This window comes from Lactuca virosa, chromosome 4, assembly GCF_052849685.1.
Source record: "Lactuca virosa cultivar CGN04683 chromosome 4, Lactuca_virosa_CGN04683_v6, whole genome shotgun sequence".
NCBI lineage: Eukaryota > Viridiplantae > Streptophyta > Magnoliopsida > Asterales > Asteraceae > Lactuca > Lactuca virosa.
This window is the reverse complement of record NC_136429.1, coordinates 107,715,315-107,787,403: the sequence shown is the minus strand read 5'-3', so window position 1 is coordinate 107,787,403 and position 72,089 is coordinate 107,715,315. Positions and strand designations below refer to the sequence as shown.

Genomic DNA, 72,089 nt, shown 5'->3' with positions numbered 1-72,089 from the left:
GGATCTTGAGATGATGTATAACATACAATTACAAATCAAATAGGAAGGAGAAGAAGTGAAGATGAAATCATAAAACTAGAACAAGGTTATGAATCAAGTTGTAAGAAATGATAAGGAGGTTCATACCAATACGAATCAAGGGTGGAAATGAACAAGAATTAAGCTCCAAACAATAGCCCCTTTGCTGCTCTTGATCCCAAAGAGAGAGAGAAGGATGGCGTGAGGGCAGTGGCGGAGCCAGGATCAAAGTAAAGGGGGTATCCCAATTTTATTTTTAAGGTAACCCAAAAACTTTTTCCGGGGTACTTGGGCTTCCCCGATTCAATTTTGGTTTTCTAAACCCAAACCTTAATCGAATCTTTAGATAACCTCAAGTCTTGTTATATAAACATGAAGTTGAAGTATATTTTGATACTTGAATCGATGTGGGATTCAAAGTAGATATCAAATGAAGTATGAGGATAACAAGCTTATATAATAGACAAAAATGGTTGAGTTTACATATGTTTGGCGATGTGGGATAGAATAGGCCCATAGCCCATGGACTTCAATAAAAGGAGTTTACAAGATGATCAAAAGAGTCCAATAACATAAGAAAATCAGACATTGGTTAAATAAATTAACCCAAGGTTACAAGAATAATTGAATTAAAATAACTAAACGTATCGAGAAAAATCGGGGCGTTACATTATGTTTCTAAATTAACATGGCATAGTAGACTTGGTCATCCTTCTGACCAAGCTCTGAATTCTTTAAAGACACATCTTAAATTTGGAAATGAGTCTTTACCTCCTTGTGATGCTTTTCATAAGGCTAAACAAACAAGGAATTCTTTTCCTACTAGTCAGCATGTCACTTCTTGTTTAGGTGAACTTATTCACTTAGATGTGTGGGGTCCTTATAGAGTGATCACTTCAGAAGGATTTAAGTTCTTTCTTACTATAGTGGATGATTTCACTAGGGCAACTTGGATTTACTTGCTTAAGTCTAAAAGTGAAGTTGTTTCTTGTGTTACTACTTTCTTTAATCTTTTGTTGAATCAATTTGAACTTAAAATTAAAAAGGTTAGGTCTGATAATGGGACAGAGTTTTTAAATCATAACATGAAAACTTTTTTTTGAGAATAGAGGTGTTATTCATCAAACATCTTGTGTTCATACACCTCAACAAAATGGGGTGGTTGAAAGAAAACATAGACATATTCTGAATGTAGCTAGATCATTAATGTTTCAGTCAGGTTTGCCTTTGACTTATTGGGGTGATTCTATTTTAACTGCTATTTTTTTGATAAATAGAACTCCCATTTCTGTATTAAATGGAGCCTCTCCTTATGAACTTGTTTATAAGTCTATTCCTAGCTTTGATAAACTTTGTGTTTTTGGGTGTCTTTGTTTTGCAACTAAACTGAATAACCTTGACAAATTTTCTGAACGTGCTGAAAAATGTGTTTTACTTGGGTATTCTTTGGAACAAAAAGGTTATAAGGTTTTGAGTCTTGATTCAAATTTTGTTTTTGTTTCCAGGGATGTCAAATTTTATGAATCAGTTTTTCCATTCAGGCTTGATTCTTTTTCTGGTGATAAAACTACTAGTTTTAATAATCCAAGTGACCCATTTTCCTATGATGACCCTCAATTGTCTAGTTCACTTCAAGAAAATAATAGTTTAGGTGATTTAGGGATAACCCTTCATTCTGAAGGTACTGGAACAGATCATAACCTGGATGAGACCTCTAATGATGAGGTCAGCAACCAAAGTGACAAGACACATGTGCAACCGAATGTTGTGGATGTTCCTAGTTCATCTATTATGTCTGAGGATAGTATCTTAGAGCAAAATAATCCTTCTGATGATCACTTATTAGGTACTACTCGATCTGGTAGAAATGTTCGTTTACCAACAAGATTTAATGACTTTGTTGTGGAAAGTTCTCACAAGTATGGGTTAGAAAAGTCTGTGAATTATTCTTTGTTAGCCAATGATAGTAAATGCTTTGTGTCTAATCTTAATAAAACATTTGAACCTAGTACTTATTCTGAAGCTTCTACTGATCCAAATTGGATCAAAGCTATGAATGAGGAAATGGAAGCCTTATATAGGAATCATACTTGGGATATTGTTGATCTTCCAAAAAACAGAAGTCATATTGGTTGTCGTTGGATCTATAAAATTAAATACAAATCTAATGGTGAGGTTGAGAGATATAAAGCTAGACTAGTTGCTAAAGGATATAATCAAAGAGAAGGTATAGATTATGAAGAAACTTTTTCTCCTGTTGCTAAGATTGTTACTGTTAGGATTGTTATTTGTGTGGCTGTTAATAATTCATGGCCTCTTTATCAATTGGATGTTAATAATGCCTTTTTATATGGTGACTTGGTTGAAGATGTGTATATGACTTTGCCAGAAGGTTATCATACTAAAAATGATAGTAGAGTGTGTAAACTGGTTAAGTCTTTGTATGGTTTAAAGCAGGCTCCACGAAAGTGGAATGAGAAACTTTGTTCATCTTTGTCAGTTTTTGGTTTTGTTCAAAGTTTAAATGATTATTCTTTATTTGTTCGTTCAAAAAATAACACCATTGTCATTTTATTAGTATATGTAGATGATATAATTCTAACTGGTAACAGTTGTGTGGAAATTGAAAATGTAAAATCTTTTCTTAAGTCACAGTTTAGAATTAAGGATCTAGGGTTGTTGAAATATTTTCTGGGTATTGAAGTTCTTTCTACTGGTAATGGTGTGTGTCTAAATCAAAGGAAGTATTGTTTGGAATTATTACATGAATTTGGTATGTTGGGATGTAAGCCTGTTAAAACTCCTTTGGAAGTTAATTTTGTGTTTAACAGAGACTGTGATGATAATACTGATCTTATAAATAATATAACAGAGTTCCAGAAACTCATAGGAAAACTGATTTATCTCACTGTTACTAGGCCTGATATTAGTTATGATGTTCAAGTATTAAGTCAGTTTATGCACAAACCAAGGAAATCACATTTAAATGTTGCTTTCAGATTATTAAGATACTTGAAAGAGTGTCCTGGTAAAGGTGTTTTATTTTCTAAATCTAGTATTTTTGATATTGTTGGTTCTGTGGATGCTGATTGGGCCAAGTGTTTGACAACTAGGAGGTCTGTTTCTGGGTATTTGGTATATTTAGGTAACACTCTTATTTATTGGAAGAGTAAGAAGCAAAGCACAGTGTCCAGATCCTCAACAGAGTCTGAATATCGTGCTTTGGGTTCAGTAACATGTGAAGTGTTGTGGGTTTTAAAGATTTTAAGTGATCTTGGTTTTAAAAATTTAACTCCTGTTAAATTGTTTTGTGATAATGAATCTGCTATTAAGTTAGCCTCAAATCCAGTTTTTCATGAAAAAACAAAACATTTTGAAATTGATGTGCATTTTGTAAGGGAAAAAATTGAAAATAATGTTTTAAAATTAGTTAAGATAGATTCTTCTAATCAAAATGCAAATATTTTAACTAAGTCCTTAAGTCCTTTTCAACATGAATACTTGTCAAAAAGACTTGGACTTGTAAATTTGTTTTCTGGTAAATAAATTTGTATAAAATGACAAGTTTGAGAGGGGGTGTTAAAAGGTAATATAATGCAAACTTGTCATTTATAGAAGAATGGTCTTAATATGTCATTTATTCAATTGTAGAGGGGTGTTGTGGTATCTTTTGGTTTTGCAGGTATAATTTGTACGCGGGTTGTTTCACCCGGATCCGGGTTTGCCCCAGTGTATTTAATGTTGGTTTCTTCTCATTTGCGTAGATCAGATGATAAGTTTTACTCTCTCACTCATATTGTTCTCTCCAGTTTAGGGTTTGTATTAGGGTTTCTGTTCGTATTCTTTTGATCTTGTTTTAGTGAGTTCTTATTGATCATTAGAGAGCAGAGTGTTATTGTAGTGAAGTTTTCTGTGTAATCTGTTTGATGTAAACCAACTGTTTCATATATAAATGAAATGTTGATGTTGGGAAATTATGAGTTTATACTTTCGTACAAGCATTTTCTATTTTCTTGTTTGATTTCGTACATTTCCGTGATAGTATTCTTACAATCTTCAAACAAATTCGTTTGTACGAAACGAACTAGAAATTGGAAACAATTTTACTTGCATTCTTGTTTATATTGTACGCTTTTCACGAGGAAAAGAGAAAAAAATAAAATAAATAAAGCAGGTTTTGTTCCTATATGTTCGGTTTTAGTAGCAGTCCAGAAAAAAAAACGATTTTTTATTTTATTTTTCTTAATCGATTTTGGTAAAAATAGCATTCGTGCAACAATTTGCTGAGAAAATTCATTTATAGCAGTTTTGTGTTTAAAAATAACATTGTTTTGTGAAAAACAGTTTTGTTTAGATAAAAATAACTTCAATTTTATGTAAAACAACTTTAGAAATCATAAAACAATTTGGTTTTATTGAAAAACAGTCCATAAAACTGAAATGACAGCTTGGTTTTACTTAAAAAACAACATATTTTTGATAGTTTTGCTGAAAGACAACATTAGATTTTCTGATTTCAGAAATTAAACATTAGTTTTGCTTCATAAATTTCTATTAGTTTTTAGAAATCTAGTATCAGATTTGCATCATAATTGTTTATTAGATTTTGTATCAGTTTGTGCATCAGATTTCCAGATTTTCTACATTAGATTTTATATAAGATATTACATCAGTTTTATTCATCAGAATTTACGATTTCAGAAGTTTAGTATGAATTTTTTATCATAAATGTGTATCAGTTTTGTATCAAAACTCAATTTTACACATAAGTTTTCTAGGAAAAACAAATTAGATTTCTGAAACCAATTAAGCATCAGATTAGCATCAGAATTTTTCTTCGGTTGAAGACCTTGAAACTGTCTTATGTTTACGAGCAGTCCATGAGACAAGATTAAATCCCAAATAGATGGAAATCCCCCTGTGGATCGTCTATCAACTGGAAGACCAGCCCAATTCGAGTCAGAGTAATCCTGAATCGGTAAGGATGCAAAATCTTGCCAAAGAGCATCTGTGAAGGCCTGTAGCTATTTAACAGATTGATGACGAATCAAGAGAATGAGATTGGTTGTGCCTTTTAAGTAACACAAAATACGTTTAACAACAGACCAAGGGTTTTCGGTTGGTGCATGCATGAACTGACAAACTCGATTCATAGTAAAAGCAATATCTGGGCGTAATAAAGTAGCATACTGCAAAGCGCCAACAGTTTGGCGATACATGGTTGGATCCAAATGGAGTGGGCTATCATCAATATGTAAGAGTTGAGAGGGACTCATCGGAGAGCAGGCTGGCTTGCAATCAGAGAGGCTGGACTGCTGAAGTATCTCGAGGACATATTTTCGTTAAGATAGCATAATATTCTTCTTGTCAGGAACAACAGCAATGCCCAAGAAATAGTGAAGTATACTCAGATCTTCAATGGAAAAAGTGGAGCTGAGACGATGTATAATGTGATCAATGGCTGTCGGGTTGTCTCCAGTAATAATTATATCATCCACATAAACAAGAACATAAACGATAGGGCCACCAGAGTTGAAAATGAAAAGCAAAGGATCGGTTTTGGATCCTGAAAAACCAAGTTGAGTTTGGGTTGTGGACAATCGGTTAAACCACGCTCGTGGAGCTTGATTGAGCCCATAGAGAGATTTATGAAGAAGATAAACATGATTTGGTTTGGTTGAGTCAATAAAGGCAAGAGGATGTCTCATGTAGATAGTTTCTTGTAAGTCACCATGTAAAAATGCATTTTTCACACCCAATTGTCGCAGAACCCAATTATTGGTCACAAAAAGATACAAAATAATCTGAATGGTGGTTGATTTTATTACATGACTAAACGTTTCATGATAGTCAACACCCGATTGTTAATTAAATCATTTGGCGACTAGACATGCTTTATGACGAGTAACATTACCTAGTGGATCCTTCTTTAACCTGTATACCCACTTACAATCAATAAGATTAGTATTTTTAACATAAGGAACTAAAGACCATGTGGAATTCTTTTGAAGCGCTTAAAACTCCTTAGCCATGGCAAGACACCACTCTGGAGATTTATTGGCAACGGTAAATGAAGTGGGTTTGTTTTGAGATTAAAGGGAACGAGTTGAAATGTAAGCAGAAGGATCAAAGCGGGAGGTGTGAGTGGGATTTTGATGAAGATTAAGAGGTTGAGGTCGAGGAGGATGAGGAGGTGAGGGTGGAGGAGGTGAGTGAGAAGAAGATGAATGTGTGGTAGTGTTGGTAGAGGTGGAGTGATTTGTGAAAACGGGATCAGTGACCTCGATTGGGGGTGGTGTAGGAAAGATAGATGTATAAGGGTTTTGAGATGGGGTGGTTGGTTTTGGCGGTGAAGAATGAAAAGGAAAGACATGTTCATTGAACTGGACATGTCAGGCTATGTATATTTTTTTAGATGTAGAATCAAATCGGTGATAACCATGGTGGATAGGGCTATAGCTAAGAAAAACACAAGGTGTGGAGCGAATGTAATGCCTGCAGATTCGGGCTAGTCAATTTAGAGATAATAAGCGTTAAAAATGACTTTCTGATAGAAGATTATTTAGCATAGATAATCTTAACCAAAGTTATATTATATGTAACAATGATTTCGTACATATAAAGAACGCTGAAATCCGACTTATAACGAAGAAGTTATGACTCATTGAAGTTTCGCGATTAAACCCGCACGGCTCTGCATAACATAAAAAATGATTTTTTGATAAAATACTTTTTAGCCTTATAAATCTATAATAAATTCGTAGTATACGCTAAACCGAGAGCGTGCATATAGAGAACGTCCAAATGTGACTTCGTTTGAGGAAGTTATAATCGCTACCTACGCGTGGATATAATGAACGTCAAAAATTAGCCGACGGGGTCTAAACAAAATTAGCCGACGGGGTCTAAACAAAAGTTGTAGATTACATCGCTACCTACGCGTGGATATAATGAACGTCAAAAATGGAGCTTGTATGCGAAAGTTATGGATTTTAGAAGAGAATTAATTTTTGGATTAAACCTCAAAGTGCCACGTGGCAAGATCTTGGCCACTACTTCTTCCCCACGGCTTTGCACGACACCTGGAATGATTATGCCCAACGTAGCTAAGAGTACGCCCAACATACTGAGTATGCCCAACGTCCCCTTGCGTACACCCCCCGTACGTACGAGCTGACAGCCTATAAATAGAAGGCGTTTTCCCCCCGTTTCAACACACCTCTTCAACCCATTCTCTCTCAAACACCCCCAAACCATCTAAGCCTTTCCCTAGCACCTCCTAGGTGTTAGTAGCGAGTACTGAGCGCCAGAAGGCCCCGAGAAGAAGAGCTTTTGATTCAGAAGTTCTTCCCGCGCAAACCCCGGTTCCTCGCTAAACCCCTTTGTAAGTGAGTTATGCTTATCATACTTTAAGTATAACTTATGTTTAAGTTCATTATCGTTATTATGAACCTATAAGCAAGATTTATCAGTGATTAAAAATCGTTATACTGATTGATCTACTTACGGGAGAGGTTTCTAGAATGGCCATGTTGGCTTGGTTGTTGGATTTCAGAAAGGCTATACGTCGAAATGGTCATGCCTCCCAACTGTCCTACCTGGCTGATCCTTACTTGATAGATCGTGAAGTAGAATTTGAGTTAATGATGAATCTAGACTAATAATTAGTCCCAATAAATATTATATTAAAACATAGTGATAATAATACTAGGTTTCGTCAAAGGAAAAGACAGTAGCTAGAAGCGAAGTGCTGCCCAAATTTCAAGTCGTCACTTTAACAAGTGAGTGCATAGTTACATTCATCTTACACATAGATATGAAGTATTTAATATTAATACATGTTATATGTGCTTATTATTTGTGTTCCTGATATATATGCTAGATGAACGATTTTTACATGTTTTACGTGATTTAAACTATATATGTATTTTTATACCTATAAATATATTGGGTAAAGATGGGTAGATGAATGATGAGAGAGGAAAGATGATATAGATGATGAGAAGCCTTGACTTTAATGCTGATCCAGTCATATAGCAAAGTATAGATGACGACCATAGACTATTCTAGACAGTCCAGTGGAACGCTAGCAGGCTCGCAACCTGTAGGTGTTTTTAAACTACGTGTTCACCAGACATTGACAGCTAGCAGTGCCGTATAAATGAACATTGACAACTATGGACTTAGTGCCTAATAGATAACATTGGCAGATGTGTCTAATAGATTACATCGGCAACTATGGACTTAGTGCATGTTGGATAAACCCTGGCAGCGATGGACTTCGTGCCTATTCTTTAGGACAATCCTTAGGAATAAATAAATTATGAATATATGATTCTTAGGGTAGATTCTTAAGAATAAAGAAGAGAATGGGGATGCGAAATTGGGTTAATTGTTTGATGATTAAACATAATAAGTATATTATTATGGGTTGAAAACTCTATGTACTCACCAGGTTTCCCAGCCTGACCCACTCAGTTTATTGTATCACAGGTGGCTATATGAAAGATGCATTTTGCTGAGAGATTCAAGGAGTATTAGGCCACTAGTTTAATTACTGTAAGGCTTGTAATATTTCTTTATGCTTATGTTTCTGTATTGACAATGACATCCCAATGTTTTAAATAAAAATACATTTCTTCGGAAATGCTTTGATAACATCTTTATCATGTTTTCTGGGAACAAATTCCCCAATACTATTTTTCAAAAAGGATACTCTGTTTTAAATAAGCATAAACAAATCGATCTTTTCTGGTCGTGAAAATGGGGATGTCACAGCAAAATTCAATCTTATGATGGTTACAAGGTCGAAGATAAGGAAAACATTTGCAACCTGAAACACGAAGAAACGAGTAGTCCGGTTTGCTGTTGTAGACAAGTTGAAAGGGAAATTTGTTTGATGAGATTCTAAAAGAAAGACGATTTATGAGATAAACAACAGTTTCAAAATCAAAGTGCCAAAAACGTTGAGGAAGATAAGATTGGGCAAAAAGAGCAAGTCCAGTTTCCACAACACGACGATGACGACGCTCAACAATTCCATTTTGTTCACTGGTGTGGGGACAAGGGCGTCGGTGAATAATGCCAAGGTTTGTGAAGAAAGAAGTGAGAGGGAGAAAGTCCCCTCCCCAATCGGTTTGTACACTTTTGAGTTTGGTATTGAATTATTGTTCAACTACGGTAATGAAATTTGTAAAAGTAGAGTAAACATCAGACTTATGTGTAAGTGGGTAAAACCACATGTGTCGAGTGTAATGATCAACACTTAAGAGAAATAATCGATGACCATCAAAAGAGACTGTAGGGGAAGGACCCCAAACATCACAATATACTAAATCCAAGATTTTATTACTATGAAAAGTAGAGTTATGCAATGAAAGTTTAGAAGACTTGCCCAACTGACAAGAAGTACATAAAGTAGAACCAAGTTTTGTATAAATTGGTAAAGAATAACTAGAAAAAATATAATTAAAAACACGTTCGTGTGGATGCCTGAGACATTGATGCCAGATGATAGAGAAAGCTTTGGTGGCTGTGAAGGCAAGCTTGGGAAGAGACTTGAGTTAAGGAAGATGAAGTGAATAGAGCCCGTTATCACTTGGACCCGACTCGTCCTTCACAACAAAGAAAGAAGTGTGAAATTCAAAATAAACGTCATTGTCACGACATAATTGTTCAAAAAATAAAATATTCTTTTGAAGTTGAGGAACATGAAGAATATTTGTAAGATTGAGATTTTTTTTAGGAGAAAAGAATTTTGAAGAACCAATGTGAACGGTAGGAAGAGGGTTACCGTTACCAACACAGAGTGAGTCATTACCACGATAAGCTTCAGAATTTGTCAAGATTTGATAAGTCAGGAGTAGCATGACTATTTGCACCAGTGTCAGGGAACCATGTTGTTGCTGATGTGGAACCATACTCTGAATAAGTGGCAACATTAGCTTGAGTGTTGGATTTGTTAGGCTGATTTGGACACTGCGATGGTAGATGTCCTATACCACAACGGTTGTACTGACCGTACACTGTGTTATGAGTTGAAGCCCACTGAAAATGTCGAGTATTAAGGTTGTTGTCACGGCCTTAGTTGTTCTAGTTACCTTGTGAGTGTCCACGAAAGTTACCTCGACGAGTTTGGTTACCTCAGTTATTGAATTGTCGAGAGGCATAGTGAGCTTGTGGTTGTGTGTTTTGTGAGCCAGTAGGGTTTAGTTGATACCCTAGTTGAGAGGCTAACAAGTGTAGATTGTTAAGTTGGGACTGAATAGCAACAAGATCAGGTAAGGAGTTAGTAGGAGTACCTCCGATTGTAGCAATGAATACATGTGGTGATGTGGTAGTAGGTAAAGAGGCTGATTTGTTGATCATGTAATCATGATCAAATAAGAGACCATGCATATCATTGAAAGTAACTGGTGGTTGACGAGCCATTCAACTCAATGGGTAACAGCTCGTCGAGGAATTCGTTTCCGTTCAAGTCAATAACGATATTCTTAATACAATTGCTAACAGGTATGAATTTGCCACTAGCAACTTCTACAATTAGGGCATTATCAAGTTTTTCTATAGGCAATGCTAGTCTTTCACCAAATTTATGTGATATAAAGGAGTAATTCGCTCCGGAATCAAACAATAAATTGGCAGGCAATCCATTTACAATAAAGGTACCTGAAGCGACATCCGCTGCATCCTTTGCGGCTTCCCATGTCATCTGGAAAGCTCTGGCTTTTGGCTTTGGTGGGAGATTAAGCCTTGCTACATCATTCTTCTTCGGGCAATCCTTCAAAATGTGCCCTTCTTCGTGGCATCCATAGCACACCTTTTTGTTGGTTGTGCACTCGTTGGCGTAGTTCCCTGGCTTTCCACATTTAAAACAAGTGACCTCCTCGCCACATTTTCCAACATGTTTCTTCTTACACTTGTCACACCATTTTGCTTCGACTCCTCCTCCGAATTTCCTCGAACCAGACTTCGAGAACTTATTCTTCTTGTTGGACCTCGAAGATCCATCGAACTTTCTTTTCTCACAAACCTCTGCCCTCTCTTGACCCTTTCCTTTAACTGAGTTTCCACATTTTTAGCTGCTCGGACTGCTGTCTTCAGAGTAGCTGCCATCTTGACCGTTGGGCCAAAGTCGGTTGGCAGTCTGTTTGCGAACCTCTCAATTTTTGAGAGTTCAGTTGACACTAAATATGGAAATAACTTCATCTTTTCGGTAAACGCAGTAGCATAGTCGTCAATGCTCATTTTCCCTTTCTTCAAGTTCTGAAATTCATTGTTTAGATCTATCAGATCTATCTCTAAGCAGTACTGCATCTTTAACTGCTCCAACAACATTTCCCAAGACATTTTCAGGGCTTCTCCATGTGGCATCGTGTCTGCCAATAACTTCCATCAGCTTAAAACTCCGGTCTTCAGTTGTCTGACCGGAAAAACAGTTTTCTGCTTGTCGCTACAGTTGCATCTTTCAAATACCATCTCCATTTCAGAGATCCAGTCCATAATCTCAACAGGTTTTGGGCTTCCGGCAAGACTTGGCGGTTTGGCGCCCATGAAATTCTTATATATACGCCCTTCTCTGTTGATTTTCCCCTCCGGGTCATTCCTTTCGCCCATTGGGGGTTCCGCTTGACCGACAGTCCTACTATCGTCCCCTTCTTCTGACTGTCTGTCATTCAGTTCAGGTTGTTCGTCAGGCATTGAAAGTTCATCCCTATTATTCAGCAACAATTGTCTCATCACTTCCCTTTGTTCGGACATCATAGCCCGAATCATGGCTTGTACTCCAACCATTGTTATTGGTTCTGGTGCAGCTTCTGCTATAGGCACCTGTTCCATCACTTGGGGTTGAGGTTGCTGATTTCTATTTGCATTTCCAGCTCCACTTCGGGTTCTTGCCATTATAATCTATACACCAAATAAGGCGAATTTAGATCTTTATTCACGATAGATTTTTAAATTCTCCTTATCACTCCGAAACGTTTACATGCTAGTTCTAATATCGTAGTCGTACGCTTAGAATCCTGAACACATAAGGTTTCCAGATCCGGTCGGCAACAAACCATAGATTCGAACAAATAATATCATATATGGTAAACATATAGCATGCACATAAAAGCATTTTAGGCATCTTTCCTAAAATATACTAGTGCTCGTGTCTAAAATATGGTAGACACTTATCTCACAATCATCACTTAGCATTCTAATTTTAAGTCTAGAAATCCTACAAATTCCTAGTTCGCTTAAACTAATGCTCTGATACCAACTGTGACATCCCCAATTTTCTCGGCCAGAAAAGACCGATTTAGTTTATGCTTTTTAAAATAAAATCAAAGTAATCTTCCAAAAAGTGTTGCGGAATTTGTCCCCAAAACAAAATATGATAAAAATTTATCAAAGCATTTCTTAAAGAAATGTATTTTCATTATATAACAAAACCTCGGGATGTCATGTTCCGATACAGAACAAAAGCATAAACAGTACATTATAAGCCTTCCACCAGTTATTTACATCTACTGGCCTATAATCCAAAAATCCCTCGTCATCATCCAATTATGCTTTGGGTCCACTACCTGTAATATAAAAAGCTGAGTGGGTCAGGCTTGGGAGCTTGGTGAGCATATAGGGTTTTCAACCTACATATAATAATAAATTTATTAATTTCATCAACCAACAATAAATTTATTAATTTCATCAACCAAAAATAACCCTGATTACCCGTTCCCGTTATCCTCACTTTACGTCCCTAAACACCTATCAAAAGGGATCTATCCTAAGGATTTTCATCGGGGTGACAGCACTGCTTTAGGGATTCCTCAGCAATTTATGTCAAATAAGGCAACCATATGGGGGATGGAGTATACCGTTGAACACTAAGTTCATAAACACCTACAGGTTGCGAGCCTGCTAGCGTTCCACTGGACTGTCTAATAAGGTCCGTGGTCGTCATCTATACTGTGCTAGACGACTGAAAGAACAATAACATCGAGGCATCTCATCATTTTAACACACATCAACTATTTTATCAACCCATGTTTTACCCAACATATTTGTAGATAAAAATACATATACAGTTTAAAACTTGTATAAATCATTTATTCAATACCCATCTCAAATAAACAAACAATATAATTACACATAGCACGTATTTTATATAAAAAAACTTCATATCTATGTGTAAGATGAAAGTGACTACACACTCACTTGATAAGACGGTGATTGGACAGCACTTCGTCCCTTAAAACAATCTTTTTCGATGAAACCAGGATGTTTTCTCAAAAACCGGGCTTCACGCGGGCAGAGTTTCGTCTCGAAAAACTCTTTTCCCGGGATCTTCGGGCTCTTAGGGGCTTGCTTACGATGCTAGGATGATATTCTAGGCTTGGGGGTATTTAGTGAAGGTAAAAAGAAAGTAGAGGGTGAGAAAGAGCATAATTTGTAACCAAAAATCGGCTGGCTTCGGATCCTATTTATAGGAGGCCGAAGCTCCTTATTACGCTGGGCGTAATTCTTCGGTACGCGGGGCGTACTACATCGGAAGACTCTTCGTTGGGCGTAACTTCGTACGTTGGGCGTACGAAGTGGATCAGCTCGGACGCATCAAAGCTATGACACGTGTCCTTCATGCGAAGGAGTAGGGGAGGTGACGGACTCCGGATCACTTACACGAGTACGCTGGGCGTACTCCTTCGGACCAGCCTCGAAGTTTGTGCCCAGAACTTCAAAAATTTGTAACTTTCGCATATGAACTCCGTTTTTGACGTTCTTTATATCCACGCGTAGGTGAAATTATCCTATACAATTTTCGTTTAGACTCCGTCGGCTAATTTTGAATTTATTGTTAAAGTTATATTTTTAACAGGCCGGGATAGGAAAAGTCCGTTAAAAATTCATAACTTCTTCATCCGACGTCCGTTTTCGTCTGTCTTTTTACCGTTGAACTACTATCAACAAGATCTTCGATTCTCGTTTAGGTTGTTTCGGCTAAAAATCACTCGATCTAAAATTCGAGTTTCGGGCTGCATACTGCTATGCCCAATCTTAGAAAATTCATAACTTCTTCATACGAAGTCAGATTTGGACATTCTTTTTAAGCACGTTCTCGGTTTAACGTATACTACGTCTTTCATTTAGATCACTAAGGCTAAAAAGCACTTTATTGTAAACTCGCTTTTTACGTCACATAGCGTCGTGCCGGTTCTGTCGTGAAACTTCGACAGGTCATAACTTCTTCGTTATAACTTGGATTTCAGTATTCTTTATATCTCCGGAATCCTTGTTTCAACCACTACAACTTTCTTCGTAGATATCGGGTTTATCTAACATTTATTTTTGACGCTTATTTTTATCCTTAACTTATTAAATCATAATAATTAAGTATAAAACACATAATACTCAAATAATACATCTTATTATTTCAAAACAAATTACAAAGGTTGGTCTAGACTATTACATAATCATTAATGACTAGCATAGAAACACGGGCGTTACAAAAGTTGCAGGGTTTGAAAAGTTGTTTTGCTATAATTAAGGGAGAGGAATTCATACTTCATTTCAATTCTAAAAGCTTAGATTGAGATTTTAATCAAATTTACTCAAGGATATATATGAATGTTATGTTGAAAAGATTCAACATAAGGAAATTCTATATATGGAAATGTTATAGCAAGAGACTGGTAAAGTATCACGTCTTTATGTGAGACATTATGAATCGTATTCCATATACTTCGGATATAGGATCGATTACATAAGCTATAATATTAATTTGTTCTTATTTTCCAAATGCATAGGGCATTAAGAGGGAAAAGGGACTAGAACGAGATATGACTAAAATGGTTAAGCAATTGTCGAGGACAATGTGAGGTTTACCAAAGATTGGTTGCTTATAGACAGTTGGAAGTATATTGTAAATTTTGGAAGGACCATGTTGACATACTCTGAGAAGAGGTAACTCTTGTTCAGAAGTGATAGTCAAAATTGGAATATGGAAATGTTTCCATAAGTGAAATTTATTCTTTAAATCTGTATAAGATTAGAAAACTTAATGCAAGAAGGATGTTCAAAGGAATGTACTTTGAATGTGAGACTTTGTTTCCATGGAATTGGTCTCCATTTGAGTACTTTGTAATGTCTGTTGCCAAGTCTCTGTGACTTTTTTGTGCATAGTCATTACAAGAGGATCATTGCATATAAGTTTAAAATCTAACAGATTATAGCAAATGGCAAGAATTTGGTATTCTTACATTTACGATAAGGATTTGGAATTGTGAAATGAGTGTCATTGAAATGCTTTCAATTGATCTATTTCACAAAGAGAGGACCATAGGCAAACGTAGTTTGCATGCTTGGAGCATGGCATAACTATTGTTTTAATTCAAGTATTAAGTTGATTAATCGAATCATTATACAATGAATAATGTGTAATCAATATGGTGATTAAATAAAAGGTGTTTTATTTATATTCATAAGTTCTCAGACCATATTGGATTCGATTATTCTTGTGTTTCAATTTGCATGTTTTGACTTCCCGAATAACTAGGTTATTCAAACTATCCACAGTCGATCATACTTTGGAAGTAGGTATTGAGGCAATACTGTCATGAATCCATATGTAGATTGTCTAACGTGTATTAGACAGAGCACAAGTTTGTTATAGTGTTCATGAGTACTTCTGGAATAAGATTCGAGTATTGGATTAAACCCACGCTCATCTAAATCACTTCATGGATTTTATCACGAGTGATTGTGAGACGATAATATATTATATTCTTAAACCAGATACGTGTGAGTTGTAGCTTACAAATCGGTTGCACATTGATAATGCGTAAACGCACCAGTAACTTGGTGTTATAAAACGCATTGTTGTGTGTGATTTGATGAGTAAATATAGCAAGCATATGAGTCGAAGTTTATCCCTTCCTTTTACCCTTAGAGGGATAAAAGTGATATCTTTAGGCCCCTCGATGATTTAGTTATGACAACCCTAAGTGCTTGTCCAAGCCTGGACTGATTTGATTTGTTCAAAAAGTCGGTCGTCATAAATCGGAAATCGGGAAACAACAGATGGACAGAGAGAATGATTATAATCCATGTCTCAGTCCATATGATATCTTGTAGAATGGAGAAATATATGATCCCTTATGTAATGGACGTGTCATTGACTAGGTCAGAGTTCGACAACGACTTTTAAGAGCTACGATTACTAGTCGGGTTGTGGAGTCGTACTTGCAATAATAGTTATTAGACTTATCCAAGTGGGAGACTGTTGGATTAGGTGTCTAACCCCATAACTATAATTGGTATGTACTTGAACCGAGAGTAGCATGGTCCATTTGGGTTGCCTTCACCAGTGCAAATTGATAGGATGTACTTTTGAGAATAAGGTTATTTGTGATTTATTAATATATTATAAGTTCTAATATATTAATATGTAATCATATGCTTTAATTAGTATTGATCAAGAATTAATTTGGAATTAATTTAGTGATCAAAATAGACTAATTAAATATACACGGACTGATTAAGTAAATCAATGATTCTTATAGTGTGGGCCAATGATCCAAGGTTACTAGGATGGGCTAAACCAACATGGATAGTCCATAGAGGTTTAACCCATGGAGCCTAAGTAATATGAAGGGCCATTGTGCATTAGGGTTTGCATGGATGAAACCCTAGCATTTGTCACACTGTAAAAGGATCTCCCTAGAGCTAAAATCGGCTGCCCAATCATTCTAAGAGAGTGATAGATGATTTTGAGCTTATTAGCCTATTCTCTCAAGCCTCCTCTTGTATATGGTGTTTGTGAACCATTTGAGGCATCACATTTGAGGTTCTAAGTTCTTAGAGGCCAAAACTACAAGCTACAACAAAGAGGTAATTCCATAACTCAATTCTATGTTGTTTATGTCAATTGAATGCTAGTTGTAGGTTTAATGCTTTAGAAACAATATTGCATGTATAATTAGAGAAAACATAGATCCAAGCATATAGGGTTGTATGTGCACCATAAGATGTTGTAGTATACTAAAACCCAACAATCATTGGGTCATATCTTCGATAACTGTTTCATGTCTTTTGCATGCCATGGATCATTAGTGGTTCATTGAGGGGTTGTATCGTGTAGCGGGTTCCAATATGTTCGACTGCTATTCTGGTTTTTGGTCTGAATCGGTCCGGGGGTATTGTGCGGAAGGCCTTTGGTCAGGATTCAGCAGGTTAGTTCTCCGGTAATCGTCAAGGTTCAGTGGTTTTAGTATTTGTTCTGGTAGGAGTGGCAGTTGCTTATGGAAGAACTGTTGGATTCGAACACGAACGCTGCTAAGTGAGGAATGGTAGCAGAAAGATGGTGGTGTCACTTGCATGTGTTGTTTGTTCATTGGTAATGTCAGGGGAGTTTTATATTCAATCAGGTTGTAGTCGATTAGGAACAAATAATTCTTTGAGAATGGAAGTTGGGATAAATATTCGTCGGTTCAGGGCGAGGGTTACAGTTTTAGTCGCCAGCATAAGAACTCAGGAATGGTGTCATTGCAGGTGATCTGGATTATCAGGTTGGTTAAGATTTCAAGAGTATCCTTTAGGGTTTCAGGATTTGGGTGATCATGGAGTTGGCTAGCAATGGAAAGCTAGTATTGTTTAGCGCAGGGCATGGGCGGTCCATTCTGTTTGAGGAAGACGGGTCGGAGATCTATAAGGGATTAAGAGGTGAGAGACCTTCGTCGAGTCCAAGTGGGGTAGAATTAAGTGGTTGTTCAGATTGAGGTTGTGTTGGTGGGAGTTCAGGAAACTCCCGACCGCAGGTCGGCATCTCTATTGTTATTCATAGTAGGCTGTGAGATTCGAATGCATGACCCGAACTCCTGATGGGTTGCAGGATTCGGCTCAGGATGCGTGGCATTGTGATGGTTTGAGTGTGGTAAGGCCATTGGTGGTAACCATGGTTGGTTTGAAGTGTTGTAAGACTGCGATGGGATCATAGCATTCATCAGTTCGAGGTAGATTATTATTGAGATGGTCTGGATGGTCGGGGAATTATTCTATGTTCTAGGTTGTGGACCATTGGGGTCCGAGGCGGAGTCGGGCCTGGGTGGGTCTTGATGAGTGGGGCCCGTGGGCGAGCCCCATGTGATTATGGAAATTCAGGTTGGACGTGGTAGGGACCATTGGGTCAAGGTTTTGGATCTTGAGTTGCAGGATCATGAAGGTGACCAGTGTGTGACATAAAGGGGTTTTAGGCTGGATAGCCTTGTTGTTGGACTCTTGGGAACCTAGTGGGTGGACCAGGTGCGAGACTGGTAGTCTCGAAAATGGTTTGAGGGTATTTATTTATAGGTCAATTGAGGGGTGTCGGTAATTAGAAGGTGGTAGTGTGAAATGCAAATGCAGATTCGTGGATCTCGGGTTATGAGTGGAGAATCGAATTGGTTTTGGGTAAGATCTCGAGTCGGGTATCACACATGTTTTGTGCATGATTCTTCGTTTCAGTAGAATAAGAAATTGGGGTATCTATATGCCAAAGGCATTAATTGCAAGGTTCAAGGGTAAGAATGGGTTTAGTATGATGACGGATCGAGCCCTTATGTTGTGTCTTGGGATGGTTATATCTGTGGAAGAACCACATCGTGGTTGGAATCAGGAGAATATAGGTTGTTGGAGACCGGGTATGTGATGAGGCTGTAGTGGGTCATGTAGCATTCACTTTTAGCAGTAGATTTGGTGGTAAGGTATCTTTGGGCAATTCTTGCCAGTCGATATTTTCTTTCGGGAGTCGCGTGGGGCTACTGTGTGCTTGTGTGTCTTCTGGATCAACAGTCGGGTAGGAGTCCGGTGTTTTAGATAGTTGGCAGACAAGTTGGGACCAGAGAGGTCTCAGATGGTTTTAGAAAGCAGCTAGGTGGAAGCAAGATGAGTCAGAGTGGTTTCAGTGATTTGAGATTACGGGTTTCGAGAAAGGTAGACGTGGTTTTCTGCAAGGGTTTAAGGTTCGTTCTTTTTTAGGTTTGGTAAGTTCTGCTAGGGTTGGTTTCGGTTGTCTTGGGGAGGCGGTAGTATTCTCAGGTTGTGTTTGTGTTGCTCTGATTGTTTGGCGTGTTGAGAAAGGTAAAGACGGATTTCGAGGACGAAATCTCATTTAAGTGGGGGAGAGTTGTAACATTCCGTTTAAAATAAATAAATAGATAAATTAAATAATTAAATAATAGCCCTAAATCCGTAATAATTTGCCAATGTTAGCCATGAGAAGTTAAATGATATAATTTTTGGATTTTTGGGGATCTATATTGAAACAATTGGACTTGAATTGTGATGAATTTTGGATGTTGGGGGTTGTTACGTAATTTGTGGGCTTAGTTTGAAAAACATCTTGTGGAGAGGGACCAAACTTGGAAAAAAATGTAATATGTTTGAATGAGACACGGGATAAACCAGGTGCCCCCTTCCCGCTCGTTTTCCTAATGCAAACCCTAAACCTAGTTAATTTCACCAGCCGCCACCATTATGTAGTATTCTCAGTCGCCGCCGCCTTGTCGAGACCGACCGCCACCCTACCACCTGCAACCTCGCAGGCGGACACCACCACAACAGCCCCTACTGTCGGTGACATCGTGTACAACCGGAAGAACCGCCGAAGACCGATGATTGAAGTTGTGAACGTCGACATGTGGGTCCTGATCGACCGGAAGGCTCTCGGTAAGGCTAACAACATCTCACTCTTTCGTTCTTCCCTATGTGTTCGGCATTAGGTACGTCGTTGTTGCCAACGATGGCCTTTGTCCGCTGTTTTCATCTTTTTCGGCGTCGTCAGCCGCCTAGTAGGTGGCTGAGTGTATGTGTGCTCGAAAATGTATATTGCTTTCGGTATTTTTGTTGTTGTATGAGCAATATTGGGCCGGAAATACCAAGGAAACCCACCACCATCACCACCGTGAGGTGGTGGCTGCCACCGTTTTGCCGCTACTAGCCACCATCTCCAGTGGCTGTGTGTTTATGTGCGTGATTGGACTGGTATTTGGAATGCTTTTGTCATTGGTTTGGTTAGGAATGACAACCGCCACCACCGTGAGGTGGTGCCGTCGTAAACCACCGTCGACCACCACCACCTGAGGTGGCAGTGGGTGGTGCCCGGCCTAGTGAAACTCTAATCAGCTTAAAAGTTAACCGTTGGACCTCATTGGCATTAGTTTGGGCTGGAAACCCTAATTAGGGTTTAGAAAACCTTAATCTTGGAGACTTTTTCTTGGGACCTGCTGGGACCCGCATTTTGGACCGTTGGATTGGAATTATGAGTTATGCACGGCCACATTGTATGATGGACCTAGTAGAGTAATGGGCTTAATGGATTAAGTCCTTAATGGGTTAAGTGTTCTTACTTAACCCTAATCGTCATTTTATGTGAAAACCCTAATTGTGTTTGGGCTTCGAGTTGGGCCTTTCTTTTGGGCTTAGGTGTTTGCGTTCTTGATGGGCCATTTGAGAACAAGTGTATGGACTAGTTTGAATGGGCTTTAGGGTAAGGCCCATGTAAAGGGTTTGGGCCCAATTTGGAGAATTGGGCCATAATTGATTATTTGGCTTTTGGACCTCCAGAGTTTGAGTTTGGGCCTTGCTCTTGGACCAAGCTAGGTTAGGGGTAAAATAGTCTTTTTACCCCAAGTATGGATTTATGGTTATGCATTGGCACCCAATTGTTAATTGGGTGTTATTTTGATGTTTGACAGTTCGGGGATCTGTCAGCCAGCAGACGGGGTTCATATGTGTGATTCGGCAGTGTGAGGTGAGTCTTCTCACTATATCCATGGGTCGAAGGCACCAATGCCGACCCATTACGTGTTATGTGGTATGCTAGTTGTCTCTGTGATACTTGAATGAAAGACCCCGGGGGAGCCCGTGGCAAGTGGATATCAGACATGGGAGGGGGGGAGCCCATGACATTCTAGGTAAAGACCATAGGGGAGCCTATGACATACCAGATAAAGACCATGGGGGAGCCCATGACAACTGTATGTATGTTGCATGATAATTTGTGGTTGTATGTTGTATGGTATTTTGGAGAACTCACTAAGCATTGTGCTTACGGTTTTCAGTCTATGTTTCAGGTACTTCGGTTTCAATTGGAACAGCTCGGGATGATTGCAGATCACACACCACAAGTTTCTGTATTTCAAGATTTACTTTGATTGATGATGTTTTGATTAACTCTGAATTACCTTGGTTTTATGGAATTCGTTTGTACTAATGATTTAATAATCTAAAAACAAAAATTTTTATGTCATGATTTTTTTTTGGGGCGTTACAAGTTCGGGGCGTTACAGTTCTTTAGCACAAAATAAGTAGACTATTTAATTTCAAAGTCTCATATATCTATATAATGATCAATAAATGGATATTAATTTGGTAATTGGGTTTATGTTTCCAAGTGCAAGAAATATCAATATACTTTGGTTTTTTGTCCCTAGTTTGAAAATAACAATGTACTTTGGCATCAATAAATGCATGTTGTTTATCTAATTGTGTTTATGTACCAATTGCAAAAAATAGAAATGTACTTTTGGTATTTCTTGTATTTAAGTGTAAGAAATAGCAAAGTAATTTGGCATTTCTTATATTTAAGGTTCTTTAGCACAAAATAAGTAAACTATTTAATTTCAAAGTCTCATATATCTATATAATGACCAATAAATGCATGTTGATTTGGTAATTGTGTTGATGTTCCAAATGCAAGAAATGGCAATGTACTTTGGTTTTTTGTCCCTAGTTTAAAAATAGTAATGTACTTTGGCATCAATAAATGCATGTTGTTTTTCTAATTGGGTTTATGTTACAAGTGCAAGAAATAGTAATCTACCTTTGGTATTTCTTGTATTTAAGTGTAAGAAATAACAATATACTTTGGTAGTTTTTGTTTATGTTGATAGTTTAACTTATAAGTTTATGTATGTTGTTATTTATTATGTAGTTGGAAAATCTGTATGCAATGCTTAACGACCCCGCGTGTAGGGAGGAACTTTATGCGTTTTATCAATTGGGGAAACCATAAGCAGGGGCGATTCGACTATGGTGCCCATAGTTGCACCAACAACCCCTATTTTTTCGGATGCAATGTGACATTTTTTTAAATTTTTTGATTTTTCTATTATTGTGCCACTACGTAAAAAAAATGCCACCAGAAACAGCTACTATGAAAGCATGCGTCCGCTCCTGACCACAAAGTAATGATCAAGGACGAAACGAGGGGAAACGAGGGGAGTAGAGATGATGGTTTGGATAATTAGTTTGTGTTTTGTATGTTAGACTTGTTGTGACAATTACACCTTTCTTGTTTAATTATTTTGGTATTTGTATGCAATTATAACACTTTGGCACCTAATTAGATGTTGTTATATAATTTTTTTCTTCATTTAATGTCGTTACATATTGGTTTTTTGTACCCAAAAAGTGTTGATTTAAAAAAAAGTAAAAATAAAAAATAAAAAAATGGAAATTATATTACTGTCGACATATATTATTATCGGCGATAGAGAATATTACCGGCGACAAGGTTATTAACGGCGACATTTTGAGAAAATAGCGACAGGGCAGTACCGACGACTTTTTAGCGGTGATGTGTCGCCGCTGTAGCTTTTACAGACGAAAAATCCAACCTTTAGCGGCGATTTTTTTCGCCGCTAATGCCTCTTTTTCACTACAAGAAAAACGGTTATTAGCGGTGATGCTATTAGCGACGACAACAATTATTACCGGCGACATGAGTTTAAGTCGTCAGTAATAGTGGTTGTCACTGCTAATAGCATCACCACTAAAGGTATTTGGTAGCAATCCATGTGCTTGTGATCTCGTAACCCTAACCGTTGATTGGTCCTTATATCCAAAAGCTGAAAACGCGTGTCGTTAAGTACTAGTACCGGCGACAATAATAGCAACGACACTTGTCGCCGCTAATGATCGAAAATAAGGATCGCGAAATAGTTCCCTCTAAGGCGTCGCCACTAATAATCAAATTTCGCCGCTATTGCTTTGGCGTCGCCGGTAATAGGTGTCACCGGTAAAAGTCATCGCAAATAAACACCTTTGCAGCTTTCTTTCTTCCATATTTTGCTTCCATTTTCTCTCGATTTTGTCTTCCCTCTTCTACTTCCATCTATCTGTGACGTCTTCTTTCCATCGGTTCGACTTAGGATTTCCACCGGTTCCATCCCCATCTACCAGCAACGCCTTTCCATCACCGGTGACGTATCTTCTCCGACGACTAACGTTTAATTCCAGTAACTAAGGTGCAATTCCTTCCGAATTTCTCTTTATCTTTCTCTTGTAATGTCTATTTCCACCTTATAGTTGAGTTAATTGCAAATAAAAAAAACGTTGATTTTAGTTTGCTTTCAGTTGTTGCTGTCACTTGATCGATTACCACCACCACTACACCACTTTGTTGATTTTCCGGCCACCATTGTTGATTTCCGGCCACCACATATTCCTTTCTCCTTTAATTTCGAGATTATTTGAGAAATTTGTGTATTTGTGTCTATTATGTGAAATTAGCCATATGTGTGTATATTTGATATATATTTGTGTATTTGCATGGTATATGTATGTGAATGTATGTATAATGTGTATTTGTATGTATGAAAACATGAATGTGGAATATTGTATGTGTATAGGGTATGTATATGTGTCAATATGTGTATTTGTATGTATATGTGTGTATAATGTACATTTCTATGTATGAAATGTGGATTTTATGTATGTATGAAATGTGACTTGTATGTAATGTGTATATTGCAATGCAATAATGGAAAAAGAACAAATAAAGTAGGATGCTATTATTGATAATGATATTTAAAGTATATGTGCATTTGTATGTAATTTTGAATGTATGTGTGTATAATATGTATTTTTTTTGTAGGATACTATTATTGAGAATGCTATTATTGTAAGATGCTATTATTGAAAAAACAAATAAAGTAGGATGCTATTATTGAGAATGCTATTTTTGTAAACAAAAAATGTGGATTGTAAAAACAACGAATAAAGCAGGATGTTATTATTGTAGGATGCTATTATTGAAAATAAATAAATAAAGTAGGATGCTATTATTGAGAATGCTATTTTTTTTACAAAAAAAAAAACAATGTGTATTTGTATGTATATGTGTGTATAACGTGTATTTCTATGTATTGTGTATTTGTAGTAGAAATTGTATTTGTATGTCTTATAATTTTTTAGGTTATGGCGTCGATATGGATCTTGTTTCTGTACACCATGACTGCTGTTATGGGTCGTGGACATGGGGGCGATGGAGCCAAGGACCCACCTCTCTCAGGCGGTAGAGATAATGGTCAGCACGAACAGGATGTTAAGTCTATTTATGAATTTTTAATTACTTTTTTTATTCAGTTAGTATAAAATACTATTTCTAATAATTTTTAATTATATTTGTAGTTGTGCCACACATGAGAGCCAGATGAAAAATGAAAAAAATTAATCTCGACAAGGCGCTCTTAAATAATAAGGACAAACCAATTGACAGCGACTATGATAGTGATACGACATTTGATCCCGTACGAGATCCAAAAAAAAACATGGTTGCACACGAAATTGGGAAAATAATGTAGCGGATGGTCCCTTTTGATAAAGGAACTTGGAAAAGACTTTCCCCCGCTATAAAGAATACAGTAAAACAAATTTGGGGGTAAATTATTTATATGAGAATATTTTATATGGTTAATTATGACCGGTTTTTACTTAGCTTACTTTTTTTTGTTTTTTTAAACAAAGTTTGATTTTGATCGGATTTTCCAGGATCCAGTGGCTGCTAGGCTGTTAGAGAGTTTTGAAGCGACTTTTTTAAAAGGTTTTAGAGAGCGTAAGGCTGACGCGAAAGCATATTTTTTATTGTCGGAGAGTATAAGGATATCCCGAGAGCATTAGCCACCCCCCGGATGATATGGAGGTTGATAATTGGAGGAAAGCAGTTGAGTATTTCCAAATGGGTGAACACCTAACTACTTCGACAAGAAACAAAATAGTTTGTGAACTGCAAACGTCCGTGAACCGTGGGGGGTCGAGCTCGTATAGCAGTACTTGCTATGTAAATGTCTCGTACGATATATGTAATTATTTATTTCAAATATAATCTAATTTTTATTGTTAAACAGAACCTAAAGAGAGTTGAAACGGTCTGTGTTGCTTATACCGACAAGAATAGTGTATTTGTTACTGATATAGTGGAGCAGCAATACATAAGTATTTAATTATAATTTTATGATATACTTATGTGTTTATTTATACTTAATTGTTGAATCATTTTTGGAAAACACATAATCGGTTAGTGGAAGAGCTCCTAGAACAAACGCAAGGGTCAAATAGTGAAAGAGATTTAACACCCGCTGAAGAAAGAGCATGTTTTGAGAGAGTAGTAGGTGAACGACGTGACCATATCAGAGGCATCAACCGAAAACCTTCTAATATCCCGCTGATTTCAAGGTTCTTTAGCACAAAATAAGTAGAAAGTAAGCTACTATTTCTTGTAAAACAAGACTATTTAATTTCAAAGTCTCATATATCTTTATAATGATCAACAAATGCATGTTGATTTGGTAATTGTGTTTGGAATTGTGTTTATGTTCCAAGTGCAAGAAATAACAATGTACTTTGGTTTTTTGTCCCTTGTTTAAAAATAACAATGTACTTTGGTATCAATAAATGCATGTTGATTTGGTAATTGTGTTTATGTACCAAGTGCAATAAATAGCAATGTACTTTTTGTATTTCTTGTATTTAAGTCGAAGAAATAGTAATGTACTTTAGTAGTTTTTGTTTATGTTTGATAGTTTAACCTATAAGTTTATATATGTTGTTATTTATTATGTGGTTGGAAAATCTTCGTGCAATGCTCAACGACGCGGCGTGTAAAGAGGAACTTTATGCGCTTTTTCAGTTGGGGAAACCACAAAGTGATGATAAGGAGGAAACGAGAGGAACGAAGGTGATGGTTCGCCGGATAATTAGTTTGTGTTTTGTATGTTTGACTTGCTGTGACACTTTGGTCGTTGTTGGAATTATAAGATTTTTGTTGTTTATTTTGGTATGTATATGAAATTATAACACTATATGGTACCTAATTGGATGTTGTTATATAATTTTTTTTTATGTATTTAATGTCGTTACGTATCGTTTTTTTTGCACCCGAAAAGTGTTAGTTTAAAAAAAATGAAAAATAATATTACCAACGACACTATTAGTCTATTACCACGACAAAGGGTATTACTGGCAACAGAGAATATTACCGGCGACAGAAGTATTAGCGGTGACAAATATCTTTAGCGGCGACATTTTGAGCAAAAACATGGCAGTACCGGCGATTTTTTAGCGGGGATGTGTCACCACTATTACGTTTACTAGTGGCGAATCTAGGATTTAAACTCATATGTGTCCCACTTAAACGAAATGATAAAATAAATGGGTCAAAAAATTTGTTTATCGGGTCGATTTGTTAATAATATCATCTTAGTCAAATATATTATTAACTTTAATAAGAAAGATCAAAATAAATTTAAAAAATACTCACAAATGTCTTACAGTTGTTCACGACGCGTTGACATATTTTTAAAAAAATATATTAGTACATCGTTGCTAATACCATCTAACACATTTTTCTCAATATATGACACTAGACAATCATTCATAAATTGATCACTCATCTTATTACCAGGGGTGAATTTACCTTTATACAAAGGGTGTCCACGGACACCCCTAAATTTGAAATTTTATTTACAAGATATATCATAAATTTTAGAGGACACCCGTTGGAAAAATAAAATGGACACCCTTTGGATGTAATATGAATGTAATAACACAGAAGATATAACAATAAATTGAATGTTTACATTTTGACAATGGTAATAGATTCTAAATTATTAATGCTTACAAAAAGATCAGAAGCATAAATTTAGGAGTTAAACAAACAAAATATTTTTCGAAAATATAATAACAAAATCTTTCAAATATAATATTTTTGGTTGAAATTTACTAAAGGAAAACTAAAAACGTAAAAAACAAATTACGATTTTTCTGGATCCGCTGCCAAACCCTTCGTCTTCTCAACATTGAATTCCCGTCGGCCGCAAGCAATTATTTAGTCTCGCCGACGAGCACAGTTGTGGCCCTTTGCGATCTCCGGCGACTGCAATCTGCCTTGAACCGTTGTTGGACTCTTGTTTCAACGTTCTTGACTTCTGGTTCTGCATCTCTGATTTATCAACTGCTACATACGTTCGCATTTCTTACCATCTCCGTCTTCAGTTGCAACTTGAAAGGGCTTCTCTTGCACTTGATTTATTTTTTAGGTAAAATTGTTTCTCTTTTTTTAGAACTCTAGTATACTGAATTTAGCTATTTGGTGTGGTGTAAAAGCATCCAACGAGTGTTATGTATATGAAGTATATGAAAAGTCAAAGTCTATAAAACTAGAAAAGTCATACTCTACACCTACAATTACTTTTGTGATGATATATGTCAGGCACTAGAGACTAGAGTCTTGGAAGTTGGTATAATAAATAATAAACAATTACTGTATTAGAACCTAATTTACCTTTCCTTATTCTATTTTGATTTACATACAATTTATTTTGATGATTTATTTCTATGATAGTCATATAAATTTCATTTTGTTTCATATATAATTTGTTTTTTATTTTATATATAATCTGTTTTGATGATTTATTTAGGCATAATGCTAAAGTTTTTTAAAAGAAAAGGTGAGACAAGCTCCTTATCTCATGATCATGATAATCCACGACCAAACGATGAACGAACACCTTCAAAGTATACGAGAGTTGATTTAAATACACTTCCCGCGGACCCCAAAGAAAGGCCAAGTATGGAAGTGTATCATGTAAATCAACGAGATGAGATTAGAAGAGCCTACTTGCAAAAAGGACCTTATCAACCTCGTGCTCATTCTTTCCAACAAAGAGAGATTAGAGGTAAACTTCGTAGATTTAGTTCCTCTTGGTTTGATGATCATAAATAATGCCTAGAGTATAGTATTAAACTAGAAGCAGCATTTTGTTTATGTTGTTATCTATTTAAATCTGAGATAAAAAACAAAGGTGGATCAGATCATTTTGTAAAAAATGGATTTAATACTTGGAACAAGAGAACAAATCTAGATCTTCCCAATGATGGAAGCCCACATAATATGGCAATCCAAAAGTGTCAAAATCTGATGAACCAAAGACAATCCATAGCTACTGCTTTTGACAAGCAAACTGATTTGATGAAGACCAACGAATGCATTAGACTAAATGCTTCTATAGATTGTGCTAGATTCTTAGTGCGACAAGCGTTACCTTTTCGGGGTCATGATGAAAGTGAGGACTCGAATAATACAGGTAACTTTCTTGAACTTCTTCTCTATGCTGATCGAAATGATAAAGTGGGTAGTGTTGTGTTGAAGAATGCTCCAAAGAATTCACAAATGACATGTAGTTCAATTCAAAAGGACATTGTACATGCTGCAGCTAAGGAAACTATTAAGGCTATTGTGAAAGATATTGGAGATGAGCTCTTTGCAAGTCTAGTAGACGAATCACGTGATGTATCTTGTAAAGAGCAAATGGCATTGGTTTTGCGGTTTGTGAATAGTCAAGGAGTTGTTGTAGAGAGGTTTATTGGCATAAAACATGTCAGTGACACTTCGGCTTTGTGTCTAAAGGCGACTATTTATTCTTTTTTGACAGAATGTGGATTAAGTCCACATAGGATTCGAGGACAAGGTTATGATGGAGCTAGTAACATGAGCAGTGCATTTAATGGATTAAAGACACTAATTATGAAAGAAGTGAAATCTGCACAATATATTCATTGTTTTGCTCATCAGTTACAGTTAGCACTTGTGTTTGTTGCAAAGAATCATCCTGACATCAATGACTTTTTTTATTTGATTTCTCGTTTGTTAAACATGCTTGGTTCTTCCTATAAACGTCGAGACAACTTAAGAGAGAAACAAGTAACAAAAGTGGTGGAAGCATTGGCTGCAGGTTTCTTTTATTCTATCTTCTTTTTATTTTATGGTGTTTATGTTTTTTTGCTAATTTATTTTTTATGTTAATTTTAGGTGAAATTCAAAGTGGTACAGGTTTAAATCAAGAAGTCGGTATCAAACGACCTTGTGATACTCGTTGGGGTTCTCATTTTGGTTCACTCTTAAATATCAAGAGAACATATTCTTCAATTTGTGAAGTACTTGAAGACATTAAAGTTAATGGTTACTGTCAAGATCATAGAGGGGAAGCACGTCGTCTCTTGAGGTCATTAAAAACGTTTGATTTTATTTTTTGCCTACACTTGATGGTTGATATCTTAGGGGTCACAAATGATTTGAACATAACGTTGCAAAAAAAAGACCAAAATATTGTAAATGCGATGCATCAAGTGAGATCCTCTAAGGCCAGACTCATACAAATGAGAAATGAAGGATGGGAACTACTTTCAAATGATGTTACTTTGTTCTGTGATAAATGTGAAATTGATATTTTGAATATGGAAGATCCATATTACAATGGAACAAGTCGTCGCAAAGGTTCACAGGTTAGAAACTATAAAGTTGTTTATTTTTTCAAGTTTCTAAATTAATCATTAACACATTTTTCTATTTAATTCACAGATTAACTACTTACACCACTATAAGTTTGATGTATTTATTGTGGCCATAGATATGCAATCTCAAGAGCTTAACAATCGATTTAATGAAGTAAACACATCATTACTTGTTTCTATGGCTTCTTTGTGTCCAAGTAAGTCTTTTCAATCATTTAATGTGGATGAACTACTCAAGATGGCTATGTTTTATTCTAACGAGTTCCCAGAACGTGACATTGGAGCACTTAGAGCAAGTCTTCAAAATTATATTGTGGATGTACGTGGAGATGCAAGGTTTAATAACTTGAAGGGAATTGGAAACTTGGCAAAGATGATGGTTGAAACAAACAAGCATACAATATACCAATGGTATATCTTCTACTAAAATTAGCATTGATATTGCCTGTTGCAACATCCACAGTGGAACGTGCATTTTCTGCGATGAAGTTGATAAAGAACGATTTGCGTAATAAGCAGTGGCGAATCTAGGATTTAAACTCACATGTGTCCCACTTAAACGAAATGATAAAATAAATGGGTCAAAAAATTTGGTTATCGGGTCGATTTGTTAATAATATCATCTTAGTCAAATATATTATTAACTTTAATAAGAAAGATCAAAATAAATTTAAAAAATACTCACAAATGTCTTACAATTGTTCACGACGCGTTGACATATTTTTAAAAAAATCTATAAGTACATCGTTGCTAATACCATCTAACACATCTTTCTCAATATATGACACTAGACAATCATTCATAAATTGATCACTCATCTTATTACGCAAATCGTTCTTTATCAACTTCATCGCAGAAAATGCACGTTCCACTGTGGATGTTGCAACAGGCAATATCAATGCTAATTTTAGTAGAAGATATACCATTGGATATATTGTATGCTTGCTTGTTTCAACCATCATCTTTGCCAAGTTTCCAATTCCCTTCAAGTTATTAAACCTTGCATCTCCATGTACATCCACAATATAATTTTGAAGACTTGCTCTAAGTGCTCCAATGTCACGTTCTGGGAACTCGTTAGAATAAAACATAGCCATCTTGAGTAGTTCATCGACATTAAATGCTTGAAAAGACTTACTTGGACACAAAGAAGCCATAGAAACAAGTAATGATGTGTTTACTTCATTAAATCGATTGTTAAGCTCTTGAGATTGCATATCTATGGCCGCAATAAATACATCAATCTTATAGTGGTGTAAGTAGTTAATCTGTGAATTAAATAGAAAAATGTGTTAATGATTAATTTAGAAACTTGAAAAAATAAACAACTTTATAGTTTCTAACCTGTGAGCCTTTGCGACGACTTCTTCCATTGTAATATGGATCTTCCATATTCAAAATATCAATTTCACATTTTTCACAGAACAAAGTAACATCATTTGAAAGTAGTTCCCATCCTTCATTTCTCATTCGTATGAGTCTGGCCTTAGAGGATCTCACTTGATGCATCGCATTTACAATATTTTGGTCTTTTTTTTGCAACGTTATGTTCAAATCATTTGTGACCCTTAAGATATCAACCATCAAGTGTAGGCAAAAAATAAAATCAAACGTTTTTAATGACCTCAAGAGACGACGTGCTTCCCCTCTATGATCTTGACAGTAACCATTAACTTTAATGTCTTCAAGTACTTTACAAATTGAAGAATATGTTCTCTTGATATTTAAGAGTGAACCAAAATGAGAACCCTAACGAGTATCACAAGGTCGTTTGATACCGACTTCTTGATTCAAACCTGTACCACTTTGAATTTCACCTAAAATTAACATAAAAAATAAATTAGCAAAAAAACATAAACACCATAAAATAAAAAGAAGATAGAATAAAAGAAACCTGTAGCCAATGCTTCCACCACTTTTGTTGCTTGTTTCTCTCTTAAGTTGTCTCGACGTTTATAGGAAGAACCAAGCATGTCTAACAAACGAGAAATCAAATCAAAAAAGTCATTGATGTCAGGATGATTATTTGCAACAAACACAAGTGCTAACTGTAACTGATGAGCAAAACAATGAATATATTGTGCAGATTTCACTTCTTTCATAATTAGTGTCTTTAATCCATTAAATGCACCGCTCATGTTACTAGCTCCATCATAACTTTGTCCTCGAATCCTATGTGGACTTAATCCACATTCTGTCAAAAAAGAATAAATAGTCGCCTTTAGACACAAAGCCGAAGTGTCACTGACATGTTTTATGCCAATAAACCTCTCTACAACAACTCCTTGACTATTCACGAACCGCAAAACCAATGCCATTTGCTCTTTACAAGACACATCACGTGATTCGTCTACTAGAATTGCAAAGAGCTCATCTCCAATATCTTTCACAATAGCCTTAATAGTTTCCTTAGCTGCAGCATGTACAATGTCCTTTTGAATTGAACTACATGTCATTTGTGAATTCTTCGGAGCATTCTTCAACACAACACTACCCACTTTATCATTTCGATCAGCATAGAATTGAAGAAGTTCAAGAAAGTTACCTCTATTATTCGAGTCCTCACTTTCCTCATGACCCCGAAAAGGTAACGCTTGTCGCACTAAGAATCTAGCACAATCTATAGAAGCATTTAATCTAATGCGTTGGTTGGTCTTCATCAAATCAGTTTGCTTGTCAAAAGCAGTAGCTATGGATTGTCTTTGGTTCATCAGATTTTGACACTTTTGGATTGCCATATTATGTGGGCTTCCATCATTGTGAAGATCTAGATTTGTTCTCTTGTTCCAAGTATTAAATCCATTTTTTACAAAATGATCTGATCCACCTTTGTTTTTTATCTCAGATTTAAATAGATAACAACATAAACAAAATGCTGCTTCTAGTTTAACACTATACTCTAGCCAGTATTTATGATCATCAAGCCAAGAGGAACTAAATCTATGAAGTTTACCTCCAATCTCTCTTTGTTGGAAAGAATGAGCACGAGGTTGATAAGGTCCTTTTTGCAAGTAGGCTCTTCTAATCTCATCTCGTTGATTTACATGATACACTTCCATACTTGGCCTTTCTCCGGGGTCCGCGGGAAGTGTATTTAAATCAACTCTCGTATACTTTGAAGAAGGTGTTCGTTCATCGTTTGGTCGTGGATTATCATGATCATGAGATAAGGAGCTTGTCTCACCTTTTCTTTTAAAAAACTTTAGCATAATGCCTAAATAAATCATCAAAACAGATTATATATAAAATAAAAAACAAATTATATATGAAACAAAATGAAATTTATATGACTATCATAGAAATAAATCGTCAAAATAAATTGTATGTAAATCAAAATAGAATCAGGAAAGGTAAATTAGGTTCTAATAGAGTAATTGTTTATTATTTATTATACCAACTTCCAAGACTTTAGTCTCTAGTGTCTGACATATATCATCACAAAAGTAATTGTAGGTGTAGAGTATGACTTTTCTAGTTTTATAGACTTTGACTTTTCATATACTTCATATACATAACACTCAGTTGGATGCTTTTACACCACACCAAATAGCTAAATTCAATATACTAGAGTTCTAAAAAAAGATAAACAATTTTACCTAAAAAATAAATCAAGTGCAAGAGAAGCCCTTTCAAGTTGCAACTGAAGATAGAGATGGTAAGAAATGCGAACGTATGTAGCAGTTGATAAATCAGAGATGCAGAACCAGAAGTCAAGAACGTTGAAACAAGAGTCCAACAACGGTTCAAGGCAGATTGCGGTCGCCGGAGATCGCAAAGGGCCACAACTGTGCTCGTCGGCGAGACTAAATAATTGCTTGCGGCCGATGGGAATTCAGTGTTGAGAAGACGAAGGGTTTGGCAGCGGATCTAGAAAAATAATAATTTGTTGTTTATGTGTTTAGTTTTCCTTCTGTAAATTTCTACCAAAAATATTATATTTGAAAGATTTTGTTATTATATTTTTGAAAAATATTTTGTTTGTTTAACTCCTAAATTTATGCTTCTGATCTTTTTGTAAGCATTAATAATTTAGAATCGATTACCATTGTTAAAATGTAAACATTCAATTTATTGTTATATTTTCTATGTTATTACATCCATATTACATCCAAAGGGTGTTCATTTTATTTTTTCAACGGGTGTCCTCTAAAATTTATGATATATCTTGTAAATAAAATTTCAAATTTAGGGGTGTCCATGGACACTCTTTGTATAAAGGTAAATTCGCCCCTGACGTTTACGGTGATAAATCTAACTTTTACAGACCACTTTTGTCGCTGCTAATTCCTTTTTTTCTTGTATCACATTTAAAGACGAATAATAGTGACGGACATGATATGTCGTTAACTTCTAGATATCATTTTAGTCTTGGACTTTTTCTTAAAAAAAACTGGCGACGTATTCTACGTCACTAGTTTACTTCCAAAATGAAAATAAATAATAAAATAAATAAATAAACAAATATAATAAAAAAATAAATTACAAATACGACAGATTTAGGGACCAAATCTTGTAGCCATATAGCAATGTGTTTTTTCACTAAATTTATCAACGGATCCAAATACGATCACTAATTTGACACTTATACGTAGATAATGATTTAAAGGTATTAAATGATTGGCAACATAATTACAGTTTACCACTAATCCACAGCCAAATTATTTTAAAAGAAATTCGTCCTAGTTCGTCGCTGATGCTCAATTCTAGCACGGATGTAATCCCTCGCTGAATCATAACAAAGGTCTAGAAATGTTGATTGCCGCATCAAATATATAGTATTCATAACCCTAACTAAGTATATTACGAAAGTATATGGAAACAATATAGATGTAAATATTATCAAATGAGTCTAATTAAACTCGTTTACTGACTGATTCAAACCTAAAGAGTTAATGCATAGATCGTAGTTATATTACATAACCTAATGTTTAATTATCTATTTTAAATATAGTCCATTTGACATGAAATTCAACATGAATGCTTGATTATTATTTAAACATGTATTAAAATTAAGGATAAAAAGAACCCCACACATAATTAGTTCACGATTACAGACATTATGTAAAAAATGCATTTTAGAAAACAAATGTTAGTTGAAATTTTACTAAAACGAACAATGTAAACCCTTAAAATTGTATGTTTAATAAATAAAAGTGATTCAAATAAAAGAAAGTCACTGAATAATTGAAAATGGACCTGACTTGTTCAAAAATTTGTCTTGGGATACAAGTAAATGGAATATGAATTTTAAACTGAAAATACTTTTGGAATGCTCATAGAATATTCAATCTTTTTCCGTACGGTATTTATTTTTCTCATATTCACCTTTGACAGGTTCGTGGATCTAATAACGATTCCATCATTCCATGATGTCCAAAACATGCTATTAGATAGAGTTAGATTATAAAGTGTTAGATGCACTTTTTTTCCTTGGTTTTGGATCTAAAGTTTTTGGGATATAGAAATATAGTGACATGCAAAAATGAAGATACCATGATACCAAAAATAGTTTAAAAGACATGGTTTTGGGATATAGAAATATAGTGACACGCAAAAATGAAGATACCATGATACCAAAAATAGTTTAAAAGACATGGTTAAAGTGTTGTTGGAAAAATAATTGGTGAATTGAAACTAATTATGAATGTTGAGAGGTTGAATGGTGTATAATCTAAAACAGATGTTTAATTTTCGGTTATTATTCATACATAATTAAGAACGATATTAAATATAATGTCTGAATACGGATTGTGTTTTTTTTTTTGGAAATGGAACTTCCTTAACGAGGGTTTCGGGTCACTTTTCACGCACCGATTAATCTCCCGCTGCAAACATGAGATTATGTCTCATGCCTTGGAGTCACTGTAGACGAACCTCCATGGCCACATGGGTTAAGTAGTGTCAGAATTTGAGCATGGATCAATAGGTTTTTCAGCATATCTTTTACATGTCTTACAATGTCACCACAACCCAAGTGGTTAAGTTACGGATTGTGTTTTAATGCTATTTAATTGTTTTAGTGGTTGTGAGTTGTAATATAAATAAAACCTTTTGACAACCATTGTAGATACACCAAAGAGTGCAACATAACTCTCTTCTTCTCCGCTTCATCTTCTTTTTCTTACTGAATCTAAGTAAAATTCAGGCCTACTGAGTGTTCGGGTGGTCTAGAAGAACCATTCCTAACTGTTGTATCTTCGGAAACAAACATCCGGTAGCGGATGAATTTGTTTTAAAAACAATGTGTTAAACACATGCCTCAGCATTTTCTATTTTCTTGTTTGATTTCGTACATTTCCGTGATAGTATTCTTACAATCTTCAAACAAATTCGTTTGTACGAAACGAACTAGAAATTGGAAACAATTTTACTTGCATTCTTGTTTATATTGTACGCTTTTCACGAGGAAAAGAGAAAAAAAAATAAAGCAGGTTTTGTTCCTATATGTTCGGTTTAACAGCAGTCCAGAAAAAAAAACGATTTTTTATTTTATTTTTCTTAGTCGATTTTGATAAAAATAACATTCGTGTAACAATTTTCTGAGAAAATGCATTTATAGCAGTTTTGTGTTTAAAAATAACATTGTTTTGTGAAAAACAGTTTTGTTTAGTTAAAAATAACTTCAGTTTTATGTAAAACAACTTTAGAAATCATAAAACAATTTGGTTTTACTGAAAAACAGTCCATAAAACTGAAATGACAGCTTGGTTTTACTTAAAAAAACAACATATTTTTGATAGTTTTGCTGAAAGACACCATTAGATTTTCTGATTTCAGAAATTAAACATTAGTTTCGCTTCATAAATTTCTATTAATTTTTAGAAATCTAGTATCAGTTTGCATCATAATTGTTTATTAGATTTTGTATCAGTTTGTGCATCAAATTTCCAGATTTTCTACATTAGATTTTATATAAGATATTACATCAGTTTTATTCATCAGAATTTACGATTTCAGAAGTTTAGTATGAATTTTTTATCATAAATGTGTATCAGTTTTGTATCAGAACTCAATTTTACACATAAGTTTTTTAAGAAAAACAAATTAGATTTCTGAAACCAATTAAGCATCAGATTAGCATCAGAATTTTTCTTCAGTTGAAGACCTTGAAATTGTCTTTTGTTTACGAGCAGTCCATGAGACAAGATTAAATCCCAAATAGATGGCAAATCGCCCTATGGATTGTATGTCAACTGTAAGACCAACCCAATCCGAGTCAGAGTAATCCGGAATCGGTAAGGACGCTGATGTTTGCCAAAGAGCATCTGTGAAGGCTTGTAGCTATTCAACAGATTGATGACGAATCAATATAATGAGATTGGTTATGCCTTTTAAGTAACACAAAATACGTTTAACAGCAGACCAATGGTTTTCAGTTGGTGCATGCATGAACAGACAAACTCGATTCATAGTAAAAGCAATATCTGGGCGTGATAAAGTAGCATACTGCAAAGCGCCAATAGTTTGGCGATACATGGTTGGATCCAAATGGAGTGGGCTATCATCAATATGTAAGAGTTGAGAGGGACTCATCGGAGAGCAGGCTGGCTTGCAATCAGAGAGGCTGGACCGCTGAAGTATCTCGAGGACATATTTTCGTTAAGATAACATAATATTCTTCTTGTCAGGTACAACCGCAATGCCCAATAGTGAAGTAGACCCAGATCTTCAATGGAAAAAGTGGAGCTGAGACGATGTATAATGTGATCAATGGCTGTCGGGTTGTCACCAGTAATAATTATATCATCCACATAAACAAGAACATAAACGATAGGGCCACCAGAGTTGAGAATGAAATGCGAAGGATCGGTTTTGGATCCTGAAAAACCAAGTTGAGTTTGGGTCGTGGACAATCGGTTAAACCACGCTCGTGGAGCTTGATTGAGCCCATAGAGAGATTTGTGAAGAAGATAAACATGATTCGGTTTGGTTGAGTCAATGAAGGCAGGAGGATGTCTCATGTAGATAGTTTCTTGTAAGTCGCCATGTAAAAAATACATTTTTCACATCCAAATGTCGCAGAACCCAATTATTGGTCACAAAAAGATACAAAATAATCTGAATGGTGGTTAATTTTATTACATGACTAAACATTTCATGATAGTCAACACCCGATTGTTAATTAAATCATTTGGCGACTAGACATGCTTTATGACGAGTAACATTACCCAGTGGGTCCTTCTTTAACCTGTACACCCACTTACAATCAATAAGATTAATATTTTTAACATAAGGAACCAAGGTTGTAAAATTCACTCGGCGGTCGACTGGCGATAAGCGATTAATCGGACTAGGCGGGGATTAATCGGAGATTAATCGGGGACCCTTAATTATTAATAAAATCATTTAAAAAACTAATTTCCCTAAAAAACCAAGTATTTGAAAATTTAAAAATTTGAAAATTTGAAAATGTTAGTTTAATATTTTAAAATTTGAATGCTTAAAAATTTGAAAAATTAAAATTTTGGTGTAAAATTTGAAAATTAAATTTTTTTGAAAATTTTAAAAAATTCCCGCCTATGACCGCCGAGACCGCCAAGGGCCACCAACGACCGCCAAGGCCGACTTTGACCGATTTTGACCAATTTCCGCCAAGCACCCTAATCGTAATCGGTTTAAGGCCGCCAAGCGATTAATCGCCGATTAATCGGCCGCCAAGGCCGATTTCTGCAACACTGTAAGGAACTAAAGACCATGTGGAATACTTTTGAAGCGCTTAAAACTCCTTAGCCGTGGCAAGACGCCACTTTGGAGATTTATTGGCAACGGTAAATGAAGTGGGTTTGTTTTGAGAGCAAAGGGCACGAGTTGAACTGTAAGCAGAAGGATCAAAGCGGGAGGTGCGAGTAGGATTTTGATGAAGATTAAGAGGTCGAGGTCGAGGAGGATGAGGAGGTGAGGGTGGAGGAGGTGAGTGAGAAGAAGATGAATGTGTGGTAGTGTTGGTAGAGGTGGAGTGATTTGTGAAAACGGGATCAGTGACCTCGATTGGGGGTGGTGTAGGAAAGATAGATGTATAAGGGTTTTAAGATAGGATGGTTGGTTTTGGCGGTGAAGAATGAAAAGGAAAGACATGTTCATTGAACAGGACATGTCAGACTATGTATATTTGTTCGGTTGTAGGATCAAATCAGCGATAACCATGGTGGATAGGGCTATAGCCAAGAAAAACACAAGGTGTGGATCGAATGTAACGCCCGCAGATTCGGACTAGTCAATTCAGAGATAATAAGCGTTAAAAATGACTTTTTGATAGAAGATTATTTAGCATAGATAATCTTAACCAAAGTTATATTATATGTCACAAGGATTTCGTACATATAAAGAATGCTGAAATCCGACTTATAACGAAGAAGTTATGACCCATTGAAGTTTCGCGATTAAACCGGCACGGCTCTGCGTAACGTAAAAAATGATTTTTTGATAACCTACTTTTTAGCCTTCGAAATCTATACTAAATTTGTAGTATATGCTAAACCGAGAGCGTGCATATAGAGAACATCCAAATCTGACTTCGTTTGAGGAAGTTATCATTTTTCTAAGATTCAGCGTAGCAGTATACAACTCAGAAATCGAAGTTTAGATCGATCGATTTTTAGCCGACACAATCTAAACGAGAAATTGAAGATCTCGTTAATAAGAGCTCAACGATATAAAGACAGCCGAAAACGGACAACAGATGACAAAGTTATGAATTTTTAACGGACTTTAACTGTCTAAGCCTGTTAAAATATAACTTTAAAAAATAAATTCAAAATTAGCCGACGGGGTCTAAACAAAAGTTGTAGATTACATCGCTACCTACGCGTGGATATAAAGAACGTAAAAAATGGAGCTTGTATGCGAAAGTTATGGATTTTAGAAGAGAATTAATTTTTGGATTAAACCTCAAAGTGCCACGTGGCAAGATCTTGGCCACTACTTCTTCCCCACGGCTTTGCACGACACCTTGAATGATTATGCCCAAGGTAGCTAGGAGTATGCCCAGCGTCCCCTTGCGTACGCCCCACGTACGTACGACCTGGCAGCCTATAAATAGAAGGCGTTTTCCCCCGTTTCTCCACACCTCTTCAACCTATTCTCTCTCAAACACCCCGAAACCATCTAAGCCTTTCCCTAGCACCTCCTAGGTGTTAGTAGCGAGTACCGGAGCACCAGAAGGCCCCGAGAAGAAGAGCTTTCGATTCAGAAGTTCTTCCCGCGCAGACCCCGGTTCCTCGCTAAACACCTTTGTAAATGAGTTATGCTTACCATACTTTAAGTATAACTTATGTTTAAGTTCATCATCGTTATTATGAACCTATAAACAAGATTTATCAGTGATTCAAAATCGTTATACTGATTGATCTACTTACGGGAGAGGTTTCTAGAATGTTCATGTTGGCTTGGTTGTTGGATTTTAGAAAGGCTATACGTCGAAATGGTCCTGCCTCCCAACTGTCCTACCTGGCTGATCCTTACTTGATAGATCGTGAAGTAGAATTTCAGTTAATGATGAATCTAGACTAATAATTAGTCCCAATAAATATTATATTAAAACATAGTGATAATAATACTAGGTTTCGTCAAAGGAAAAGACAGTTGCAAGAAGCGAAGCGCTGCCCAAATTTCAAGTCGTCACTTTAACAAGTGAGTGCATAGTTACATTCATCTTACACATAGATATGAAGTATTTAATATTAATACATGTTATATGTGCTTATTATTTGTGTTCCTGATATATATGCTAGATGAACGATTTTTACATGTTTTACGTGATTTAAACTATATATGTATTTTTATACCTATAAATATATTGGGTAAAGATGGGTAGATGAATGATGAGAGAGGAAAGATGATATAGATGATGAGAAGCCTTGACTTTAATGTTGATCCAGTCATATAGCAAAGTATAGATGACGACCATAGACTATTCTAGACAGTCCAGTGGAACGCTAGCAGGCTCGCAACCTGTAGGTGTTTTTGAACTACGTGTTCACCAGATGTACTCTAAAAACCCTAGCAGCTATGGACTTAGTGCCTTATAAATAAACATTGGCAGCTGTGGACTTAGTGCCTAATAGATAACATTCGCAGCTGTGGACTTCGTGCCTATTCTTTAGGACAATCCTTAGGAATAAATAAATGATGAATATATGATTCTTAGGATAGAGTCTTAAGAATAAAGAAGATAATGGGGATGAGAAATTGGGTTAATTGTTTGATGATTAAACATAATAATTATATTATTATGGGTTGAAAACCCTATGTACTCACCGGGTTTCCCAGCCTGACCCACTCAGTTTATTGTATCACAGGTGGCTATATGAAAGATACATTTTGCTGAGAGATTCAAGGAGTATTAGGCCACTAGTTTAATTATTGTACGGCTTGAAATATTTCTTTATGCTTATGTTTCTGTATTGACAATGACATCCCAATGTTTTAAATAAAAATACATTTCTTCGGAAATGCTTTGATAACATCTTTATCGTGTTTTCTGGGAACAAATTCCCTAATACTATTTTTAAAAAAGGATACTCTGATTTTTAAATAAACATAAACAAATCGATCTTTTCTGGTCGTTAAAATGGGGATGTCACAGAAAAAATCAATCTTATGATGGTTACAAGGTCGAAGATAAGGAAAACATTGGCAACCTAAAACACGAAGAAACGAGTAGTCTGGTTTGCTGTTGTAGACAAGTTGAAAGGGAAATTTGTTTGATGAAATTCTAGAAGGAAGGCGATTTATGAGATAAACAGTAGTTTCAAAAGCAAAGTGCCAAAAACGTTGAGGAAGATAAGATTGCGCAAAAAGAGCAAGTATAGTTTCCACAACATGACGATGACGACGCTCAACAATTCCATTTTGTTCACTGGTGTGGGGACAAGAGCGTCGGTGAATAATGCCAAGGTTTGTGAAGAAAGAAGTGAGGGGGTGAAATTCCCCTCCCCAATCGATTTGTACACTTTTAAGTTTGGTATTGAATTATTGTTCAACTACGGTAATGAAATTTGTATTTGTAGAGTAAGCATCAGACTTATGTGTAAGTGGGTAAAACCACATGTGTCGAGTGTAATGATCAACACATAAGAGAAACAATCGATGACCATCAAAAGAGACTGTAGGGGAAGGACCCCAAACATCACAAGATACTAAATCAAAGATTGTATTACTATGAAAAGTAGAGTTATGCAATGAAAGTTTAGAAGACTTACCCAACTGACAAGAAGTACATAAAGTAGAACCAAGTTTTGTATAAATTGGTAAAGAATAACTAGAAATAATATAATTCAAAACACGTTCGTGTGGATGCCCGAGACATTGATGCCAGATGATAGAGGAAGCTTTGGTGGCTGTGAAGGCAAGCTTGGGAAGAGACTTGAGTTAAGGAAGACAAAGTGAGTAGAGCCCGTTATCACATGGACCCGAAAGGAGGATATTATGTGTAAACTCGTCCTTCACAACGAAGAAAGAAGTGTGAAATTCAAAATAAACGTCATTGTCACGACATAACTGTTCAACAGATAAAAGATTCTTTTGAAGTTGAGGAACATGAAGAATATTTTTAAGATTAAGATTTTTTTAGGAGAAAAGAATTTTGAAGAACCAATGTGAACGATAGGAAGAGGGTTACCGTTACCAACACAGAGTGAGTCATTACCACGATAAGCTTCAGAATTTGTCAAGATTTGATAAGTCAGGAGTAGCATGACTATTTGCACCAGTGTCAGGGAACCATGTTGTTGCTGATGTGGAACCAGACTCTGAATAAGTGGCAACATTAGCTTGAGTGTTGGATTTGTTAGGCTGATTTGGACACTGCGATGGTAGATGTCCTATACCACAACGGTTGTACTGACCGTATACTATGTTATGAGTTGAAGCCCACTGAAAATGTCGAGTATTAAGGTTGTTGTCACGACCTCGGTTGTTCTAGTTACCTTGTGAGTGTCCACGAAAGTTACCTCGACGAGTTTGGTTACCTCAGTTATTGAATTGTCGAGAGGCATAGTGAGCTTGTGGTTGTGTGTTTTGTGAGCCAATAGGGTTTAGTTGATACCCTAGTTGAGAGGCTAACAAGTGTAGATTGTTAAGTTGGGACTGAATAGCAACAAGATCAGGTAAGGAGTTAGTAGGAGTACCTACCGTTATAGCAATGAATACATGTGGTGATGTGGTAGTAGGTAAAGAGGCTGATTTGTTGATCATGTAATCATGATCAAAGAAGAGACCATGCAGATCATTGAAAGTAACTGGTGGTTGACGAGCCAGTAAGTTTGATTTTAAGCCATTATATTCGTCGCACAAACCCGAGATGGTAAGCATAACCAGGTCCTTGTCCTTCATATATTTGCCAATATTGGCTAGAGTCGATGCATATTCCAATGCACGACTAAGATAGTTAAGCGGATTTTCGTCTCCTTTCATCTCTATTCTTAGCAATTGTGTTTTTAATGTGTATTCATAGGAGGCATAATTTGGAGCATAGGCACGTTCTAATGAAAGCCAAAGATCTCTAGAAGTTGTACCTTGAACATGTTGAAAACATGCCTCAGAGATGGTCGATAGGATCAGCATGCGAACATGAGCATCGTTGGCAATCCAACGAGAATAACTAGGGTTATCAGTTACATCATCTCTGTTGTAATTTTCCGTTCAAGGTGTTGAAGGGTGCCGTCTACATAACCAATCAAATGGTTGGTAGTTAAGAATGGTTCAATCATCGCTTTCCAGAAACCATAGTTTGTAGGTGAGAGAGTCAAAGAAAATTTGTGGGTGTTATGGGTTGTTTTCTCTGCAGGAGTGAAGGTGAAAATGGTAAACATGTTGTTGTATTGATTATTGATCAGAAAGAATAGAGAAAGATAGGCTGATTTGGATGATCGACCAAATTAGGGTTGGAGGCGGCAAGAGGTTTTTTCGCTCTGATACCAAATCAGACCGTGTATATTGATTAACTGGAAATGATTACATAGGAACTCTATATAAGAGTTTAATATTTACATTTGAATAACCTATACTTATTATAAATGTAACTACATAGTCTAACTATTTATGATTTCAGACTTCTGAATTGTATATTTTAAACTTTAGAATTGTAGTTTTCAGTTTCTGATTTCAGTCTTCAGAAAAAGTTTCCAAATGTAGATTTTCTTATTAGAATTTTAGTTTTAGCCTTTAGAATTTCAGATATAATTTTCTAATTTCATAATTTTAGAATTGTTGAAATATATTTTTGAGACAGGTTATAGATTTGGATAATAGTTTTGGCTATTTTATAATTTCTTGAATTCTGTCCAAGCAAGTGATAGAAATGTTTTCTGGAAATTGTAAGCTTAAATAATTGTATTTGGTGTTTAAATGATTTCTGAAATGTCACCATCTATAATTGAATGATTTCCTTAGTGAACTCTATGGATGCTAATTCCACTAAGTGATGGATTGATCTAGGTGCTACCTGTCATGTGTGCTCAAAGAGGTAGTGGTTCAAGAACTTTAAAGTGGTGCATATCTACTTTTCTTTGTCCAAGTTGAGGCATAAATTGATTCTTGAAATTGTTATTCTAAACACTTAAATTTGGTGTTTAAAATATTTCATAAGTGGTATCACCTAGAAAAGGTCTAGTAAGTTTTTATTAACCAAAAGGTATGTTTATGGTCAAGGGCTACGCAAATGGTGGAATGCTTAAGTTCCATGTAATGGCTAATAAGCCTAATTATATCAATGAAATGACTAACCCTTCCACTTATTTGTTTGATTCTTCTAATGTGTGACATGCTAGACTTAGACACTTGTGTTGAATCAAAGTTAACACGACAATCATTCAAGTCCATTGAAAGGACAACATAACCACTTGGATTAATTCACACATATGTGTGTGACATGAATTCAAATCCATCTAAAGGTGGAAATATGTACTTTATCACTTTTATTGACGATTACACTAAACTATGTTATGTCTACTTACTTAAAAGTAGAAATGAAACGATAGACAAGTTGAAAGTGTATAAAAGTGAAGTTAAGAATAAACTCAACAAAAAGATTTAATTACAAAGAAGTGATTGTGGAGGTGAATATGTATCACCATTAAAGAATTTGGTGCAAATCATGGTATAAGACATGAGATTATTTCACCTTATTCGCCACAACAAAATAACATCGCGGAAAGGAAAAACCACACCTTAAAGGAAATGATGAATGCCATGTTGTTAAGTTTTAGGTTGTTACCCTTAATACGGGGGGAAATTTTGTTATCAAATAATTACCTTTTAAATAAGGTACCCCAAAAGAAAACGAATAAAACATCATCCAAGTTATGGTCGATTATAAAACCATCTTACAAATACATTCAAATATGGGGGTGTCTCACAAAGGTTGTTTTACCTAACCCCAAGGTTGTAAGGATTAGATATAGATTGTTGGTTGCGTCTTTAATGGTTATGCACAAAACAATAGTGCTTATTGTTTTCTTGTACACGACTCTAAATATAAAGGCATAATATTGGAATCAACAAATGCATTATACTTTGAAAATGTGTTTCCATGTCTTGATAAATAAAAGACAAGTGCCCCAAAACAATTGGGCACAAAGAATCCTCTCATGAAGAAGAAATGGAGGAAGAAATAGATCATGATGGAGTAAACGGGTACAAGTGAGAAATCATTTGGAGATGATTTCTGCATGTATATGGTTGAAAGAGAGCCTCAAACTTTCAAAAAGGAATTCACTTCCTCTAAAATACCTCAATGAAAAGAGTCAATTAAAAGTGAAATGGACTCTATCTTGCCAAATCACACATGAGAGCTAGTGGATATACCTCTAATATGTAAATTACTAGGCTATAAATGGATTTCAAGAGGAAAATGAAAGTAGACAGATCCAAAGAATATTAGAATCGGTTAGAACATAATGGTCCATGCTTTTCAATAGAAATATGCACCGATTTCTTGTTTGGAAATTTAGAATCAAATGATACTTCTATATACAAAGAAGCTATTTCCATTAAATCCAATAATATTTGTTGGAATTCATCAACACAAGATATAGGTTTTGATGAATATTAAGCTATTCAACATTAATTTAAAAGGACTATGAAATGAAAATATGTGTATTCTAAAATTGGAATCATATGATTGCTTCTTAGAAGGTCATATTGGATTAATTTGTAAAAACTAATAATGGTTCTATCATTTGAACTATTGAGTTTGAGAAGTCACTGCCATTTAGTGGATTTCCAAATGTGAAGTAAGAGCTGATGGCATATTTGAAATATATTGCCTTGATTAATTTCATTTATATGCTCTTATAATTATATATGGTTGTAACTTCTTGAAATTTGAAATTATATCATTCTGATATGAAACTAAAACTTTTAAACATAGATTTAGAAGTATAAATCTACATGGAACTGCCAAGCAGTTATTTTACCTGAGGGAAAGCAACAAAATGTGTAAGTAGTAAAGTGATTATATGATTAAAGCAAGCTTTGGAACAACGAGTATCAAAAGTCTAAATATGTCATTCAACATGAATGGACGTGATAAAATAGATCCATATAAATGGCACTTTAAAGTGTTATTCTATTTTATGACATAGTAAGATCCTTGAGATATGATGCCTAAAGAATTTTACATGTAGATGATTAAAGAAAGAAATTGCATAGCAAAATATGATATTTGCAAGGAAACTCATCTATGGTATATTCATAATTACATCTGGCCAATGTCATTGTGAATTCATAAATACATGTAGTACATATGCTTATCGTATTATGTTGACATAATTATGCATATTCAATAGTGGTAACTATGGTGTAGTAATAATCATATTGATAATGGTAAACATTTATTAGAAAATATAGGAGAATAAGTTTACAAGTTTATCCAAGGTTGGACAATGAACTAAAGGGCTTTGTAAGTTCTTGGGAGATGTCACATGATGAGCCAATATCTCCTATATGTGTACATGATAGTGAGTCTAGATGTATTTGTCAAAGACATAACACCATTTAACAATGACTCTCAAGATGTATTATCTTTAATGATTACATAAATCAAAATAAGATTGCGGATCCGCTAATAAAATGTTTGAAATGAGAGGTCGTTACTAGGAATGAGACTAAAACCCATGAATTAATAAGTTATTGTGAAGGAAAATTCAACCTACTTGACTGGAAATCCCGATATATAGGTTTAATGAGACAACCTACTTGACTGCATATAATATTTTTGAATCATTGTGGGGGCTATCCCCAACCCATTCCTAAAACAAACAGTGATGCGAGTTAAGCTTAGAGTCGTGGATGATAAATTGGAAATCATCACCAATTAACTTTTAATGATTATTATAGAATCACCTATGTGAGAGAGAAGTAGGGTCGCTTCAATGAAAATTGTATGGGAACGTTCCTAAGAGCTCTTACAAAACCAAGCAAGTGTCCATGACCATAACAAACACATCAATGAGAACCTAACTAAGTAAGGGAGAATCATGTGAGACACATATTGATTATTTACACAAGCGGATGAATAGTTCAAGGACATCGAGTCTACTGCTCAGTAAGTAAAATAAGTATGTCTCTTAAGGGACGGCTGAAAGGGTTGTATTATGCATGACCATACTATGCATGATTCAACTGTTGGATTTTAACTAAGCAGCTTAAAAATGTTTGATCAATTTCAATTCATGTGTGGGATTATTGGAAAAATAATTGGTGAATTGAAACTAATCACCAAAGTTGAGGGGTTGAATGGTGTATAATCGAAAATCGATGTTTAATTTTCATTTACAATTCATAATTAAGAACGATCTTAAATATATTCTTGGTTACGGATTGTGTTTTAATATCATTTTTTTGTTGGTTATGGGTTGTAGTATAAATACAACCTCTTGACAACAATTTTAGATACACCAAAGAGTGCAACAAAACTCTCTTTTTCTCCACTTCATCTTCTTCTTCTTGTTGAATCTAAGTACAATCCAAGCCTATTAAGGGTTCAGGTGGCCTAGAAGAACCACTTCTAGCTATTGTGGGAAATAAACACCCGGCAGCGGACAAATTTGTTTTAAGGACAATGTGTTAAACACATGTCTCGTCATTTTTCTATTTCTTGTTTGATTTCGTACATTTCCATGATATTATTCTTACAAATTTAAGAATATATGACATTCCTAATTAGTAATAAATGGATAAAATTTTATTATTTGTTGCGGTTTAGTATATATATTAATTCAAGGTGTGTGGGATTTCATTTTGAGCATGAAAAGTACATTTAGGCAAAAAGACTTATTTACTTATGGTGGTAAGAAAAATAGTTTTTTAAAAAATGTTTGGATTAATTTTAATGATGGAAAAATTCAATAATTCAATAAGTTGTTTAAAAATAATTATTTTAGCTTATACATGTTTTAAATGATATTTGTCTTTTACAATCCAAGAAGTTATAAGGAGTTTTTGAAAATTTAAAAATCCTAACTTATTGAAATTTCTTTTTTGAAAGTTTAATAATAAGTTATTTTAAAAATCATTTTCATATTGTCAAACACTTTATTTGATTTATTGACTTTTTAAGAAGTCAATAAGTCAATTGGTTGTTTTTAAATGAAACCTCAAACACCCTTGCATAAAAGGTCTCTTAATTATTAAATATGTCATAAATTAGATTTTATAAATATATTCCATTAAATTTATAGAAATTCAATATACTTATATATTTTTTATACAATTGCACAAAAAATAGAATGAAAAATTACAATCAGTTAAACTTTAATGAATTGAATGCATTACAGTTAACATATCCCTAGCTGTCGGAGACCAATTGCTACCGTCACAGTATTTTTCTGTGGTCATCGGCATTTTCAATACTAATCATTCGCGTTTCCACTATTTGTGGGGGTGGGGTGATAATTTCATTATGAGGGAGTTTTACAACACAATCAGGAAACAAATTGAGGATGAAAATTCTAAAAGGTGAAGAAATGTGACTGGAGATGATGCAAAAAAGTGAATGATAAAATGGATTGGGACCCAGTAAACATGAAAGGATGGAATCTCGGTAGAGCACACATTGATGTATTTTTACGTCACTGATTCTCCACCACGAATGTAAGTGCAAGACTTGAGAAAACTATGTGCATATTTCAGTATTGTTGTTGATGTAGATTGCTCAAGAGCTATCTAAGTTAGGGAAACAATTCACCTTTGTGAGATTGTTGAAAGTACAAGGTGTAAATGAGAATGCAAAGAGAATAAGTGATATATGGTTGGGCATTTATCATTTGTTTTCAAATAGTGTAGCGAGATTTAATAGAAGCTAAAACATGAACATGCACATGCAAGACCAGATTAAAAACATATTTATATATTTAAAAATATATTTCTTACAATTAAAAATATATTATTCACATTTAATAACGTGTCTATATATATATATATATATATATATATATATATATATATATATATATATATATATATATATAGGCCTAGGTTATTCTATTCAAACTAATTATTGTGTTATTGTATGCATAAATGTGGGTCAATCAATTTTACTTATTTTAAGAAAGTGATCGATACATATTATTAAATTAAAAATAATTGAAAAATATCATCTAATTTAATTACAAGGGTATTTTAGTCAATTAATATACATTTAATAAAGGAAAATTGCATATTTTAAGGGATCATAGATTCTATTAATTTTAAAACCCGATTTTACGAATTTTAATTCTTTTAATTCGGAGATTCTGACAGAATATGTTTATAAGTATATTTAAAAATAAAAATATTCTTGAACTATAAATATAAAAATATTCTTGAACCTATTTCTTGATCATGATTTTAAAAACTTCTTGTAGAACAATAAATTCTTGAACAATCAATTGAAGAATAAAAACAAAAAATACATTATTTCTTATAGAATACAGGTAACAATTGTTAAGATTTACAATAGAATTAGAATTCATGATTCCATTCCAGCAGAATTGGAATTCATATCCATACTTCATTCCAACCGAATTAGAATTCATGATTCCATTCCAATAGAATTGGAATTCGTGATTCCATTCCAAAAGAATTGGAATCGCACCAATATCATCCATTTAATCATCTACAGAAACAAATTGATTTTTATCATATAAGAAGAAGTAATGACATTTAGAACAGCTGAAGAGAGTCTTTGCAAGGCCGATAGATTTGCAATAATCGTAAAAGTTGTCAAGCTCGTCGAACTGCTTTCTTACTCGTCTCAAAAACTCGTAAACCTTGTCGGAATCTGAAATCTCAATCTCTCTAAACTGACCTATCAAAATACTCAGGGCATCGGTCATGTCGTAATACATATAGATGCTCTGTTTCACAATCGGGTACAAAGCCACCATCACAATCCTGTGATTCCTCGCCGGACCTGTACGATTCAACATTCGCAGAATAAGTTTTCTGTCATGGTGAACGGTGATTCATATGGAGGAGGAGAAGAAATAATATAATTATTACGCAACCTGTAGGGCGACAAGCGATAAATCGATCCAGGAGTTGCATCAGATGTTGAAGTCGAGAAAATAGGTTATCCTTCGTCTTTCCATCTACCAGAGATTTTAGATTCATCGGCTCCGGCTCCTCTATTCGAATCAGAAATAGAGGAGGAAAAGGTAGACCATTACGTCCGATCAATCAGCAAGATTAAGGAGCTGTTAATTTCATCGATCGATTGGAGAATAGAGAAGGGAGCTGCAATCATTTGGCTTCTATCGACCGGAGGGGGGAAACGCGAAGAAGAGGAGGTGCAATTTTGGGAGGTGTCGATCGGATTTGAGAAGTGAAGAAGGAAAAAACGATATTGACTTCAATTTAGGGTTTTGAATCTAGGAATACAGCTAATATCCAATTATATATCTATTTTACCATAATTAACTAATAATAAGATTACTATAATACCCTTATCTTATTTATTAAATGATTTGATTTATCTAAAATCTGATTGGTGCATACAATAACACAATACTTAGTTAAAACATTTGAACCTAGCTATATATATATATATATATATATATATATAATACCCTTATCTTATTTATTAAATGATTTGATTTATCTAAAATCTGATTGGTGCATACAATAACACAATACTTAGTTAAAACATTTGAACCTAGCTATATATATATATATATCTATATATATATATATATATATATATATATATATATATATATATAGGGCTAAGTTATAATGTGGATAGACAACTATTGTGCGGACAATGCTATTCAATGACAATTACTAAGAGAATAAGTTGTTTAGTAATGAGAATACGTTCAACCTCATACAACTATTCTCATTTTCATTCATTCTCAATAATTCTTATTTAATTTTGTTTTCATGCATCGTTTTTCACTCATTTTCATTCTTACAGAATACGACTCAATAAACATTCTGACAAAATAAAAGTAATAAAAAAAAGTCTATAATAACCTTATAGACGATTTAATTAGTGAGAATGCGTGATATATATAGCTCTATCTCTCTCTCTCTCTCTCTCTCTCTCTATATATATATATATATATATATATATATATATATATATATATATAATATTTGTCATTCTCACAGAATAGCACTGTCCACACGTCCGCACAATAGATGTCAATCCAAATTTGAACCTCTCTCTCACTCTCTCTCTCTCTCTGTATATATATATATATATATATATATATATATATATATATATATATATATATATATATATATATATATATATATATATATATATATATATATATAACGGAGGGTTCAATTGAAAAAAAGGTTGAGAACGAAGAATGAATTTGGGCCACTCATTTCGAATCTGCCGCCTAAGCGCTCCAGCGTACCGGGCCGACGGAAAAGATCATATTCATATATAAATATATAAGAATTAGTGTATTCGTATATGAATACATATATTTATATATGAATAAGTATAACGGAAGTGATTATTCATATATAAATATGGCGGTGGTGGGTGTTGGCTGAGGTGGAGGTTGGTGGTGGTTGGTGGCGGCGGTGGTGGTGGTTTGTGGTAGAGGGAAGTGGTGTATTCATATATGAATACATTTATATTTATATTCTTATATGAATATTAGTCATCTTTCGTCGGCCCGGTATGCCGGAACATTCTGCAGCAAAAATAATTGATTGGCTGGAAATGATTCTCTCATTCTCAACATTTTTTGTTTTCTCAATTGAACTTACCTCTCTCTCTCTCTCTCTCTCTCTATATATATATATATATATATATATATATATATATATATATATATATATATATATATAAGGTTATGATCGTTTGTAACTAATATCTATTGTGTTAATGTGTAATTCAATCCTAGCCATTAGATCTAAGAAATCCAACATTATAATTATCAATGACATGATTGTAATTAAAATAAAAAAAATTAATATTTTTTTATTTAAATTATTTAAAATGGTAAAATAGACTTTCTGTGTATAATCAAATAAGTTATATCCAACTTTTTAAGAAATACACTTCTTTTTGGCAGATTTTTAGGAAACGTTTATTGATTATATGAGTATTCGTTTTTCAAAAAGTAAATACTTTTAAAAGAATAACAATAGAAGACTATAAAAGAAAAAAACACAAACATTCAAGCACAAGTGTTTTCTTTTTTAAATATACAATCTTGACAGAATATGTTTTCATTATAGACTAAAGACGTTTTCATTCTTGACATAATACGTATTCATTCTTGACAAAATGTGAAACTTATTTTAGGAAAGACATTTTTTATGGGATATATATTGAAAATACATAAAAATAAAAACATTTATGATATAGTTATATTAAAAACAAAAATGATCCTACTAAAATCTAAAAAAATAGTATTTTGGGATAATGATAAGCACTACGGGGGAAACATATTCAAGAAAAATGAAAACTATAAGAACTATAGGAGAATGATAAACATTACAGGGAAAAACATTATATTCTCTTTGTTTGTCTCTATGATCGAATCTAGTATGTGGTGCCCTTCTTTTTCTCTGTCTTCATGATTGATTTACAAAGACAACTCTAATTCTCGGTTCTTGATGATGGTGATGGGATGTGGTGTTGGTGATGGCATGATGATTGTGAATATGATAACTATGTTCTCCCTCTTATTCTTTTCCTTCGACCTCACCAGAGAGAAGATGATGTGTAACAGCCCAGAAATTCAGATAAAATTTTCATTTTAAATTCATTCCAAACATACGATAATCAAATCAAAACTACCGAGAGTATATCATAGTAAAATATTATCAGAGTACAAAATCCCAAAATTACGTGATGCGGAAAAACATAGGTGGATGCAGTGCGATCAGGCTAGACCCTTCCCTTCGAGCTGGAAGTACCAGAAAAACATAAACTGAAAATCATAAACACAAAGCTTAGTGATTTCCACCAAAATACCCATACCATACATACATAACAATAAAAAAACATATTTGATCTATTTCACCCCCTTCAGTATCTTTCAACCGGTAATGGGTCTATTTCACCCCCTTCAAAATCTTTCAACCGATATTGGGTCTATTTCACCCCCTTTGGTACCTTTCAACCGGTAACGGGTCTATCTCACCCCTACAGCTAACACATATAATCATAACCATAAGAGTCATAGAGGCATCAAGCATATACATGCATAACATATAATTGTCATGAAGACAATCATCATCCTACAAGCATAATATAGTAGGCCGACATTGGTGCCTTCGACCCACGGGTACAGTGAAAGAAACTTATCTCATAATGAAGATATCAAATCACACTCGGGCTATTGACTCGTGAAATGCTCTCACTAAATCAAAAGCAATGAAACCCTAATTAGAAATTAGGTCAATAATCCAACCTGTGAGTCCAAACCCTAAATCCCGACTTAAGAGCAAAAAGGCTGCTTAATCCTTGTCTTATTGGGCCTACCCCACCAAGGCCCAAATCGAAACTAGCCCAAAAGGCATTCCAAATCCAACTAAAAAGGACCCTAAGGCCCAACATGGGCCTAAGAGCTCCATGATGGCCTAAAGCCCACAAATGACCTAATACAAAAAATAGGCCTAAGGCCCAAACTCAATCAAGGAAGAAAGCCCAACTAATCCCGAACCGAAAACTCCAAAAGGCCTAAAGACGGACGTACATGCGGCATACCTGGCTCGTACGGGCGTTGTCCCAGTATGCGTAGCGTACTCAGGAGTACGCCCAATGTACTGGTCAGACAACCAAACTTACTCCAAATGTCTTAACCTGTTAAGCTTATAACGTCCAAATTCAGATCCAAGTTCATTAAAGTGTATTAAGCCATAAAGTTGCAAACTTTATGCTTTTTCATGAATTAATGGGACTCAAACCATGGATTAATCCTTCTATCTCCCTTAAGTGGTCACCAAATCATGCATGGTTGAGTTCTAACCTCCAAGATCCGATTTTGATGACTTCATGCACTCCTAAGAGCCCAAAAGGACATCTCAAATGGTCTGGAATAGTCCATACTCCATGAGAGCAAAGTTATAGGACCAAAATACGCTAAGTTCTTTGCTAAACGTAGATCTAGACATAGAATGAACAAGTTTCAGACTTTATACCTCCAATGATCTAGAAATAATGAACAACCTCTGGATCTACACGCTCCTTCTTGTCCACTGCTTCTCCTCAAGATGCATAGGGTTTCACAATTAGCTCAAAAAGGCAATGGAGGCTGATAAGGTGAAGGACTTTGGGGCTTAATGAGCTTAGATAGGGCGCAAACCCTAAAAATAAGGGTTTTCCTCTGGCTTGTGTATGCCTTACGCACGCATGGGTACGCCCAACGTACGTAGGGGACATCCCCTCTTCGTGCATGCATAGGAGTACGTCGTGCGTAACTTGTGTACGTCCAACGTACTCAAGTCTAGTCCATGGATAATTGAAATAGATGCAAGAGTTTTTACCTGGCGATTCGGGTGTTACAATTCTCCACCACTTGAATCAGATTTCGTCCTCGAAGTCCGATGTCACAAATAACTGTGGGTAATGCTACCTCATGTCTTATTCAGCCTCCCATGTCCACTCAGAAACCTTCTAATGCTTCCACTGCACCTTTAACAAACCTACAACCTTATTCCTCAAGGTTTTCGTCTTCCGGTCAAGGATCGCCACCGGTCTCTCAATGTAGTTCAGGCGGTTATCCACCTGAATATTCTCCAATGGAACCACCGCGGAATCATCAACCAAACACTTCCGCAGCTAAGAGACGTGAAAGGTACTGTAAATATGACTGAGCTCCTCCGGGAGATTTAAAAGATAATCTACCCTACCCACCCGAGCTAAAACCCTAAAAGGACCTATATATATGGGGCCTAGCTTGCCCCGCTTCCTAAATCGGATGACACCTTTCCAAGGTGACACCTTCAGGAGTACCATATTCCTGACCTGAAACTCCAAGTCTGACCGGTGTCTGTTCGCGTAGCTCTTCTGTCGACTATGTGTCGTCCGAAGCATGCCAAAAACCTATTGAATCATCTTTGTCGTCTTAAGTACCACCTCGGTACTCCCCATGACCCGTTGACTTACCTCACCCCAACATATCGAGGTCCTACACTTCCTCCCATAGAGCATCTCAAAAGGAGGTCGATCGATGTTGACATGATAATTGTTGTCATACGAAAATTCCGCTAGCAGAAGATATGTATCCCAAATACCGCCAAAATCCAGAACGCATGCGCGCAACATATACTCTAATGTTTTGATAGTCCGCTCACTCTGACCATCTGTCTGCGGCTGAAAATCCGTGCTGAAGCGTAGACGAGTACGCAACTCCTCGTGGAATTTCTTCCAGAACCTGGAAGTGAATCGAACATCCCTATTAGAGACCACAAAAACTAGCACTCCATGACGGGTCACCACCTCTCGAATGTAGATGTCTGCCAACTTCTCCGCAGAGATGCTCTCCTGAATCGGGATAAAATGCACGCTCTTGGTCAATCGATCCACGATGACCCATATCGATTCCACTCTGTGCGCCGTCCGAGGCAATTTGGTGATAAAATCGATCGTAATCTCTTCCGATTTCCAAACGAGTATATCCAACGGCTTCATTTTTTCGTGGGGTCGCTGGTGCTTGGCCTTGACTTTCCTGCAAGTCAAGCACCTCTCCACATACCATGCCATATCGCTTTTCATACATGGATACCAATAATCAAGCCGAAGATCTCTATACATATTTATCGTTACGGAATGAATAGAGAATGTTGAATTGTGCGCCTCTTCCATCAAAACCTACCACACACCACCCCAATACGGAACCCACACCCTCTGATGAAGGTTCAATAACCCCCCCGGATATCATAATCAAAGGAATCCACCTGACCCACAATGCGCTCACTCTTCTGGTGTTCTTCCTTCATAGCCTCAATCTGAGCCTCTCGAATATGCTCTAATATTGGGGTAATCATTGTCATCCTCAAACATAAATCCCTGATCGGTGCCGCAACCACCTTGCGACTGAGAGCATTGACCACCACGTTAGATTTCCCCGAGTGATAAAGGATCTCACAATTGTAATTCTTTACCACGTCTAACCACCTATGCTGCCTCATGTTCGGATTCGGGTGATCCATCAAATACCGTAGGCTCTTGTGATCCGTGTAGATAGTACAGCAGACCCCATAGAGGTAATGTCTCCAAATCTTGAGGGAAAACACCACTGCCCCCAACTTCAAATAGTGTGTAGGGTAATTCTCCTCATGAGGCTTCAGCTGCCTCGATGCGTAAGCAATCACATGACCCCATTGCATCAATAATGCACCTAAACCCGTGATCGAAGCATCAAAAAATACCACAAAGTCCTCAACATCCTCCAGCATGGTCAGAATCGGTGCCTCACACAATTTATGTCTCAAGGTCTCAAAAGCTGCCTACTGCTCAGGCCTCCAACGAAATGTGATAGTCTTCTTTGTCAGCCTGGTCAAAGGAACCACTATCTTGGAGAAATCCTGAATGAATCTCCGATAGTAACCTGCCAATCCAAGGAAACTCCAAATCTCAGATGGAGACCTTGGAACTTCCCACCTCATCACCACCTCAATCTTGTCCGGATCGACCAAAATATCGTTCTGGTTGACAAGGTGACCCAGAAACTGCACATCGCGCAACCAGAACTCACACTTGGAGAACTTCACGTATAATCTCTCCCTCCTCAGAGTCTCCAATACCTCCCTCAGGTGCTCCTCGTGCTGATCTTGGGTCTTGGAATAGACCAGGATGTCATCAATAAACACAATCACAGACCGATCCAATATTTGCCTACATACACGATTCATGAGATCTATGAATGCGGCTGGAGCATTGGTGAGCCCGAAAGGCACCACCATGAACTTGTAATGGACATAACGAGTTTAGAAGGCCGTCTTCTGCATGTCCTCCTCTCTGACCCTCATCCGGTGATAACCCGAACGCAGATCAATCATGGGAACCAAGATGCTCCTTGAATCTGATCAAATAAATCGTCGATCCTTGGGAGTGGGTAATGGTTCTTAACCGTTAGCTTGTTCAACTCCCGGTAGTCAATACACATCCGATACTTCCCATTCGTTTTCTTTACAAATAGGATCGACGCTCCCCATGGTGAACTACTTGGCCGAATAAATCCCTATTTTAGCAGCTCCTGCAGACGCATAGACAACTCTTACATCTCTGGAGGTGCTAACTGATAAGGTGCTTTGGCTATCGGAGCCGCACCTGGAACCAAGTCAATCCGAAACTCCACTTTCCTTTCTGAAGGCACTCCCGGTAAATCCTTCGGAAACACATCCGGGTATTCCCAAACAATCGGTACATCATCTATGGTGACCTCACCCTTATCTATGGTATCCATCACATAGGTCACAAACTCGGAACATCCCTGCTAAAGATAACGTCTGGCCTTGGCTGCCGAACAGAGAGTCGGCCCACGCTGAGAACCCTCACCGTGGATCAACATCTCTCCCCCACTTGGGGTCCGAACACGTACCAACTGAAGCCCACAAACAATCATCGCCCTATTGGGTCTCAACCAATCCATCCCCACAATGACCTTGCTCTCGCGCAGGGGAATCAGAACCAAATCAATCGGATACTACTCACTGAATATCTCCAAAGTGGATCCCCACTGAACCCTCGACACTCGCACTGGACGGTCATCTGCGATCTCAACCTCTAGTGGGTAATCCAACTCTCCTAGAACACCATCAAATCTCTTGCTAAGAGCAAGGGATACAAAAGATCAGGTAGCTCCCGAATCGAATAAGACTAATGCAGGAATATTGTTCACAAGGAACGACCCTAAACAACAATGCAAACATATAAGAATAACAAATAACATAAATAAGAAGGTAAGGAGAAGATACATACCAGTGACCACATCGGGTGATGCACGAGCCTTCTCGGCTATCAGTTGTTATGCCCTGCTCCGTACAACTGCCGCCTCCGACTTTCCTTGGCGGTCATCAGTGATCCTCAGGGTCAACCGAGTAGGTGTTGCTACTGGTCCTCTTAATGCTAAACTCGGGCAGTTTGCCTTGTTGTGGCCCCTCTGATTGCAATGGAAGCAAACCAGATCTGATGTCTGGGTGGTGATGGTAGTAGTAGTGCAATCCCTGCTGAAATGCCATGTCCTGCCGCACCTATAGTATCCTGAACCACCCGCTCTGCAGTCCCCTTCATGAGCCCTGCCGCACTTGCCACAGTGGCTTCGGCCCTGCTGGCTCTTCGATCTGGAATCGAAACCCTTGGGTTTCTTCACAGAAACCTCAGTCATCCGCCCATGCTCTGCCTTCCTCTTACCTATGTGTTCCAAATCAATTTCCCATTCTCGGGCCCTAGATATCATGTCATCCAGTGTCTGGCAGGTGGAGAAAATGACAAACTCCCTAATATTTGATCTCAACATGTCATGGTACCGAGTCTTCCAAAATAACATCGAATTAATAATTGGATCCCGACTCATAACCCTTCCCTAACTTGGTCCAATCCAAATGTCCAAAAAGCCCAAATTCCAAAATAATCATCCAAGGCCTAAATATGTCCCAATTTTCCAAATTGGGCCCAAACCCCCTTCATGGGACTTTAACCAAACATTCAATAAAATATTAACATCCCAATTAAGAAAATTCCGATGGCCCAACAAGGCCCAAGACAACCCAAGTTCAACATGGCCCAATACCTAGAATCCCACATAACTGAAGCCCACTGTTGAGTACGCGGGGTGTACTCAGCTCGTACGCTTAGCGTACTCGCTTAAGGGCTTGTACGCGCAACGTACCTGCTTGTACGCCCAACGTACTCCACCCTCTTAACCAATTTTCTCATTCAGCTCTTAAACGGTTAAGACTTCACTCCAACACTTAGATCTGACTTCCTTAAGGTGGTTTATCACATAAAGTTGCCAACTTTACGTGCATGCATGGCTTAATGAGGCTTTTAAAGCTCAAAAGAGCTTAACAAATGAGTTAACACATGCATGAGACCACAAATACCATAAAGCTTGCATTTTTATGGACAAAGGAATATAAAGGACCTTAGATCTACCATCAATCACTTCTGGAGTGAATCAAGAGGCTCAACACCCAAACCATGGCCTCAAAAAGCACAAAATGGCACCCAAGCTAGATCTAGCATTATAGATTAGCAAGATGGAAGCTTTTTACCTCACCAAGAAAGCAAATGAAGAATAAATCTTAGATCTTCAAGCTCTAAGCACCACTCCAAATGGTTCACTTCTTTTTCTCCTTCACAAAGCACCAAAAATCACTCTTTAAGGCTCAAACTCTAAAGATCTCACTTAGGCTTTGATTTTCTGGACAAGAGGGGATGGAGGATGTCTAAAAATAACATAGTGAGGATATCACAAGGATTAAATAGGGTGTGACACCCTAAAACTAGAGTTTCTTATCGGCTCACGTACGCCCAACGTACGTGGATGAGCTCTGCGACCAATCCTCAGCTAGTACGCCAAGCGTACACTATGGTATGCCCCGCACACTAACCAAAGGGACCAAAATGCGAAGCTTTTTAATATAGAGGGATAAACATGAAATTTACAAATCCAAGTGTTACAATTCTCCCCCACTTGAATCAGACTTCGTCCTCAAAGTCCGCTGCACCGAATAACTCCAGATTGTGCTCCCTCATCTCCTCTTCCGGCTCCTAAGTCGACTCCGAACCCTTGCGGTGTTGTCATTTCACCTTCACCAACTCCACAACCTTGTTCCTCAATGTTTTTTGTCTTCCGATCAAGAATCACCACTGGTCTCTCAATATAATTCAGGAGGCCATCCACCCGAATATCCTGTAACGGTACCACTGCGGAATCATCCACTAAGCACTTCCATAGCTGAGAGACATGGAACGTGCTATGAATCTGACTGAGCTCATCTGGAAGATCCAAGCGATATGCAACCCGACACACCCGAACCAAACCCCTGAAAGGATCAATATACATGGGGCCCAGCTTGCCCCTCTTCCTGAATTGGACGACACCTTTCCAAGGTGACACCTTCAGGAGAACCATATCCCCCACCTGGAACTCTAAGTCTGATCGGAGCCTGTCGCATAACTCTTCTGCCGACTCTGAGCTATCTGGAGCCTACTCCGAACCTGCTGAATCAACTTAGTGGTCTTGAGTACCGCCTCGGTACTCCCTATAACCCGCTGACCGACCTCGTCACAACAAATCGGGGTCCTGCATTTCCTCCCGTAGAGCATCTCGAAAGGAGGTCGATCAATGTTGGCGTGATAACTATTGTTATACGAAAATTCCGCTAACGAAAGATATGTATCCCAACTCCCACCAAAGTCCAAAACACACGCGTAGAGCATATCCTCTAATGTTTGAATCGTCTGCTTGCTCTGACCATCGGTCTGCGGATGGAATGTTGTGCTGAAATGGAGACGAGTACTCAACTCGTCATGGAACCTCTTCCAAAATCTGGAAGTAAACCGGACATCTCTGTCAGAAATCACCGAAACCGGCACCCCATGACGTGCCAAAACCTCCCTGATATAAATCTCAACCAATTTCTCTGCATAAATACTCTCCTGAAGCGGAATGAAATGCGCGCTCTTGGTCAATCGATCCACGATGAACCAAATCGAATCCACTACGCGCGCAGTCTGGGGTAACTTTGTGATGAAATCCATGGTAATATCCTCCCATTTCCATACGGGAATCTCCAACGGCTGCATCTTGTCGTGAGGTCGCTGATGCTTGGCCTTGACTTTTCTGCAAGTCAAGCACCGCTCCACATACCACGCCACATCCCGCTTCATGCAGTGCCACCAATAATCATGACGCAGATCCCTATACATCTTTCTCGCCCCGAGATGAATAGAGAACCTACCCTTGTGCGCCTCCTCCATCAGAACCTGACGCACACCGCCCCAATACGGAATCCAAACCCGCCGATATGGAGTCAACAACCCACGACTATCATAATCAAAGTAAGCCACCTGACCCACAATACGCTCACTCTTCCGGTTCTCATCCTTCGTATCCTCGACCTGAGCCTCACGAATCCACTCCAACAGTGGAGTAATAACGGTTATCCTCAAAAGTATGTCTCTGATCGGAGCCGTGATCGCCTTGAGGCTGAGAGCATCGGCCGCCACATTAGCCTTCCCTGGGTAATAAAGGATCTCACAATCATAATCCTTCATCAAATCCAACCACCGATGTTGCCTCATATTCAGATTCGGCTAATCCATCAGATACCTCAGGCTATTGTGATCCATGTAAATGGTACAACGGACCCCATAGAGGTAATTCCGCCAAATATTGAGGGCGAAAACCACAACCCCAGCTCCAAGTCATGTATCGGATGATTCGCCTCATGAGGCTTCAGCTCCCTCGAAGCGTAAGCGATCACGCGACACCTCTGCATCAGTACTGCTCCCAAACTCGTGATCGACGCATCACAATAAACCACAAAATCCTCAACACCCTCCGACAGGTTCAGAATCGGTGCCTCGCACAACCGCTATCTCAAGGTCTAAAAAGCTGCCTGTTGCTCAGGCCCCTAGCAAAATGTAACTGTGTTCTTTGTCAAACGAGTCAAAAGAACAGCTATCTTGGAGAAATCCTAGATAAAACTCTGATAGTAACCAGCAAGACCAAGGAAACTCTGAATCTCATATGGAGACATCGGAACCTCCCACTGCATCACGGCCTCGACCTTGGCCGGATCGACCAGAATACCATTCTGGTTGACATGGTGCCCCAAAAACTGCCCCTCACGCAACCAGAACTCACACTTGGAGAACTTCGCGAAATGTCTCTCCCTTCTCAAAGTCTCCAACACTTCCCTCAAGTGCTCCTCGTGCTGCTCCTGAGTCTTGGAATAGACCAAGATATCTTCAATAACACAATCACATACCGATCCAGCATCAGACTGCACACACAGTTCATGAGATCCATGAACGCGGCTGCAGCATTGGTGAGCCCAAAAGGCATCACCACGAACTCGTAATTACCATAACGAGTCCGTAAAGCTGTCTTCTGCATATCCTCCTATCTAACCCACATTTGATGATAACCCGATCGGAAATCAATCTTGAAGCTGGTCAAAAAGATCATCAATCCTCGGGAGTGGATAACAGTTCTTCACTGTTACCTTATTCAGCTCCCGGTAGTCAATGCACATACGGTGTGCCTCATCCTTCTTCTTCACAAACAAGATCAGTGCTCCCCATGGCGAACTGCTCGGTCAAATGAATCCCTTGTCTAACATCTCTTGTAATTGTGTAGACAACTCTTGTATCTCGGGAGGAGCCAACCGATACGATGCTTTGGCTATTGGAGCCGCACCTGGAACCAGATCAATCCTGAACTCAACCTGCCTCTTCGGAGGCACCCCAGGAAAATCCTCTGGAAACACATCAGGATAATCCCATACAATTGACACATCATCCACGGTCACCTTACCCTTATCCCGTGTGTCACACCCTCGAACCAGACGGCTGAAACGTCTGGTGGCTTGAGTGACTTCAGTCTTGTAGTATCGTTACAGTCTATATAATTGAAACATAACATCATCATCATCACACATGTAATATTACAACTGTCATTGGTTTACATCAAAGATTGTATTTCAATATTACATGCCAAAATATCCAGAGTATGATGAAAACAAAACATACCAAAATATCCAGGTATTCTTGTTGACCAACCTGCTCAACGATTTCCTGAGAATACAAGTTAATTTAAAAAGGTCAACATATATAATGTTGTGAATTCATAAGCATGTTTAGGAAAAAAAAATGTTTTGTATTACTTTGTAAACACTAGATAATCCGATATTTTCTGAAAAACGGTTTGAAATGTTTGTGTCTGATCTTGTATTAATGCATGTGGGTTAACATTTGTGAGAATATAAAGAGAATGACCCCAGACAACCCGATGTTGTCTGCTTATGAAATGTTGGAATCTCAACACCCGAGGTTGAGTACCAGTACGTGTAGGTTACCGTATTTTCCACAAAAGATTGTTTCCCGTAAATTTTATGATGGTGTTAATTCCTCTAAGTGAGCCGGTGTAACCATACTTGATAATGACAATTTCGCCTGTCATAACGTCTATAAGACGCCGACTTGTTTAAGGTAAGCTTTGTCACCCTAGACTGGCCTAGTCTAACTGTAGCGAACAGCTCAGGTGTGTGGTGTCGCCCCCGTATAGATCTATACACAAACTCTCGCTCTCTCTCTGGGAGACTCTGGTTATAACTACAGTCTACGTTTGTACACTTATTTGGTGCCAAACGAAACGTCTCACTTGATCCTTAATCGAATTTACGCGAATAAACATGAAAGGTATATTCCAGGCCCAATAAACATGTAAGTGGATAACTAAGACCCACTATGCATGTAGATTATATTCCAGACCCAATAAGCATATAAGGTATATTCCAGGCCCAATAAACATGTAAGTGGACAACTAAGGCCCACTAAGCATGTAAATTATTATCCAGGCCCAATAAGCATATAAGGTATATTCCAGGCCCAATAAACGTGTAAGTGGACAACTAAGGCCCACTAAGCATGTAAATTATATTCCAGGCCCAATAAAAGTATAAATGACGTAATTGATCTGTGGTTTGTTACGTTGGTTGTTTAAGCTTCGTTGTTTATTAAAATGACATAAAAAAACCCACTTTTTGTAAAAAGACATTTTCGGTCCTAAAAACCGAAAATTTACAATTATGGCACATTTTTGGTAAAAATGACATTTTAGGTCCTTTAAGGCTAAAGTTTGCATTTAAGGCTAGTTTTTAGTAAAAATAACATTTTTAACTCACTTTTGTCAAAAATATCATTTTTGGCTTAATTTTATGAAAATGTGCATTCTCGGCCCATTTATAAATAAATTTATCTTTTTGGTCCAAGATCTAATAAATTTATATTTTCAGTTCTTCTTATTGGAAAATTTTCATTTTTGGCACAACTTTGTTTAAAATGACACTTAAGTCACAAAAGTCCAAAAATTTACAGTTTTGGCCCAAAAATGAGGAGCATTTGTGAAAATCTACACTTTTAACCCTTTTAAAATCACAAATTCCATAAGGACTCATATTTATCAAAAATAATCCTTTTTGGTCCCTTAAAACTGTGAGTTACATATAATAACCTCATTTTTGATTATTTTGCCATTTTTGGACCTTTTATGTAATTTTCTTAGTTTTAAGCAACTTTGAAGTATTTTAAAACCTTTCTTTAGATAATAAGTTTGCAATAAATGTTATGTTCTACATATATCATCATATTTTCACATACTTTCAAGTTCATGGAGTTTATAACACATAATCACACATATATCATGAAATCACACAAAATCATGCATACACACGTAGATCTACACAAAACAACTTGTATTCTCCCCCAAAACATAGTAAAAACCGAAAATAGGGGGTATGAACTCACTTTAGGGTGTTGGATTCGGTTTTGGTGAAGAGATTGGAGGAGATTTCAGCCTAGCACACTTCCTTGAGAGGTTCCTCGAAAAATATGATGATTCTAGCAGTATAACACGAGATTTGTGATGTTTTGATGAAGATCTAAACATAAGATGGATTTATTCAACTTAATAGTGAAGTAACTTACCTAGAATGTGATCTTGAAATGATCTACTTTGAGCTAACCCACACAAATCACAGTTTTTTGAGAGAAAAGGGGAAGATTTTTCTTTGTTTCCTTGAGAGATTTGAGAGGATTTCCTTAGTGAGTTTGAAGTGGAAATGAAGGTGGTGGTGAGTTGTTCAGGCTGAGAATAAGAAGAAGATGGGGAAGGAGTGAAAAGACTTGCCTAGAGGTATGAGTTTTCATGGATACATGAAGGATATTAAGCATGGATACTCACCATGCAATGGTGAGGTGTCTTCCTCAAAATTTTCCCATATTATTTCTTTTTTTTACAGGTATATATATATATATATATATATATATATATATATATATATATATATACTCAAATCCGAGAATGAGAGGAGAGAAAGGAAAATTTTGGGCCATTATTGAGTATTTTCGAAATTATAAGGCTCATGATAGGAGTTTTCGGCCCATTGGGCCCATATGAGGGTTTACGGCCCAAAATGATAAATAAATTTGGGTTTTCGGCCCAATGAAGCCCAAGAAGATAGTTTACGGCCCAATAGGGCTTATGAAAATGACGTGCGACAGTTTAGGCCCAATAAGGCCCGTAAAAAGTCTTGTGGCCCAAAATGTTATAGTTTAATGAATGTGGGTCCAATTAGGGCCCAATTGAAGACTCTTAGCTTAAAAGAATTTAGTTGAGGGTTTATTGGTCCATTAAAATGTTTGAACCGGGCTATTAGGGTTTCAAACCCACAGTTAGGTAATGAGATGTATTGAATTAGGTTTTGAACTTCACTCATGAGTTTTGATTCATATGGTTGATTTTGAATAAGCGGAGTACATGACATCAACTTAGATTACAAGTTATACAAGAGTTGATCTTTACATGAAGACATAACTTCCTAGCTAAAATGCTAGTTGTGACACCATGTATCCATGACATAGGCGATAAATCCTGAACAACCCTGTTGAATATAACATCTGGCCCTCGCTGTTGAAAACAATAACGAACCACTTTGAGCTCTCTCTCCCTGAACCGCTAACTCTCCCCCACTCGGGGATCGAACCTGGACTAACTGCTGCTCACAATCAATCACCGCCCCATTAGGGCTCAGCCAATCCATACCCACAATAACCTTGTTCCCACGCAAAGGAATAGGAACTAGATATATCAAATACTCATCACTAAACAACTGAAGAGTACAACCCCGATGAACTCTCACAACCTGAACAGATCTATCATCTACAATCTCGACATCTAATGGACAATCCAGCTCCCCCGAAGCTCCAGTAAACCTCTTGCTAAGCGCAAGTGATAAAAAGGATCGTGTAGCCCCCGGATGAAACAACACCAAAGCGGAAATACCGTTCACGAGGAACGATCCCGTCACCACATCGGGAGTTGCACGAGCCTCCTCGACTGTCAACTGAAAAGCCCTACTCTTTACCACAGGTGCATCCGCTCGGCCTTGGCGGTCGTCAGTAATCCGAAGAGTTACAGGAGCAGGTACTGACACCGATCCTGCTGCAGCAAAACTCGGACAATGGACCTTCTTGTAGCCCCTATGATTGCAATGAAAGCAAATCAGATCAGATACCATAGTGGTGGTGGTAGTAGCAGTGCAATCCCTACTAATATGACATGTCTAGTCGCACTTGAAGCATCCAGAACCACCCACCATGCACGCCCCATCATGCATCCTATCGTACTTTCCACAGCGGCCCCGACCCTGCTGGCCCTTCCCTCTCGCGTCAGCAACCTTGGTCCTCTTGCCCGAACCCCCCAATACATGAGCCTCATCTGAATTCCTCTTCATCTCTATCTCGAGATCAATCTCCCTCTCATTAGCCCATGCTATCATATCCTCTAGTGTCTTGCAACTGGATCGGCTCACAAACTGCCTGATATCGCACCTCAACATCTCGTGATACCTCGCTTTCTTCATCTGCTCATCCGCCACATACTGCGTAACCAAAAGTGCCCTTTTTTGAAAAATCGTGGTGATCTCAGCCACCGTCTTAGTAGTCTGGCGGAGATCCTGAAACTCTCGCGTTAACTGTTGCACCTTAATTATCGGTGCAAACTCAGCCCTGAACCTGATCACAAAATCATCCCATGTTATCTTCTCAACAACCTGATCACCAACTGCGTGTCGCACCTCCTCCCACCAATCTTATGCCCTGTCCTTCAGAAGACAGGAAGCAAGTCTGACCTTTGCCCCCTCGGGGCAACTGCTCGGTATCCACCTCCTGCTCGCTATCGGGTCCTTCGCCCTGTGATAGTCCAGAGCTCCACATACCCGGAACTCCCTGAAGGCTAAAGAACGCGCTCCCACCAAGGCCACCATCTCATAACGAAATGAGCTCAACCGCTTATCCAAAATCTCCAGAATGCCCTCCTTGACCGTGCCAAATATCACAGGAGTCTGCTCAAGAATGAAACGCGTAATCTCAGACGAAATGAAATCCCTTGTCTACTCATCCAACTGCTCGACTCCAGAACCTGTGCTCGAGCCTTCTCCAGCACCAGAACTGGCAACAGGTCTGCCTTGCAGAGTCACCATACTAAAAATAGACCATACAAACCATTAGAATAAGCATCCGAACATATCCATGGATCACAAACTCTACAAGCTTCCTAGTTTCATCGCAACTCTCCTTGGCTTAAGTATAGATCCTCTGCTTCCAGTAGTACAGACCCATACTACCTTCCACATTTATCCGTACTTTCCTCAAGGATTTCCTTGAATCCGCCAAGTTACCTTATATCCATAAAATTAACCCTCATCAAGACAAGGTTCTAACACTATATCTCATCCTAGGTTTTCCTAGGGCAAACTCCACACCACACTCTGCCATCAGTTACATAAGGAACTCCCTCTAACTTCCTCTAACTAGCTCACGGATACAATTACATATCACCAAAACTAGATAATTCTTCGAATAAGAGGTCTCACACTACAACAGTTGGATTCAGACAAGAGTTATGCATTAGAGTTAAAACCTAACCTTCTAAAACTATTTAGTTTCCATAATATGTAACTTAGCATATTCGCTTACTAGTTAGATGAAGCTAGTGAGAACTCCTAAAAAGCACAAACCAAGCAACATTCAAGCATCAAGTGATCAGAACCAAGCATCACCTAATCAAGCCACCCTATCACTGGCTGATCAATACTAGAATGCAAGTCTACAAGCTCATACAATAGGCATGCAAAGGCATCTCTCCTAGCATTCTATCATGCAAATATTGAGTAGATCCTCAGCCTTAACTATCATGCGATTCACAGATTCACAGATCAAATCATATCAGATAACATGTATTGGTATTTTGGGAAAACTTACTTGAGCTAGGTCGATTGCATGCACCACAACCTTTCTTGTCATAGAAAACTCTTTTCTTAAAAATACATTTCTTTTTGAAAAACTTTACCATATCCTCAGTTTGAGTTCAGACACACCCGAGAGTATGTCTAAATCCCTCAAACCAAGGCTCTGATACCAACTTGTAACGTCCCAAAAATAAGACCCAAAAATTTCATTTTTGATTTAATAAAAACATTAATCCAAACATTTTCATACAACCCCAAAAGATCAAAGTATGTCATTACATCAAAACATATTAGAGTAAATCTCAAAATACGGAAAAAGGTGGTGTGTGCTCTGCAATCTTCCCGGGCTCTTCCCTTTTGATCCTGAAGTACCTGAAACATCAATTGAAAACCGTAAGCACAAAGATTAATGAGTTCCCCAAAATACCACATACCATACATAAAAAAACACATGATGGGCCCCACCCAATGAGTGTATCGGGCCTCGCCCACACTCGCATAACGGGCCCAGCCCACTGAGTATAACGGGCCCAGCCCAAACTTGCATATGTGGCCCCTTCCAAAGTTGCATAACGGGCCCTGCCCAACATACAAATCATATAAGAATATACACATACAAGAGTCACACAGACATCTAGTATCCTAGCTTAACTGATCATGGGCCGGCATTGGTGCCTTAGACCCGCTAAACATGGTGAGGAAACTCACCTCGCATTGCTGAATCTCACAAAAAAATCTCTGGCTACTGGCTTGCTAAAATCTCTGCGCTATCACAAAATAACATCCAATTAGTAATTGGATCCCAACTCACACTAAGAGTCCAAACAAGGGTAAAAGACCATTTTACCCTTCTTAAATTGGCCCAAGTTCAAAGCCCAAGCCAAATGTCCAAAAAGCTAAAATTCCAAAATAATCATCCAACGCCAAAATATGGCCCAATTTTCCAAATTGTGCCCAAACCCCCTTCATGGGCCTTTAACCAAAGGTTCAATAAAGTATTAACAACGTAATCAAGAGAATTATGATGGCCCAACAAGGCCCAAGACAACCTAAGTCCAACATGGCCTATTACCGAGAAGCCCACATAACTGAAGCCCACTGTTGAGTACGCAGGGCGTACTTAGCTCGTACGCTTAGCCTAGTCACTTAAGGGCTTGTACACCTAGCGTACTCCACCCTCTTAACGAACTTTCTCATCCAGCTCTTAAAGGGTTAAGACTTCACTCAAATATTTAGATTTGACTTCCTTAAGGTGGTTTATCACGTAAAGTTGCCAAATTTAAGTGCATGCATAGCGTAATGAGGCTTTTAGAGCTCAAAAGAGCTTAACAAATGAGTTAACACATGCATGAGACCAAAAATACCATCAAGCTTGCATTTTCATGGACAAAGGGACCTAAAGGACCCTAGATCTACCATCAATCACTTCTGGAGTGAATCAAGAGGTTCAACACCCAAACCATGGACTCAAAAAGCACAAAATGGCACCCAAACTAGATCTAGCATTATGGATTAGCAAGATGGAAGCTTTTTACCTCACAAGGAAAGAAAATGAAGAACAAATCTCAGATCTCCAAGCTCCAAGAACCACTCCAAATGGTTCACTTCTTCTTCTCCTTCACAAAGCACCAAAAATCACACTTAAAGGCTCAAACTCTCAAGATCTCACTTAGGGTTTGATTTTCTGGACAAGAGGGGATGGAGGCTGTCTAAAAATGACATTGTGAGGCTATCAGAAGGTTTAAATAGGCTGAAACACCCTAAAAGTAAGGTTTCTTATCGGGTCACGTACGCCCAGCGTACGGGGATGAGCTTTGCAACCATTCCGCAGCTAGTATGGCAAGCGTACACTATGGTACGCCCCGAGTACTAATCAAAGGGACCAAAATGCCAAGCTTTTTAATATGGAGGGCTAAACATGAAACTTACAAATCCAAGTGTTACATATAAATCTTGTTCTTCTAGTAGTATAGGCCCAATACTTCCTTCCAAACCTTCTATACCCTCCTCACGGATTACCCCGACTCCTCCTAGTCACTCCTTCTTATCTAATACCATCCTCATACTATAAGGCGTCCTACGCGCCAATACATACTCCAGGAACTTCCTAGGGTTCCTTTCCTTACCACTCTCTACTATCAGTTGCAGAAGGAACTCCACTAATACCATCTAACTACCATATAAATACAATTACATATTATCAGTACTAGATAATTCTTTGAATGAAAGGTCCCACACTACAACGGTTGGACTCAAAGAAGAGCTACACAATAGAGTTAAACATATCCTTCTAAAATTATCTAATCTCAATAATATGTAACCAAATGCATTCATCCACTAGTGAGCTGGTGCTAATAAAATTTCCTAAAAGCACAAAGCACGCGGCATTTGAGCATCAAGCAATACAACTTAGAATATAACCTAAATAGGCCATCCTATCAGATAATTAATCGCATACTAGCATGCAGATCTATAAGCTCATACAATAGGCACATAAAGGCATCTCTCCTAGCATACTATCATGAAATCCTGATCAGATCCTTAATCCTAATGTAGCATGCGATTCTCATATCATATCGTAAAACATATAAGATGTATGGGTATTCTCGGAAGACTTACCTGAGCTCGGCTGATTGCAAGCATCACACCACTTTATTTTATTAAAATCCCTTATTTAAAATGTTTCTTCTTATGGAAAATCTACCAAATCCTTGATTTGAGTTCAGACACACCAGAGATTATGCCTAAATCCCTCAAACCAAGGCTCTGATACCAACTTGTAATATCCCAAAAATTCAGATAATTTTTTTATTTTGAATTCATTCCAATCATACGATAATCATACCAAGACATTCGAGAGTATACCATAGTAAAATATTATCAGATTACAAAATCCCTAAATCACGTGATGCGGAAAAACATAGATGGATCTAGTGCGATCGGCCGTGCCCTTCCCTTTCAAGCTGAAAGTACCTGAAACATAAACTGAAAATCGTAAGCACAAAGCTTAGTGGGTTCCCCTAAAATACCCCATACCATACATACATAACAAAAAAACATATTGGGTCTATTTCACCCCCTTCAGTATCTTTCAACCGGTACTGTGTCTATTTCAACCCCTTCGGTATCTTTCAACCGGCACTGGGTCTATTTCACCCCTCGGTATCTTTCAACCAGTAACGGGTCTATCTCACCTCTACAACTAACACATATAATCATAACCATAAGCGTCACAGAGGCATCAAGCATATACAAGCTTAACAAATAATTGTCACGAAGACGATCATCACTCTATAAGAATATTCTAGTGTGCTGGCATTGGTGCTTTCGACCCATGGGTACAGTGAAGGAAACTCACCTCAGACTGAAGATATCAAATCACACTCGGGCTGCTGACTCGTGAAATCTTCTCACTAAATCACAAGCAATGAAACCCTAATTAGAAATTAGGTCAATAATCCAACCCGTGAGTCCAAACCCTAAATCCGGACTTTAAGAGCAAAAAGTTTGCTTAATCGTTGCCTTATTGGGCCTACCCCACCAAGGCCCAAATCCAAACTAGCCCAAAAGGCATTTTAAGTCCAACTAAAAAGGACCCTAAGGCCCAACATGGGCCCAAGAGCTCCATGATGGCCTAAATCGCACAAATGACCTGATGCCAAAAATAGGCCTAAGGCTCAAGCTCAATCAAGGAAAAAAGCACAACTAATCCCAAGCCCAAAACTCCAAAGGCCCACAGACGGATGTACGCGTGACGTACCTGGCTCGTATGCCCGACGTACGTTGTTGATTCGGAATCGGGGCACTTGCCCAGTACAAACCCTATATCCTGACTTTAAGAGCAAAAAGGCTGCTTAATCGTTGCCTTACTGTGCCTACCCCGCCAAGGCCTAAATCCAAACTAGCCCAAAAGGCATTCTAAGTCCGATTAAAAAGGACCCTAAGGCCCAACATGGGCCCAAGAGCTCCATGATAGGCTAAATCCCACAAATGACCTGATACCACAAATAGGCGTAAGGCCCAAACTCAATCAAGGA

General features: G+C 37.1%; 2 protein-coding genes across 2 annotated transcripts; one reads left to right on the top strand and one right to left on the bottom strand.

Annotated features, from left to right (window-relative positions):
- Window positions 1–25,876: 25,876 nt before the first annotated feature.
- LOC145104882 (uncharacterized) lies at window positions 25,877–30,122 on the top strand. The gene is made up of 8 exons (XM_079042047.1): window positions 25,877–25,996; window positions 27,381–27,440; window positions 27,530–27,557; window positions 27,738–27,995; window positions 28,122–29,051; window positions 29,129–29,601; window positions 29,678–30,021; window positions 30,074–30,122. The coding sequence occupies exons 1-8, from the start codon at window positions 25,877–25,879 to the stop codon at window positions 30,120–30,122; spliced, it is 2,262 nt and encodes a 753-aa protein (XP_078898173.1).
- Window positions 30,123–30,234: 112 nt separating this feature from the next.
- Window positions 30,235–43,023, bottom strand: LOC145104881 (uncharacterized). The gene is made up of 7 exons (XM_079042046.1): window positions 42,738–43,023; window positions 31,505–32,824; window positions 31,407–31,427; window positions 31,235–31,301; window positions 30,955–31,177; window positions 30,368–30,878; window positions 30,235–30,254 (listed from the first exon to the last, which is right to left on the bottom strand). The coding sequence occupies exons 1-7, from the start codon at window positions 43,021–43,023 to the stop codon at window positions 30,235–30,237; spliced, it is 2,448 nt and encodes an 815-aa protein (XP_078898172.1).
- Window positions 43,024–72,089: the final 29,066 nt, after the last annotated feature.

What these genes read in the sequence shown, in the direction of transcription:
- LOC145104882 (XM_079042047.1), top strand. Translation starts at nt 25,877, where the DNA reads ATGTGGTTGGAAAATCTTCGTGCAATGCTCAACGACGCGGCGTGTAAA. An exon ending in CCAACAAAGAGAGATTAGAG is followed by an intron (nt 27,996 to 28,121) that starts GTAAACTTCGTA and finishes TAAAAAACAAAG; the next exon opens with GTGGATCAGATCATTTTGTA. An exon ending in GTCGTCGCAAAGGTTCACAG is followed by an intron (nt 29,602 to 29,677) that starts GTTAGAAACTAT and finishes TTTAATTCACAG; the next exon opens with ATTAACTACTTACACCACTA.
- LOC145104881 (XM_079042046.1), bottom strand. Translation starts at nt 43,023, where the DNA reads ATGAAAGGAGACGAAAATCCGCTTAACTATCTTAGTCGTGCATTGGAA. An exon ending in GGTGGAAGCATTGGCTACAG is followed by an intron (nt 31,428 to 31,504) that starts GTTTCTTTTATT and finishes TGTTAATTTTAG; the next exon opens with GTGAAATTCAAAGTGGTACA. An exon ending in TGAGAAAGATGTGTTAGATG is followed by an intron (nt 30,255 to 30,367) that starts GTATTAGCAACG and finishes TTCTTATTAAAG; the next exon opens with TTAATAATATATTTGACTAA.